This window comes from Psittacula echo (assembly GCF_963264785.1).
Source record: "Psittacula echo genome assembly, chromosome: 6".
NCBI lineage: Eukaryota > Metazoa > Chordata > Aves > Psittaciformes > Psittacidae > Psittacula > Psittacula echo.
In genome coordinates this window covers 31,845,067-31,917,155 of record NC_137743.1, presented here as the reverse complement: position 1 = coordinate 31,917,155, position 72,089 = coordinate 31,845,067, and the positions used below count along the sequence as shown (strand labels likewise).

The 72,089-nt window shown below is 42.1% G+C and overlaps 1 protein-coding gene across 2 annotated transcripts; it reads left to right on the top strand.

Moving 5' to 3' along the window:
• The first annotated feature begins 21,292 nt into the window (after positions 1-21,292).
• INSIG2 (insulin induced gene 2) lies at positions 21,293-34,013 on the top strand. Of its 2 annotated transcripts, none has more exons than XM_080620718.1 (6): positions 21,293-21,323; positions 25,446-25,786; positions 28,053-28,177; positions 30,474-30,640; positions 31,061-31,160; positions 32,371-34,013. In XM_080620718.1, the coding sequence occupies exons 2-6, from the start codon at positions 25,543-25,545 to the stop codon at positions 32,410-32,412; spliced, it is 678 nt and encodes a 225-aa protein (XP_080476844.1). In that variant the 5' UTR covers positions 21,293-21,323; positions 25,446-25,542; the 3' UTR covers positions 32,413-34,013. The 2 variants fall into 2 exon arrangements, with proteins under 2 accessions (XP_080476844.1, XP_080476845.1); XM_080620719.1 differs by having other exon boundaries at positions 21,296-21,389.
• The last annotated feature ends 38,076 nt before the right edge of the window (positions 34,014-72,089 follow it).

The window sequence follows — 72,089 nt, the reverse complement described above, 5'->3', positions numbered from 1 at the left end:
TCAAAGCTTGGCTTGGATGAAAATTTGAGCAACCGCTACTGACTATAGAGCCAGCTGAATGCCAGCCCCCCACAGAGATGGACTGGACACAACAGATGGCGTGCTGCAAGTTTGTCAGTGCTTTGTAGGGACACTGCAGACTGGCATCGAGCAAACAGACCAGACTACACTCTAGAAATGCTCAGCATTGCACACAGCTTAAGCTTCAGGTACTGAGAGAAAAAGAACTGAAATACCAGAGCCCAGCCACCCCAGCACTGGCAGTCTCAACACGTGAATGACAGATCAGGGGCTGTTTTCTATCTGCCTGTATAGATGCAGACTCTCAAAGCATATTTGAACCACCAGCTTGGGAAGTAAATATTCTAACTTCATGATAATGGCCTTTTTCAGCCTCCAGTCCCATGAGGGACTTTTTTTTTTTTTTTTATTTAACATTTGTCTTCAGTTCTTCAAAAGAAATTAAAGTCCCACTTAAATGAAAAAGAAACTATGAACCTTATGTGAAATAAAAATTCAAACATTTCTTTCTCTACATTTCCAGTTATTTCAGGGCTAATTGCCTTTGAATTTGTAAATGCAGATGAGAAGAATCACATGTATATGGAATTGAGAATATATGCAGAATGAGTCAAATACTTAACATCCAATTAAACTTGGAGTTGGATATCAACTTTAAATAAGCAAAAGAGTCCTAAGCTTTTTTTCCATCATTATCCTTAGGGATTACGTATCTGCTATCAACCTAATCAACTACAATACATCACTGATCCTCTCTGCCAATGCTGACAAATGAACATTTATGTGGCAGAACAGAGATGGATCATCAGCACTGCAGGTCTTATGTGGCAACCAGATACTGCCTTACACATTTCTACCAATATTCAGTGGATACAAAAGTTTACATGTAAAATGCATTTCAGGTCTTTGGGATCATGAGACAGAAGCAATCATCAGTATAAATACATTATAATGGAAGTATAAAAGAAGTTTCTCATGTAAAATTACTTTTCTGAGTGATTTTATATGTAGTGTATGCAAATCTTCACCTACCAATGCTAACAATATCTAACAAGTAGGTAAGCTAGACTGTGCCTGCACCGAAGTGGTGCACCAGTGGGCTGCACCAAAGCAAGCATGTAACAGCCACAGCAGATTAGGCTGTACTGCAGTTTTCAGAAACACCTTTTCCAGCACAGCAAGTAGCAGTTCCCACCAGTACAATGGTCCCATTCAACAATGTGGCCCTGCTGCAAGTAGGATTATGTAGCTGCTCTGCTCTAGTGGTTGGAGTACATTGCAGCTCAACAGAAGCTACTACTGATCTTTTTTTTTTTTTTTTCCCCTCTTTTTTTTTTTCTTTCCTTCTTTCTTCAAATAAAGAAATCCAGGCATGAAAATAGCTACCTGTCTTTCTAGAGCATATAGGAGTTAATGGACCAATTTCAAGGGAAATGCCAATGCGTAAGGCAGTGGCACTCTTTGCTTAGGAAACGAAGTGAACTGAAAAGAATGTACCTCTAGTTAGAGAGAAGGCATGCAGTCATTTAGCACATCTTCTTTAGCAGAAACTTAGCATGGATATTTGGCAGTGGTAGTGTCTAAATCCAGCCTTCTGGGAATGGCTAAAGTGGTCTATATTGATAGCGCTACCTTGGCTAGCTGCTTGAGGTAGGAATTAGGAACACACGGTAGCCCTCATTGCTATCACTTAGAGCTATAGGTGATGGACCAAATTTTGTTCATACTGACACAAGAAAGAAAATACACCACCCTTAATAGAGTTCCTCCAGTTTAACAGGCACAAGGAGAGTCAGATGCCAAAAATAGGTAGCGTTCTTGCCCTAGATCTCTTTTGCACAATGAATTAATCTTACCTCAAGCATCTTTTGCCACCTCCACTCGAGTAAGAAGTGGGGTTATGCACTGCCATCTGAATTCCCCAGCAATAACAGCCTATTCCATTGATCAGGTTCTGCAAACAATGCAATTATTCCAGAGGAAAGTGCAGTGAGCCCTACTTTTGCTACTTCCACTTATTACTGAGGAACATCAAATACCCAGCCATTTTCCTGCGGCCATCTTTAAAAAAGGCAACGATCTCAATGTGCTGCTAACTTAATGAGGGCTGTGTGTGACAGAGTCGCAGATACATTTTCTCACTAGCCTAATGAGGAAAGTGACAGGCAGTGAAACAGTTCACACTTGAGTAGTTTTCTAGTCATCAGCAACTGCAGCATTCATGGTAGCAGAAGCCAGAGAAGGGACAGAGAGATGCACAATAAATGCAATCTGGCTCCATTGGCCAGAATAAGTTATCACCAGGATAGAGATCTTGGGGTAAAGTCCCTTAGGAAATTCAAACAAAAAGAGTCAATTTAAAGCATCTCTAGCAGTGCATTCAATTAAAATTAATTTTAAAAAATAGGATCAGCTGTTGGGCTGTTAGGCCACCTGCCCAAAGGAAGAAAAAAAATTAGCGATGTAACGAACCTTTACTCCCGATGTGTGCAAGCTGCTGGCAAATGACTGAATAGCACTGGCTTGCCACAACCATCCGTTCACTACAAAGTCCAGTTATTATTCTTTGCCTCCCACTCAAGGAAGAAGGAAACTAGCACCATACAGCTCATTATCTATATTGACCTCAAGTGTTTGCATGAAAAATGCTGTCCTTTTTACTTTTAACATACTGGCAACTTTTTTCAGTGAAATCATTATTTCTCAAGGGAATGTTACTATGAGCCAAGCTATGGAACATCAACTGACACAGCCTCCAGAATTCATACCCCGAGGAAACAGCAAAAGCTGTACAGTGCTATGCAGTTCTCCAGGCAGTACGTCTGTTGCACCCAGCACCTACCACTGCCCTGACGGTCAGGTTTAGGAACGGAGAAGAGACACAGCCCAGGTGCAAAGATGGGAAAATCAACTGGTCCAAGAAGTGTTTCACCTGTCAGTGGTGTGGTCCAGGTCTTGAAAGGAAGAAATGCACATCAGGCCTTCTTATCTCTTCTTATTACCTCTCACTGGATATCGCAGTTTTTACCAGTGACAAAATATGGTGCCTGCCTCCCTTCCTTCTCTCAGATAGAGAAGATACTTGATGCTGCTGCACACAGCCCATCCACCTCACCCCAGAGCTTTTATCCCTGTGAACTGGCCTGACTCTCTAAGCAGAAGGGATATTAGGAAATTAATAGTCTTCTTGTTCCTCAACTGGATCCTTCTGCTGTGGTCCTTCCTGCTGTGTGTGGGAACCAACAAGTGGGCAGAAAGACAAGCCCTTTTAGTTTTCTATCCGTGCTAGAATCACTTCATGGAGAGCTGTGGACATGCTTTAGAGGTGCAGCAATTAGGTATGGCAGAGCTCATGCTGCCCTTCCAGATCTGGTGCTGCTCTACAGGCAGCAATTGTCTCCCTTGCTGCTTCAGCACAGCTCCACATAGCTCCTTTTTGAGCTGCTCTGTGAGAGCCAGATGATGCCCAAAATGCCTGAACTCACCTCCTGCTGCATATGGGGCTGCCAGGGCAAGTACACACACTAGAGAATGGATCAAAATACCTTCCAGTGATCACAGCAGCAACAGATGAGCCTTTGTGCCATTAAATCTTACCCTGCATGAGCAGTCTATAACCTCTGGACAAATCACACATCACAGTCTCTTCCAGCTCTCTTGGCAGAGGTTTTGCATAATGTTAATTAGCTAATTCTCACAGTCACTCCTTAAGTCATTTCTGCCCTGGCTTTGGAGGCTGGTGGGGAAATGAAGGACTTGCCAGAAGTCACCAGAGGCACAAATGTAGTTAGCCAGGAACCAAACTCAAACTTCTGGGGTCTGGTCCTCAGGTCTGGCTGCTCAACCAAAACCTGTTTATCAAACCTCACTATCAGCTTAGATGAACTGTTGTTTTCTCTGACGTTTCTCCTAGCATGTGTGAAAGGATTCCCTTTGGCCTGTAACAGTAGGCTTGTGGTTCAGGAGGTGACTGGGCTCTGAGTCAGGCACCTCTCTTTCTACCACGTCTAGTTCTGTGACCTAAGGCAAGGCATTAAAACTCATTGCACCACACGTGTCATCTTGAAAGAACCCAAAATTGCTTCTAAAATGTTGTGCCAGTGCAGCGCATCATAGTGCAGGGCAGTACAGTTCAGGGCTGTGCTCATTTGTTCCTGGCTTTCTCCAGATCTGGATCACCTGGTCTGGGCTTTGTGCTCCACTGAGCTTTGTTCTACCTCTGGCCAGAGGTGGGCATCCCTTGACCACATCCCACACATGAAGCAGCCATGCACAACCTCCACATACTCTATTTTCTTCTTTTCAAACCCAGGAAAGTGTTCAGCCAGTATAAATCTGAACAACCCAGCGTGCATCTTCCTTTGAGACACTTACTAGCGAGGACTGCAGACTGCTGCTGTGGCACAACTGGTGCAGCATTTGGGCTTGAATTACAGCTGGGGGGAAGACAGTAAACACTGGGATTTTCTAAAAGGCATAAAGGAAGTAGGTGCTTATTGCTTCACTGGGACTCGATATTCAGTTTCTTTAGGCTATTTTAAAGATCTCTGTCTAGAAAAAGAAACTAGCTTTTATGGCCACAGCACAAACATTAAACTACTTTGAATAACTCTCCATGTGGAACTGTTCATGTGCAATAAAAATGGCAGTGTTTTCCCATATATATAATCAATCATTTCTTGAAATCATAAATCACACACTTCTTGAACTATTTGTGTGTCGGGGGACAAACCATTAAATCTATATTTAGTATCTAACTCAAAGTCCTGCCTGAGTTTCAGAAATACTGTATGCTCATCAGCTGGGAGATGTTGTGAATCAGATCCCTCAGATAAAAGTGCTTAAATTTGAATCTACATGCTTACGTTTAAAAACTCCACCCCACAACTAAGGGTAATCTGCAAAGGGTACTGGAAATCAGTTAAAACTGTTCTGAGCGTTTTCAAAAATTACACAGGGAAAGCCATTCCAGTTGGAAATACGTTTTAACTAATTCTTCATAAATGTCTTTCTTGTAAAATTCTGTCTTGCTCATCACAGATATCCTGGAACACGATCTGGCCACAAGAGCCATGTGCTGGATCACCCAACAGAGGAAGGAGTGAAGAACCACTCATGTGGCGGAAACCAGTTGGTTGTGTCAGGCAAATGGGGCATCAGGATAGAAGAGAGTGCATGGTGCCGTGGTGTGAGGGAGAGATGTACTATGGTGGGAGATGACAGCACACTGTGTGATCCTTGTCAGCAACATACGGGACTTGACAAGTCTGTTTACCAGTAACTGCAGCCCAGGTGACTTTAATGCCCTCAACCATTCTGAGTGTTTGTATAAAACTTTGTCCCAGTCTACGTATGGTGCCTCATTTTTAGATGACCTTAGTGAAACAGTTCCACTCCCTGCGTACAGATGGACACACAGAATCTGCCAAAAAAATGTTCAGCCAACCAGGAAGTGTCAAGAGGACTTTATACAGGAAAAAAGACTTGAAGAAACTCAGTAGTTAAGTCAATGTTCACTTTACTTTATAATTCACCTTAACTGATCATGCATATGAGCCAAAACCGCTGAGACAATGTGCGCAAAAGATATAAAGCTGTGAAAAGATGGGACAAATAGTTTCTTCTCCTCTAGTTAAATGAAACAGCAGCTACTTTTGAAAAAAATCCACGCGCCAAATCTGTAAATAGGCTCCACATCTTTTTGTGCTGCTGCTACAATTAACATAAGAACCTTTAAAATTCCTATCTGATACTTACACTTGTTATAGCAACATATTTAATTCCAGAGCTACATACTTTAGCAGATTCGTTTACTTCATTCAAATTACTAATCGTTTAGGTTCTCTCAGAAAGTCTTTCCTCCCTCGCTCCCCATGCATGCTTAACCTAATTAACTATAAATGAGAAAAAATGCTATTCACATAAAAAGAAAATGTTAACCTATAAATTATCCAGTGCTCCCTCCTGAGGCTGGCAACACCTCTCACAGAAAAGCTCAAATATTGGTGCAGTATTTTTGGCTTCCTATCCAGTTTCTGCCACCCAAAATCATTTTATACAACACATTACTCTGCCATTTTGTACATCTGGCAACGTTTACTGATACTAAGTCCTCTCCCGTGTTTTCAAGATTACACGAAGGAGGATTTCTAGGATGATTAATTGGAGAGAGAAAATCATTCCTTTACATTTCAAGGAACATTTACAGAAGACTAATGGTCATTTGTGAAAATATGGCCTCTTTACACCCATTACTGTCTTTCAGCACTCCCTGTGGGTCACACAATTAACCACATTTGTGTTTCTTTGCTGCTGTCATCCCAAGTCTTCTCAGGTGTTATCATCAGTTGAAAATCTTCTGCTTTGCCATAGCCAGATCAAAAGCCCACTCAGATCTGTGGGACTGAGCTGTCTAAGGGGTAGGGTCCTTGCTCTATATGTTTCTCCTCAAAATCCACATTTTTTTCCCAGAGGATCTCAACTGCATTTTGCCCTGCCCTGACAACCTTTTCCAAATGTATTTGTAAATACAAATAAAAAGCAGAGATAGTATCCTTCATTTTCCCATTCTATTTCCACATTTTTGTGACCTTATTCATCTCACTCTCCAGAGGTGATGGAAAGAGTTTTAGTGTGCCTAGCACAATATTGTTGTGATCCATAGCTACAGCTCCAGAGTACTCCAGTGTTTTACATTTGTGTACACTCTTTCTTGGAACTGGCATCTAACCAGCTCTTAGTTTAACTTACCACCAATCCCATCACACTGCTCATCCCATGCACTGTCTGTGAGCTCCGAAACAACTGTATGTTAAATTGGGAAGGCCTAGGTGCTTACAAATGAGCTAGGAAGTATGGGTTATCACATGTGAATAGAATTCTTTTCTTACCCTATCATTATCCTTTCTCATTTTGATTTAAGATAAAAAAATGTATGTTAAATGAAAGGCATCGTGTTATCAAACTATGCACACATAAGTTGTATTACGTTTGATCATACCATCTATGTAACAAGCCTGGGGTCAGGAAATGAGTTCTCAGATGTTCCACGTCCATATGACATGAAAATTTCTCTGTGGTGTCCTGAAAATGAGGAGGATGGTTCTATGAACTGAAGCAGACACCAACACTGTCATCTCTGCTCCCCACGAAAGCGCTGCAGCCACATCCCTTGATACTCCCCATATCCAGAGTTCAGACACCATAAGGAAGCTGTTGGTTTAGATGATGTCCAAGTCATTCACAGGACACCAGTCTTGAGTACTTGTGATGGTGTCACCTTCTACTGGAGATGGCTGATGCCTAGAACAACCTCTCTTTCTAGGGAGGTAGAAGAGTTATGGCGGTCAGCCAACACCAGGGATGGGGATCTCTTGATCTCTGTGGTTTGTTGGGTTTGTTGCAGTTTCCTTTGCTACCCATGTAACTTGGAACAAGTATTTTATGCAGTGCAAAATGCCAACAATAGGGGATTTTGCCCTTGATATCAAATTAAACATACCCAAGCATAAAAAAAAAATTGAAAAGAGAAAAAGGAGAAATGAGGGCAACACTGATAAAACCAGAGAAGAATGCTATATCAAACCACAGTAAGTTAAAGAAGAGACAAACTGCTTATCTGTCCACTCCCGAATCCCTGAAATTTTCTTCATTTTGATGGTGCTTGATCACAAGCTGAGGAGAGATGGGCCCTCCAGCTGTGTGAAGACAGCCTCATGCTGAAACAGGAAACAGAACTATAACCTACTTGCCATTCCAAAAGACAGAAAAAGAAATGGAGAGAGAAAAACTCAGGCAATTGCTGGCATTGCGCCTCAGCTTTCTACACAGCAAAATCATCAAGACATGGATATAACAAGTGTGTGTGCATTATATGGCTCAGGAAACACTGTAGCTATTACACAAGTTAGTTGTAATTTTTATAAGAACACAAGTCTGCTAAAATACCCTTATTAAAGGTATCTATAAAGTTGAGAAGATAACATCATCCAGTCTTTTCTTATTTTAACATTGCTTCAGAATGATTTACAGCATAGTAGAAAATGCAAAAGCCATGCCATGTACATTTAGTCAGATTTGTACATTAATTTTCCTGTAGGAAGCCCCATGCTCATTTCTGTGGTCACTCAAAAGACCGAATGAGAACCACAGCACCTTGCAGACAGACCCCCCATCAAACCTATCCGCCCCATTCTCTACGCACAAACTCCCTCACAGTCAATGCATACATTTAATGCTCCCCAATTTCATTCACTGCCATACCCATTTTCTCTCTCCCACTTCTCTGTAGAGACTGAGCCCATTCCTGCAAACCTTCAACAAGGAAGCACCACCCAGACCTGCAATTTTCCATGAACCCCCCACTTCAATGCCCACATAAATCCTAACTACTTACTTTCCTGTTTGCTGCTGAGAGCCCCTTTCATCAATGGGTTTTCAGGAATACAACTGCTAAAAATGTTAGTTAATTGCTACTAATTACAGTTAACTGTAATTAGGGGCACATTCACGGGGGGAGGTAGGGCTGAAAGAGGAGAAATATAATTCAGTATGCTTTCAACTCTGTACACACACTTAGCTGAGCAGGGTTAATAAGAGCATCAGCGTGGTTCCCAAGCACACAAGAAGTAAATAGAAGCCATTTTTCATGTTTTATTCTGCAGAGTATAGTTTTACCATGGCCCATTTTACAAGTGAGTTAAAGGAATTGTAGGAAAAGCAAGTAGCTTCACCAAGGCTTTGCAGTAAGACATTGGCAACATGGAGCACTGGATTAGCTACTTTCCAGCCCACTTGAGCCTCATGAGAACAAAATCTTGCATTATTTTTATTATTATTACTGTGAGATAGCTACCCTCATCTCCAGCACCAAAAATTTTAGGCACAGTTTCATAACTGAATTTGAATTAATCAGTCCCCAATCCCTGATTAGGGGAACACAGCAAGAAGAAAAAATCTCAGAGAAAATAAACTTCCATCAGAAACAAAAATGTTATTTGTGAGGCTAACATCCTGCATCAATTTACAATTGATAAGATTCAGCAAGCAGCAGTGGAAAATATTAGAAAGTCTATTAAGAGACACTTAAGTGAACATTGTGCTCCAACCTTTGAAATTCAAGCTGTGGCTTAAGATTGCAACTATCTTTTTGCTCCAGAACAAAAAAATTGAAAGGCACGACTATTAAGCAAGGATAAAGGTTGAGTCATAAGCAAATGTCATGTTATAGATTTACCTACCAACAAGAAGGCAGTGGGGTTCAGGTCAGAGGTTAATGAAAGACATCCAAAGGTCATTCAGTGATTATGTGAGAGCATGAGTTTAATAGGGCACGGGGACGACAGACACTGACAGAAGATTTATACCAGAGGTGATGACACCGCTACGAATAGTGCTGATAAAAAGAGCCCCAATATCAGACTGAACAGAATGATGAATGGCGCACATGTCTACTCACACTTCTCATTATAAGCTCCTTCACTCATGGTGGCACTTAGCGGCATTTATTTACCGTGGTTTGATGGTACTGAGCAGAAGCACAGTATATCTAATACTTTAAATGTAGACTTGCCATATAAAAATGAAACAAGAGATAAGATTAGACCATTGAATAATTGCCCAGCTTTCCTGCAGAGATTATATTCACTAGTGCTAACATTATTTTTTTCCTAATGTTCTAGTGTATGAACAGCTCAAGTGAATTAATTTTCTAAGGCAGAAGGTCAAAGGAGAATAACTGATAAGCATTGTGCCTGCTATAGAATATCACTTTACAATATTCTCACCTCCTATTTGTCAGATAGAGAATAAGAGATAATATAATAAAGGTATATAAACATATTATTCATCATGCCATATTTAGTTTTAGTTGTCCCAAGTGCTATTTTTCCTTGTGGCTATTGGGATGAAGAGGATCAGAGAAGTTAGGCAAAAACGTCAAATAAAAAAAAACCCAAACAAAACCCATGACCAAAAAACCAATAAACCTTAGGACCAAAACCAAGGAAAACCGAGACCTGATGAGCAACATACGTTCCACCAAGAAACTCCTTTTAAGACTGTTATATATTTATCAAACCACTGGAGTGTGAATTTATGAATAAGTCTTATCATGTTGCAGGCAGCAGGCACAATAAAAATTAGAACTACAGAAAATTGTGGGTATTACAAAAGGTTATTTCTATCAATGCATATGTATCTGTAGATGAGAATGTCACAGCAGAAAGTTCTGTATGTCTTTCCACTTGTACCTTCACTCAGAGATGGAGCAGTGCTGCATGATGTCATATTTAACATTTAGTTGGAGATGAAGCAATGTAAATAAATCCCTACTCAGTCAAGAGGTGTTGTAAATAGTGTAAAATTTAAAGAGGTGGAGAGATGTAACACCCTGGGCATACAGCATCATTACTCTCCAAGATCATTTAGTTACCTCATGTATGCTGCCATTATTGCTATTTCCAAATACAATACATCTATATTTTATACCGTATCCATCTCATAGTAACTGAATCTCTCCCATCAAACAGAAAAGGAAGGCAGTCACAGAAATGCACTGTTATTATTATTTCTGTCATTGTTTATTGTGGTCCATATTGCAAGCATCAGTTTCATAGAGGTCATTTGGGTAAGGAAAGGTTTATTACCACACAGATTCACAGGCTGGTCCTAGAAATGTAGCAGTGGCTTCTAGATGTCACAATTATGCTACATCTTGCACTCAAATGAATGAAAAGATGCTGCCTTTCCCAAAGCAGTTGCTGTCCCATAGATCTTACTACCACGGGGTAAAGTCTGAGGTCTGCAAGGCTGCACACAAGGTAGAACATCACTTAGTGTGTGCTTGCTGAAGAACTGTTTCTGTAATAATGCTGTGTTAGGTCTTCCATCTTAAAAAAAAACCCTCGTAGCTGATCGCTTGTGACCAAGTTCTCAAATACCAGCTCTTGAAAGAAGGTCATTGCATCCAAGCTACGCCCCTAGACACTGTCTAATTAACGAACAAAATATAAGCATTCAAAAATGGGGGGAATGTTTCTTCCCCATAGAAGAAAAATACAACAAATGGGAAAAAAAATCCCAGACACCTACTTGCATTTCAGAAAGAAATAAATATTTCCTGGGTTACCTTGAAAATCATATATTGATATCGAATAGCTGAAGGTCCAGTTGATACCTCAGGATAAGGGACCTCTGATGGGCTCCAGAAAACCAGAAGTATGTCAGGCAGAAGTTGCTGAAATGTCACATCTAGTTATTAGAAAGAATCACAGTCATTGACACTTCTGCCTGACTACGAGGACTTTAAAAAAAAGGTAACTGTAAATGTAAATGCAAACACCTCATCGCTGTGTAGCACATGAGACCTACAAACATAAGTAGTGCTGACTTTGTACTAGGCTTCTGCAACAGGGTAAACTCCAACCTGAGTGGAAGAAATGTCTTTTGTTACCATACCAGATAATCTACCAATGCGTATCCCTAATATAAGTCACTAGCCATTTTTAGTATTGATTTAGTATTGACTCTCAGTCTATGCCCAGAGCAAATGGGTATATGCATACTTTTGTTTAAAGGTCCTCACCCAGTTTTCCAAAGTTTTTCAAGCACTGCAGAATAATTTACCAAAAATAAAATTAACCAGCATTTCCCAACAGCAGGGTGCTTACTAGTCTTTGACATCTTGGTACCCACTTTCCCCTTTGGAAAAAATTATGTAATCAGTTTTATCCACCAAGGCTTTACACTGGGCTAATCACTAAAAATTAACAGAAATATATCAACAAGGTCATGCCTCCATTAAAATACAGTGAGGGGGGTACACACAGATATAGGAAAACTGATGAAAAGGCAGGAGTCCGAACGGGTTTTCTTTAAAGCTCTATAGTCATCAGTGACACGCTGTCATTCAGCATGTTTTATTGACCACTTGATTCAAATTAATAGAACGGTCTAATGGAAGCCACAGTGTTTCTGGATAGACAGCATATTTGTTACTGAGGCAGACAAAGTGTTAGTAAAGCATCTGAAGAGTCTCTACACCAAATGAGAATGAGATTTCTTATTTATGAATAGGAAAAATAAAACTACTTATTTATTATGCAGCAAAAGAGAAAGCCATGGCAACTGAAATTCTGCTTATAGAGCAAATAGAAAATGTGTTGCTTTTCTAGCATGGCTACAAGAGATCAAGTTTCCTCTGAAGATGTAAGATATGAGATCATTGCTGGTTATGAAGGTAAGATCACTTTTTCTGAAGCAGCAGAAATTCACTGATGACAAAACATTACTCATTGTGGCCCATGTTCTGGTTACAAACACGTCAAACTACTTCTAAAGTGCCTAATAATAGATAGCTAAACTTTTGTAACTAGACTAAAACATGATCTTTATTCTGCTGCATCACGAGTGTTGGAAAATATTGAGCTTATAGGAGTCAAGAAACTGTATAAGCAGATTACTCTGAAAGACTGGTGCATGAAAAACCCTTATTTTAATAATATATTTGGTACCTGACACATGGCTTTGAATTTATTTGGAATGCAAGATCTTCATTCGACTCTCAGGAAGCACATTTGAGAAAATGACAGTGAACTGCTGAGAAGCTGGTGTCCTTTCAGAAACTAATTACGTTATTTGGAGTCCAGCATCTACCCTGAAGATCCAGACTCAAAACAAACTAATTATCAGATGATCTAATCTGCTGGACTGCTCATTATAGGTATATATATATATATGCAGGTATATATGTGTATATCTGTATGGACAGTATTTTTACTTCAACACTCTCTCTGAATTTAATTAATTTAGTTATGAAAAAGCTTTCTTCTGAGAAAAGCCAGAGAAGTATTGTGACAACAGCCATAAATCCACAGCAGAAGGTCTGCTGGGTAAGTAGCACAGGGCACAAGTTATGTTTTTCTGTATTTAAAGCATTTGTGTTCACTATGGGTATGTGCGTTTATCTTTGTGCAAGTCCTAGCCTGCTCAGAGTACTTCAGTTCCTGGGTAATGGAAATACCATCAGAAGCCTGAATCTCATCATCTTTTTTCATAAATGAATCACTGGAGCAAAAAGAAAAGAGAGAAACCCCCTCCCCCCAAAAAAAAAACCCTATGAAACTCCACTAGCAACAACCCAAACACAAACCAATACTGAGATTTTATTTCTCTGCAGTGTAAAGGCCAAATTCTTCACCAAGGTAAATTTACAATGCCAGCGGAAATTAGGGTCCAAAATGTGTAGCCTGGGAGTAAAGGGAGAAGAAAAAATCCAGGAGATAGTTTATGCTGGTCATAGTTCAGTGATCCACAACAGCAATGCAGCTGGGTACATATTTTTCAGTACATGTAAAGTCCTCTGTCCTTTGGTTCAACTTGTGTGTAATAATACTCTAAAAGAGACAAGAATTAAAAAGACGTTCCTCATTGAACTTCTTAAACCTTCCTCATTAAACCTTAAAAAAGCATGCAGGAGATAACTAATTCTGTCAGCAGATCCATTTGTTGTCACATTAAAATGTAAGTTCAGAAGGCCCATACCCCATGTTCTGGTTGTAACACTGAATTTTACACAACACAGATAAACCCCTGCTTTCATCAGAAAAGGACAAGTTGAGGCAATAGCCCAGAAATCCAGGACTCTGCTGACACTATCTGGTAGGTCACTATAGGAGAGAATATTATTTATATATTTTTATATATAATCACAAAGATTACAGCTGAAACTGTAAAATAATTATGATGGAGGAAAAGGGTTTCAATTTCTGGCTCCCGAGAACTGAACAATAAAAATTCCATTCACAGTATTTTATATTACAATCTTCTGTCTTCTCTCCATCTCCAGCATACTCCACTGTTGCCTGTCATACTGAGACTCAAAAAAAACATCAAACCCAAACCCAAACAAGCTGACTCAAGACAATTATTAATCCTTCTTGCCTTTTCATAGCTTCAGGGAGACTTAGGTGGAGTTGGTTGCTAGCTATCACCCATTTATCCCTGCGTTCCTTGCACATTCAGGTTGCCAAACACAAGGCTTCTTTCTCACCAAGCTTGCTGGGGCTGCATGCCATGTGCTAGGAGAGTTCCCAAGAACTTGGGAACTTCCCAGGTTCTTGTTGCGGGTGCCTGGATTTGCAACCTGCCTCTTGCTCTAGGCCTCTTGGCATTGCAGGTGGTGGGTGAGCCACCTACCTGGTGCTCAGCACTTGCTGGAGGTTACAGCATGAAGCTGCTATCACAGGAGTTTTTGGCTACTCTGATGTAAAACAGCCAGGAGGGGCCAAAAGAGTGGCATGAATATAAGGTGAGACTCAAGAGTGCTATGCTGCTGACCTTCCTCCTTTATCGGGCAGTGACAGCCCATTAATAACATCAGATGCGATGTTTTCTTGTCTGAAATTGTAGAGATTCAGAGACTAATTGCCTAACCTAGAGTGTGTAATGCTATTCTAGATGCCCCAGGGCATCCCTCCCCAGCTCCAGCTGCAGCCTCTGGAAGGTAAGGGTCTCACAGGTGGCTGTCACATCCCCAGCTTCATGCAGGTGTCCTGGATGCCTGAAAGTGTTTCTAAGATAGACTATGAATCCTCTGGGCACCTGAATCACTTACTGACTGTCAAAAGCAACTAAGGCTGATGGAATATATGTCATTAAAACTGCTTTTAATGGAAAATTGTGTTTCTAAGCAAGTTCTTGGTTCCTTTATTTTTGCATTTTACACTGTGCGCTTTCTGAAGGAAAGGTCAAATTTGAGGAAGTTGAATGCCACAAAATGTAAATATTTGTTGGAAACAAGAACTTCTGGTATTTGAGTTGTCACTGTAAATTTTCAGATTTCCGTTGGCTAAGAGAAATAGACATTTTCCAAACTGCTCTATAATATGTCCTTCCCAGCAATGTCAATGCCAGCAGTGACTGCTGGCTGACATAGGCATGCCTGAGTCTCACTGCAACACGTTCCTCAATGCTGACCCAGATAACCTGTGCTGTTGAACAAATTACACAGGATAACATCATTATCTTCTTATTTGAGGTCTAAAACTCAGATGTATATGAAGGTTGGCATCTTTTCCATCTGCAACAGGTGAAGGAAAGAAACAGCCTTCTTCAGAAGACAATTTTTTAAACTTAAAATAGATACATCAAATGAGCAGAAGGATCACTCTGTGGTATTTCTCTCTACCACCTGCAGAGGAATCTGCTGCTCTCTCTAGACTGTAAACTCGGCAGGAACATACTGGTTTACACCCTGTATTTGTACAGTGAACAGCAAAACAGGGGTGGGCTACTGCCCTATCTCAAAATATGCTAAAATGAGCTGCTGACATTTTTTTAGGCATAAATATAAGGTCCGTATCTCTATAAAAATAATGCCAATTGAAATAAGTTCAGTCAACAGTATTGCCAAGTGCAGCTGGCAGCGCAACTCCTTGCTAATGAATACACAGCTGGCCTTGTGATACTGGGTAGAAATCTATCAAATGTAGTTGCTAGAATCTGTTGCTTCCTTTTGGACCTGAGATGCCACAAATAGAATGAAAGAGAAAGAGGGGGAAAGGGAGATAGAGAGGTAAAGAGGAGAAAGAGAGAAAGGGAGAAAGGAGAAGAGGGAGAAAAGAGGGGAAATGGAGGAAGGGAGGGAGAGAGGAAGACAGAAAGGGAGAGAGGGAGGGAAGGAAGGAGGGAAGGAAGGAAGGAAAAAAAGAAGGAAGGAAGGAAGGAAGGAAGGAAGGAAGGAAGGAAGGAAGGAAGGAAGGAAGGAAGGAAGGAAGGGAGGGAGGAAATCTGAATTTCATAACACACATATTTAAAATATTTTCAATCAAGTTCAGAAAATATTTTAACTTCTTGTGCAAGGCTCCTTTCCTTCTCAGACACTGCAGGTCTTCTTCTCATTCACTCAGCCACCTATTTTTAGCTTGATTTGACATGAATTTCCTTCCTGGCCTTTTCACATATACTTATTCATCTGCACTGACCTTATTTTGACACTTAGCAAGTGACACACTTATGACACATGCACACATGTAGGACTGAAATGCATTCATAGACACCCTCTGTGTATCTTCAGGCTCCATACTGTTCTTGCTTCCTACCAGAATTTATCACTGCAAAAAATATGCCCCAATGAAGCTCTTTGGCCTGTCAATTGAAACTAGATGTTTTAGTAACATAAATATGTTAAATATTAAACTATAAAAATATGGAAGGAAGTCTTTCATTTCTAAATCCCATATTTGGCTGTATTCTAACATGATGATGATTACTTTGCATTTTCAGTATTTTATCTTTTATATTTCAGTATCTTATTTAAATATCATAGTTCTTCAGTACTACAGCTGTTTGTGGCTCTTTGGCAGGTGATGCAATGAGGTTATCTTGGCAAACTCTGACTGGGCTGGACTCTATATCTCAGAAACCACAGATGTGGCTGGCACTGTTTACTCCCTAGATAACTATTTGAGCAAGTACTGAATGAGTATGGAACCTAGATCAGGGCTGAGCCATACTGGCAGAGTGATAGACGGAAACTTGTGCTGCATTTGTCCATGCAGCACCTTTCAGTAAATAAATCAAGGACTTTAGACTCCGGAGCTGACAATCCAGCGTCTTTTGCAAGTGGCTAAATAAATAAATAAAAATGTCTTTGATATCAGCCCTAGAACTGTGTATCCTGTTGCTAACCTGAGATAAGCACAAGCCCTTTTCATATCTAAGAATGCATGCGATCCGATGGTTTCACACTTCTACTGTCTCTTTTTCCTTTTCTCTGTAAAATGCCAACCTACTGCAAAATCAGTATTACAGAACTTACACACTGCATGCCATGCTCTTGCCAAGACCCCAGACTCGCTCACAGTACACTGCTTCTTTGTGCCTAACAAGCTCCTCTGCCCCATATGTTGCAGGACTTGTCAGCCATGCTGATCTTTGCCTGTGACCCAGCTGTGTGCTAACTAGGATGGCTACTATGCCTTCTGCAGATAATAAAAGAGTCAGGACTGTAGCCTCAGCTGATAAAATAAAAGGCATTTGTGGAAAACGTGCCCAGTTCTATAATTCTTCATTCCTGACAGCCTCCCAGAAGCCTTCTGTATGAATGGAGAACTTCTAAGGCGGCTTTGAAAGAGATTTGTATTCCTGAAGAATATTTTAATGAAGAAAATTCTATAATTTACAATTTTTTTTACAATACTAGCTATAGGCCCCAAATAACAGCAGTACTTGACATAGCTGTTTGGAACATGGAATGAGGAAGGGACAGGCATTCCTTGTGGTGAAACTCCTATTGTTCATTGGCTGTCCTTCAGCAAAGTACACAAACAGGTTTCTTCACAACTCCTGCTAAAGAGATGCCATAGATATTCAGGATCTGTAGACTGTGCTTGGAGAGCTCTACTGACATTTAATCATACAAATAACAGAAAGCAAACTTTGCAAAATTCCTGAGAACAAGACTCCTACCCAGATGGTCATTTTATACTGAATGCACTCTGTGGTTGCCCTGCTACTCCACAAGCTAAAAGCATGCTTAGGAAAAGAACAGTAACTTTGGGCCTGATATTGTCCTTATCTATATAAACTCTGGAAGCCCTACCAGGAATCAGCTCCAGACTTCTACAGACAGCTTTTTCTTGTCATACATATAGGCTTTTCCCAAGTTATACATGCACAGTTACAGAAGCACTTAGTCATTTTATCATGGAACACCACAGAAAGACACGTTAGGTTTTCCCACCTGCCATCTTACTGTGTTTCTCTCCCATCCATCCATCCATCCATCCATCCATCCATCCATCCATCCCTCCCTCCCTCCCTCCCTCTTTCTTTCTTTCCCTCTTTCTCTTCTTCCCTTTCTCCAGCCATCCATCATCTTCTCACCCTTCTTTTACTGTCCTGCTATGGAAAAATCTTCAGCTAAGCTGACTGGCCTTGGCTCGTTGAATCAATGTATCAGGCAGCTTTTAAAGACCTTAACAAAAATACTTTAAAAAAGGAACTGTTATGGACACGTGAAGAATTTCACTTTTTCTGTATGTATGTGGCTGCTCTAGACTCCTCTGCTTTGTATGAACTTTGCTGAGTTTTTCATTGCCAGATTTACCACATCCAACAAATATTTATGTCGCAAAACTAAACCCAGAACATTCTGTATTGTCCTGTTCTGCAGTCAGTGCAATGGAACGACTCCACGTTGCTTTCCAAAAAAGATGCTTCTCCCATGATGTTTCATAGCAATTCCAGTCAAAGTCGGAGCAAGTGACATTTCTCTGCAGGTCATATGGCTGTCTCCTTTGTCTGCAAAACTATTTGCTGATGTATTTATTTTGCAATTTCCAATTCAGATATGTTTTCAAATGCATTTCCCTCATGCTCCTCCCATTTTTGTACAACAGGTCATTGTACCCTGTAGGATAACCAGATGGGTGCAACGACTGAGACTTCAGCCTGTGCAAATTGGCAGTGCCAATAAAGTCCTGGATTTGCACTTATACCAACACCTGTTATTTATTTTCTCACATATTAGCCTTAATACCCCTCTACTAATACAGCTAATATTTCTCATGTGGTCATTTTACTTTTTGTAGGAATTAAGCTCTTGTAATTTTGTAGTACCAAACACAGCAGCAGACCCGACTGTAACTAATCCAAATGTATTTGTAGGCAAATACTTACTTGACCATATATACTCATGTCTAAAGAAAGATAGATCCAGCAATCATATTCAGTCTCCATCTACTTATGTCATATTTTCTCTCTCATGCACACACTTTATGTTCACAAAATTTCTGCTTTCAGGCTGCCTGTCCTGGTCTTTAAGGCATAAAGAGATAGGGCACTTTGCTCTGCCTTGGGCATGTGGCTGACCAAAGGCATTTATCCGACATTAGGGAAAGCTATTTTAATTTATTTGAAAAAACTCTTTTGTCCTTCTTGACCCAAAATTTGAGTTCAAGTATGGCAAAGTAACTATCTAAACCACAGACAAGGCAAGCAGCTCAGTAAGAATAAAAAGATACTTCTGTGTGACACAAACCAGTTGAATGATTTTAAAATTAATTTATTGCTCATCTAAACCACAATGGGTCTCTGCTGCTGTAAATCTCTTCCTTTTACAGTTTTAATATGTCTATTGTAGACCCATATACTCTCCTCTGAGTTTATACATGTTTGGTGACACTGTTGTTCACAACATACCAGCACAAAGAAATCACAGTTATCACTAAAGACGCCACTGTAGTAAATACAGTTACACATTCCATACTATCCAATCATTACTCTGGGAACTGTAGTAGGATCTGCACTGAATCACTTCAGACTTTGTAATATGGAAAGCTCTATCAAAGTCTTTGCAATAAAATACTAAGCTTGGAGAAGTGCAGTGTGCAAATTTTTTTAATAAATTGTCTTCATTATTTCATTCAAAGAATTCATTATTCATTTTTATTATTCATTATTCATGCAAAGGAAAAAGTTCAGTAATAGAATAATAATTAATATGTTATAATTAATATATATGGTTTATAAAGGCAATTAACAGCACTATTCTCCTATACCCCACCATATATACAATAAATGGCATATTTTTATTGTGTTGCTTTACTACTCATTAAGACAAGCTAAAGCAAATTGTTTTCTGCTTCATACTGTATACTGAGAGGCCACAGGCTGGTGAAGAAAATGTAGTTTCTGGAGTTTCCTTTCTGCCTCAATTGATAAAGCTAAGGACATGCAAAAGTCCTCACAGCAGCATGTGCTCAGGAGCCAGGTTAGCAGCTTAACTGGGAGACAAGTATTTTATAGATCATAGAATCACAGAATGGTTTGGTTTGGAATGGACCTTGAAGATCATTCAGTTCCAACCCCCTGCCATGGGCAGGGACACCTTCCACTAGACCAGGTTGCTCAAAGCCCCATCCAAACTGGCCTTGAACACTGCCAGGGATGGGCATCCACAACTTCTCTGGGCAACCTGTTCCAGTGCCTCACCACCCTCACAGTGAAGAACTTGCTTCCTTATATCTACTCTAAATCTACCCTCTTTCACTTTAAAGCCATTCCCCCTTGTCCTACCCCTACATGCCTTTGTAAACAGTCACTCTCCAGATTTCTTGCAGGCCCTTTTAGGTACTGGAAGCTGCTCTAAGGTCTCCCTGGAGCCTTCTCTTCTCCAAGCTGAACAAGCCCAGCTCTCTCAGCCTGTTTCCATAGGAGAGGTACTCCTGCCCTCTGCTCATCTTTGTGGCCCCCCTCCGGACTTGCTCCAACAGGTTCATGTCCTTCTTACGGTGGGGGCCTCAGAGCTTGACACAGTACTGCATGTGAGGTTTGGCATGGAGGTGGACAATCACCTTCCTAGACCTGCTGGTCACAGTATCACAGTATGTTAGAGATTGGAAGGGACCTCAAAAGATCATCTAGTCCAATCCCCCTGCCAGAGCAGGAACACCTAGATAAGATTACACAGGAATGTGTCCAGGCGGGTTTTGAATGTCTCCAGAGAAGGAGACTCCACAACCCCCCTGGGCAGCCTCTTCCAGTGTTCTGTCACCCTCACTGAGAAGAAGTTTCTTCTCAAGTTTAAGTGGAACCTCTTGTGTTCCTGTTTGTACCCATTACCCCTTGTCCTATCATTGTTTGCCACTGAGAAGAGCCTGGCTCCATCCTCGTGACACTCCCCCTTTATATATTTATATACACTAATAAGGTCACCCCTCAGTCTCCTCTTCTCCAAACTATAGAGACCCAGCTCCCTCAGCCTTTCCTCATAAGGGAGATGCTCCACTCCCTTAATCATCTTAGTTGCCCTGCGAACAATGTGGTCATGCTCTTTTCATCCGTTTCTGTGATCAAAACGCCTAGCAGAGATATTGCAAAACGCTACACAGCTAAACCATGGCTCATTGGAAGCCCAAGCCATGTACAAAACCTATCGCCATATGCCTTTTTTTCATGCCGGTAACAGCCCCTCTCCAAAGGATGCGCAGCGCTGCGCAGACTGAACAGGCGCACAACCAAGCTGCTGCGAGACTCTCCACCTCACCCCCCGCCACGGTGCTCCTGGCCAGCGCCTTCCGGCGCTACTCGCCCCGCCACGCGCTCCGTGGCAGCCCACGGAGCCACACCCGATCGAGGGGGCGCAGCCGTTAGTTCAAGCGCCCGCCGGGCCAAGCCAAGCCAAGCCAAGCCAAGCCTGGCTCCGCACCCCGCCCGCCCCGTCAGCTGCTCGGCGGGGCCCTGCGGAGGCTGCGCGGGGCGGGGATTGGCGCGGGGAGGGAGAAGATGGCGGAGGTCGAGTGAGTTTCGGGGTTGCGCGAGAAGGGCAAGGGTGGTCTGGCACGAGGGCCCCAGGGCTGTATGAGGTAAAGGAGATGAGCCGGGCCGGGTCATCAAGCGGCATCCCCCGGCCCTGGCCGTCAGCGGCTTCCCTCGGCCCTGTCCTCCCTGCGAGCGGCCGAGTTCCCGGCAGTGCCGCCGCCGGAGCCCTGCCTCGGGGTGGGGATAGCGCCGGGCCCCGCCGCGGCTGGGCTGCAGCGGGCGGTCCGGCTGCCGGTGCTGCAGGGGTCGCGGCCTCTGCCGCCCGTGGTGCCCGCGCGCAGCAGGAGGGAACGGTGGGAGCCGTTTCCCCCCGGCAGTGGTTAAACCCTGGGCAGGTGGGGCCGGAGCGGGTGCCTGCGGGCTGGGCTTTGAGCGGACAGGCCCGCTGCCCCTCGCTGGGGTTGCTTAATGGGCCTGGCTTGGAGGTGCTAACCCTGACTTGAAGCGATCGGCTTGATGGCCGGGCGCGTCGGACTTCTCAGACCGGGGAATCTGGAACAGGCCGGCCGGGAGAACCACAGTTTCTGATACCCGGCGAAGGGGGGTATTTTGCTTTAGGCCTTTCCTCGCTCAAGACAGATGGTTTCTTGTAATTTTACCGGTTTTGCCATTTCCTGCGTGGTGTTGCTTGAATAAATCTCTTTCTCGGCCCCCACTACACTTTGTTTTTCCTTATGTGTCTGTATTGTGTCAGAAGTTGTGAATCGCACACAGCAGAAGGCTGTTCATGAGCATGGGCAGTGCTTGCAGGATGGATCTTTTAATTAGAAGACAGTTAAGTGACTAAGTGTTTTGAAAGTGTCTAGGGTCATAATTTAGTTGTTAACTTTTTGCACAATGCCAAACATCGTGTGGTTGCCTTGTGAATGGTATGTAATGTCCCTGCGTGGTATGTTAAAAAGCTTGGGTTGAAGCTGTAGGCCACCTTGGAGGGGAAGTGCAGCTGAGGCTTTGTGACAGTGCCAACCATGTAGCTTTCAATGTGGTGTTACAGTTTTGAATATGCATTCCCATGAGATGAAGGCTCAGAAATAGTGTTGGTTCGATATGTGAACTATTCACATTTGAGTGGAAACCCTCAGTAAAATACAAGCTTAAAGAGAGGGAGAGATGGTCTCCGTTGTCTGCAGGCATGCTAACCTTCCAGTCCAGAAGAAGGAGGTGATGTGATGCCTTTAAACTGAAAGAGTCTTTACTGTAAGGATGGTGAGGCACTGGAGCAGGTTGCCCAGAGAAGCTGTGGCTGACCCATTCCTGGTGGTGTTCAAGGCCAGGTTGGAAAGAGCCTTGAGCAACCTGGTCTAGTGGAAGGTATTCCTGTCCATTGCAGGGAGGGTGGAACTACATGATCTCTAAGGTCCATTCCAACCCAAACCATTTTATCTCTTCTTTAGAGATGTTAATTTCTGTTTTTAGGAAAGGTGACAGTAGTAAATACCTTTGTTGTGCTTGGGCATTGTGAACCCTGGCTGTCTGAGGCACTGAAGAATCTACATGAGTGTCAGTCACCTTGCTCTGTGCCCCCATTGCTTTGTTTGTGGTATGTGAGAAGGTCTCGGAGCGAATGAATGAAGTAAATTTGGAAATTGTGATAAAACAGATAGGAACAATATGTCTAGGGTGAAAAAACAGGACAGAAACTGCTGTGTCATGCTAATTTGGGACCTTGCATTACTTGTTGGTGATTATTGTATTTGAAGAATTACAAAAAGCAGAGTCTTGTTAGAGAGATCAAGAGATGTTGTAAAATGAGGAAGTAATGGCTGTGTGGAAATTATTAATAGATTTCATTAGAGACAGGGATTTGGGCTGGTATCCCTCAGTATTGTAATTGATGACCTTCATGCACAAAACAGGATGCAGTAGTGATGTTTGCTGATGATCCCAAGCTGGGAACTGTTTGCAGGGACAAAGAGGACTGAGATATCCTACAGGAAAAATGGAGTGACGTTGAGTGTCAGAATAAATAATACCTATGGGCTGAAATTCGGCCTGTGAGATATGGGGCTGCTACCAAGGAACAAGGAGTTTGGTAATAGGGAAGAAGAGAGATTTGAATGTAAGTAATGGATCACAGGATGTGAGCCACCACTTTATGACAGTGGAAACATAAATTGTCCTTGGTGTGCAACAGAAAAGCTCATTTGAAGAGAGACACAAAAATGTGAACTTTATTGTACGAGTCAGAGAAAGCCAAACCTGGGATTGTATGCAACAGCTCTGGTCATGTGTTTAAAAAAAAAAGGGGGGGGGATGTACAGACTTCAGGTGCCAAGAGCTGTTGGGATAGTTGAGTAAGTGGAGAGTCAAGAGTTTAGTGTGTTTCCATAGGTGAGATAAAGCTAAGAAGGGGTGTAACAGTAGCATTTAAACACCCCCATTAAGTATGTTGTCCTGTAGATTTTGTAATTGGGACCCACAGTCTGCAATGCACCCTGTTGGAAAAAACTCCTGTAAATTCTGGGAATTCCTGTGATCATCTGGTGGGAAAAGCTCCCAGGGACAGGGGAGTCTCTCAGCTGCAGTAGTGATGTATTTGTGACTCTGTGCTTTCTTTCCTGGAGGCTAAATGTATTATCCAAGCTCTGCTGCCGTGCCATCTGGAGGAGGAAAAAAAAAAAAAGACAAATCTGGAGCACCACCTTTTTGCTTGAGGGAAGTGTAGTGCAGTGCCAGTGCCAGCCTTGATGCAGACGTCTGTTTGAGATGAGTCAAGAAGCTGACTAAGAACCCAGATACTGTGGTTGTTCTTGTTCCCCTCAAGACATGTTCATGATTACAAATAACACTGAGAATTCGCTGTGTAGAAGAGATCCTGTATTCTTAGGAGGACTCTGCTGCCTCGAAACTGCTAGTGGAAAGTTATGTGTAATCAGAACTTGTTTGTTTGTTTGTTTGTTTTGCCTCTTGAAACTTTTTCTGAATGATGAATGGCATCTTCTGTGCAGTTACCTGCAGTATCTTAACTAGTTTGCATGTATCTAACTTCCATTTTGGTTTTCAATCAGCAGAAGTGAATGTTGCGTCCTCTGCACTGCTGTTGCCCCTTCAGAGAGTTTCCTCGGGATCTGCTGAAGCCAGGGAGGAAGGGGGATGGATGCTCTGTTTTGGATCCCCTTGTGCCTGTATAGCCATAAACAAGAGTTAACAAAAGCCTCCACCAAGTTGACAGTTTCAAATTTAAAAACAATGTCAGGGCTTTTGTTTCTTAAGTTCCAGGTGGCTAAGCTGTCAATCAGAACGATTATTATATACATGAGTATGGCACTGAATCCATGTATAACAACTCAATGGACAGGTTTTCTTAGAAAGGAGTGACTGGGATGTGAACTCTGCCATTGCTGTGGTGCCGACGGAGTTAATCATATAGGATGCTACCTAGTGCATGGGCAGAGGGAGCTCCATTTCCCTTCACTCTCAGGTTTTTTTGTGCCTGATTACAGTTAGGGTTTGTGATAACGTGTCAGTTTTCACCAAAGTGTTTTACTCTGGTAAACATTTTTCTGTATTGGGATAACTTCCCTGGCTTGCTGAGTTGTTTACTCTTATCTGGGGTTATGAAAATGGGTGTGCTGCGGGATTGCTGAAATTCTGACTTCATCCTGAAAAATATTTCTCGGATTTTACTTTCTAGTTGAGAAATACTTTGTGGCGTCTCTTCAGGGAGAGATCTGTGAACCTCTGTGGCTGACTTGAAACTAAAGGCTGTGTTTACTTGCTTCTGAATTATATAATTTCCAGTTGTTCCTTAAAGAAGGGGAGAAAAACTATTGTTACTGCAAGGCTAGCGTTTCCTCCATCTGATACTGGTTTCATTTCTTCACCTCTTCTCTGCGGTTTCACGTTCCTAACTGTCCCATCCCACATGTTTCCTCCTCATCTGCCTCTCTCGTACACAAAGCTATTTGTAAAACCTGTTTTCTTTGTAAGGCAGTTTAGCAGCTATGGTTGGTTCTGCTCTCAAAATGACTAATTGCCTCCTGAGAAAATTCAGGAAAGTATAATAGCAATTTTTTTTAACCAAATCTCCAATTTATTCAAGAGAAATACATCTAATGTTTCTTATATCTGCATTTTCACCTCTTTTTATTATTTTTCAGGGTTTGGGTGTCTCCTAACTGACGGGAGTCAAAATACTGATTGCAAGTGAACCCTCCTCAGTCAGCCTGTTGGATGTCTCTGAGAACATAAGAAGTCATGGCAGAAAATGGTGCAATGCCAACCTTACCAAAAAAGTGTGGCCCGTACATTTCATCTGTAACCAGTCGTGGCATGAATTTGGTAATTCGTGGTATAGTGCTGTTTTTTATTGGCGTATTTCTTGCATTAGTATTAAACTTGCTTCAGATCCAGAGAAACGTTACTCTCTTCCCTCCTGATGTGATCACAAGCATCTTCTCCTCAGCTTGGTGGGTACCACCTTGCTGTGGCACAGCATCAGGTAAGTTCAGTTGTCTATGTATGCCTGGCGTGGAGATGAAAGGGTGGAGAGCTAGTTGTATAGTTAGAAAAAGTTGTATGAAAGGTGTGGAAGATAAAAATTTCTCTTCCAGCATTCCCTTTTCAAGCTATTACTGTCACAGAATCATAGAATAGTTAGGGTTGGAAAGGACCTTAAGACACCTAGTTCCAACCTGCCTGCTATGGACAGGGATACCTTGCACTAAACTGTGTCACCCAAGGCTTTGTCCAGCCTGGCCTTGAACACCGCCAGGGATGGAGCACTCACAACTTCCCTGGACAACCCATTCCAGTGCCTCACTACCCTTACAGTAAAGAACTTCTTCCTTATATCCAGTCTAAACTTTCCCTGTTTAAGTTTTAACCTGTTACCTGTTGTCCTATCACTACAGTCCCTAATGAAGAGTTCCGCTTCAGCATCCTTATAGGCCCCCTTCAGATACTGGAAGGCTGCTATGAGGTCTCCATGCAGTCTTCTCTTCTCCAGGCTGAACATCCCTAACTTTCTCAGCCTGTCTTCATACGGGAGGTGCTCCAGCCCCCTGATCATCCTTGTGGCCCTCCTCTGGACTTATTCCAACAGTTCCATGTCCTTTTTATGTTGAGGACACCAGAACTGTACACAGTATACCAAGTGAGGTCTCAAAAGAGTAGAGTAGATGGGCAGGATCACCTCCTTTGACGCTGTCCTTCTGGGTCTCCCCATGTATGCACAAGTATGAATGCATGTGTCCAGAAATTGTTGTTCTGCCAACTTGTTTTACTATAGTATTATTAACAGAGCATAACCTTTGTTTTTTCTGCTGGGCTAGAGTACAAGTTCAGCAGACTTTAGAAGGTGGTGCCATTTGTAACCTTGAGACTGGATTACAGGAGTGTGCTCTACATGCAGCCCTTGAAAATACCCTGGATGTCTCAGTTTGTGTGGCATACTATCCTGTTTTGAGTACAGCAAACCACCATGAGCAGTGTTTCCTTTTGTGGTTCAGCTTTCCATTTGTTGCTCATTCCAGCTGGAGGTGTAGCTTTAGCTCAGTAAAGCTGGAATACCTGATGGTGTCCCAGGGAATTGAGGCCAGGTGTGCAGTTTTTGGTTGTAGAGGCATGTTGCAGAGTACAGCACCTCAGTTACATTCATGTACCAAGTCAGATCATGTGAACATGCTCCATTTTTCCTATGACCATGTGGGGAATTAAGGCTTTTGTGTGTTTAGATAGCTTAAGTGAGATGTCTGCAGTAGGTAGTAAGAAATACCTCTTCTTTCATCTTCAGGTTTCAAGTATTCCATGTTATAAGCCTGAGGGAATTTGAATTTCTACTTAGTCCTGAAGATCACCGATCCCATGGGAACAGTTTGTCACTTTACTAAGGGAATATTCTCAGCAGGCGGTACTGGAGGACTCTGCTTTAGCAAACCAGAGCAAGTCCAGAGGAGGGACATGAAGATGAGCAGAGGGCAGGAGTACCTCTCCTATGGAAACAGGCTGAGAGAGCTGGGCTTGTTCAGCTTGGAGAAGAGAAGGCTCCAGGGAGACCTTAGAGCAGCTTCCAGTACCTAAAAGGGCCTGCAAGAAATCTGGAGAGTGACTGTTTACAAAGGCATGTAGGGGTAGGACAAGGAGGAATGGCTTTAAAGTGAAAGAGGGTAGATTTAGAGTAGATACAAGGAAGCAAGTTCTTCACTGTGAGGGTGGTGAGGCACTGGAAGAGGTTGCCCAGAGAAGTTGTGGATGCCCCATCCCTGGCAGTGTTCAAGGCCAGTTTGGATGGGGCTTTGAGCAACCTAGTCTAGTGGAAGGTGTCCTTGGCCATGGCAGGGGGGTTGGCTGTATGAGCTTTAAGGTTGCTTCCAACCATAACCACTATATGTTTGTTATATGTTATTTTCGAAAGTGCTGGCCTGCAAGCTATTACTGCTGTTTTTGAACTACAGTGTGAGACAGCAGATTTTGGTAGGTTGCAGAGTTCTTTCATCCTCCACCTCTAGTTCAAATTCTCTCTGTTTTGCTCGTTTTGCCAGGTCACTGCTGCAGTGGTTAATGATGCTGCTGAAGTTTTACAGATCTTTTTCAAATAGTTAAATTGTTGGAATTTCCTTCTTTTACAATGTATGTTTTGTACTGTGTATCCGTAAAAGATCTGTTTTGGTAGTGACAATATTTGTCAAAGTCTAAATAAAGGTTATTTTAGTTAAATATTGCCAGTGCTTTAACTTCTGTGCCTTTTTTCTTTCCTGTCTCCACAGCTGTGATTGGGTTATTGTACCCATGCATGGACAGACATCTGGGAGAGCCACATAAATTTAAGAGAGAATGGTCCAGTGTAATGCGATGTGTAGCAGTCTTTGTGGGAATAAATCATGCCAGTGCTGTATCCTATATTCTAGTGAAATTTGTGTTAACAAATGGATTTCCACTAAAACAAAGCTCACGTAGTCAGTCATGGTGAATTTTGTTAAAGGTATAATGTGCAGCGTTTTTGCAAGGGAAATGCAGAATACATGTTAGTGTTAAACTGTCATAGCAGTGTTGTAGGTGATAAGTTTCATGTTTTTTCATTCTGAAAAATCTTTTCATTAGAAATGTCTCAATATTTGGCTTTGTCTGACAGTCTTTAGTTATTATGGCACAGGGGTTGGAACTAGGTGATCTTTAAGGTCGTTTCCAACCCAAGCCATTCTATGATTCTATGAAATATTTATGTGGTAGGTATTACAGAAAAGTACTTTAAGAGATTCCAACAGTTGATGTCCTTTTAACACCAAAGTAAGAGGTCGAAGCCCAGTATCGAGGTCATCAGTGAAGCGTATGCACTTTGAAAGCATGAAGAAAACTCAGGATCAGGTAATACTCAGGACTACACAAAGCAGCTAGGCTTTGTTACCCCATTCTGTAAATGTTGCTTTGATGCTGGGGAGAGTAGTTCCCATTCCTGTGGTCATTCAGGGAGAGCAATTAGAAGTCAGTCAGTGTGTTGCAGCACATTATGCTCCTCCTACTTGTGTAGATATTCAGATACTTCTTGCAAAAATGTGCTCAAAACTGGCATCCCTTCCCTCTGAAGCAGCTATGGGCATGTTGCGTGATGGGGTGCTCTTCATGTGGGCTGGCACACCTGATATGTGTGAGTCTTAGTGGTTTTGTGTAGTCATTCGTACTGCCTCCTCTGTCAGGTAATACCAGGATCTATCTGAGAAAACTGGGTTCTTGTAAACTAATGAGAAGGAAAGTTGATCATCTCTGGAACAATAATCTCCTTCAGTGTCAGCTCCAGTAGAGTTTGCAAAAATCATGCTAAGAAGTTCTTACTGCGTGCTACTGAATTTCCTCATTTTCAGGAAAAGAGGGCAAGTGAAAGATGTGAGAGCTGGCTGAATTCTTACAGAGCCAACTTGACCCTTGATGGGTTTTGTTGTTTGATTTTGTTCCCACCAGCCATCCTGTCCGGTTTGGTTGGGTGAGCTGAAGCTGCCAAGGTTCAGAGTCATACCCACTGTCCTTCACTAAGCTTGCTCTCCTTTCCAAAGATACATTAATCTGGTCCTGTGGTCTCGCTGACCTGGACTGTACATGTTGTGTAAGCACATGCAGTTTTACCACTTTTAAGAAATAAACGAGAATTGACACCATTTTGCTGCATGGATCAGATTATTCACAGCAAACCTTTTTGGAGTCTTCTAACAGCTGTTACGCATATTCCAGGATGTCATTTAAATACAGTCTGTATTTCCTACTTGACAGCTGTCCAGACTGCTTTCTTTTTATATTACCAGTTCTGCACATTGCTGTATTTGGTGTGGTTTTGGTTTTGTTTGACATTTTTTCTGATGCTATTGATTTTTATCCTGCAATTATTATTTCAGTTAGTTGAACTTCTCCCATTTCCTATGGGTCTCTCTCCGGGTCTTTGTGAGAAAACAGGCCAATGTTTTTATGTTGTCATCCCATAACTTTGCTTTCAGGCTTATGAAACTTGACAGCATACTTTTTAATAATCTCTTATTGACAGGAGAAGTGAGGATGAGTTAGTATTTCAAAAATACTTTGAAGAATGTGAAACACCACAGAGATACCTGGTGTGGCTTTTATCACAGGGTTGACAAAACTGATTTTCAATGTTGTTTTATGTGAATTTTGTTTTACATTTTGTATTATAGAAAACATCAGTGTGTTTAATGTTTAGCTGAATGTAAACTACCATGTAAAGTAAATAAAACTGCAATTAAGTAGGAGTAACAAATACCTTTTTTCGGTAAATCCCTGTCGTTTGGAGAAGTCTAACACTAGATTTAAGATTTCATGCTTAGAGTAATAAAGGACCAGGTAAGGATGAGATGTCCTTACTCCAAAAAGTAACATGTGCATTGTATGTCTGTATAAAACATATGCTTTGTCTGGTATGTGAGTAGTCTCTCCTCTCTTGTACAGGGCTAAGACCCTAAAATATGAAGAATTGTCACGAGTTTTTGGTTTCCTGATATATTGGGAACACTTACAAGGCTTATTTCCGTATACTTTATAGCTGTGTGGTAGCCAATACGGCTAATGCTGTATTTTTTAAATAGTATGGTTTTTTCTGTTGAGCCAAAATATGATAAGCAGAATAGACAAAACTTCTTTACAGTCGTATATGATATTTCTAAGCTTATCCTTAACGATCAACACAGAAAGTGGATTTTGCCAACAATATTCAGTTGTCTCTCACACTAGCAGCCCTGTCAATTGGACTGTGGTGGACGTTTGATAGATCACGAAGTGGCTTTGGTCTTGGAATAGGAATTGCTTTCCTGGCCACATTGGTGTCCCAGTTTCTGGTCTACAATGGAGTTTATCAGTAAGTATTTACTCCTTTAAGGTTAAATGATTATTTCCTTAAGTTATAATGTAAAATCAAAATAACTGAAGGGGTACACTTTGACATGATTTCCAAAGCTGCCAGCACTTAATTTTGAGCATAGCGTAAATTGGACTGTTCATGAAAGCTTTGATGTGCTTGTAAGTAAGACACTTGGTTGGAAGTTGCTTATTTCAATAAAATTGCTACCTTACCGACAACGTAACATGCTTTTCTTAGAACAAATGGTATTATAATCAATAAGAAGCCGCCTTTGTTATTTGTTGTAAGTAATTTAATGTCTGTAATATGTTTCTTTTAAAGCTGAAATGTCCTAATACTTAAAATTGTGAATTTGTATCATGTGATTTGAGGATTCTATGTATTACACAATGTTGAGCTGAGACTGTTCTTTTCCAGATACACATCTCCAGATTTCCTCTACGTTCGTTCCTGGTTGCCATGTATATTTTTTGCTGGTGGAATAACTATGGGCAATATTGGCAGGCAGCTGGCAATGGTAAGTTTGTAGGGGGGGATTGACTGTCTTCTAGTAAGTTTTAGTCTCTGTGTCATTCTGTGCTGGGTTGACTCTGGCTGGATGCCAGGTGCCCACAAAAACCGCTGTATTGCTCCCCGTTCATGACAGGGGAGAGAAGATGTAACAAAAGGCTCATAGGTTGAAATTAAGGGCAGGGAGAGATCACTCACCAGTTGCTGTCACGGGCAAAACAGACTTGGCTTGGGGAAATTAGTTTAATTTGTTACCAGAGTAGGATAATGAGAAGTAAAACCAAAGCTTAAAAGCACCTTCCTCCCAGGAGCCTGCTCCAGCACAGGCACACATGAAATCGCACCTTTGGGCATTCCCCTGTTCTGGCAAGGTGTCCTCCACGGGCTGCATTTGGATATCTGCTTTACTGTGGACCTCCATGGGCTGCAGGGGGACAGCCTGCCTCACCTTGGTCTGCACCAGTGGGATGCAGGGGAATCTCTGCTCCAGCACCTGGTGCACCTCCTCCCCTCCTTCTGCAGTGACTCTGATGTCTGCAGAGTTGTTGCTCTCACATAGCACCATTCCTCTCTCTGTCTGCAATTGCTGTTGCTCAGTTTTTTCTCCTTAACTATGTTATCCCAGAGGTGCTACTACGGTTCCTGATGAGCTCAGCCTTGGCCAGTGGCAGGTCCATCTTGGAGCTGGTGGTGTTGCTCCCTCAGACATGTGAGAAGCTTCTAGCAGCTTCTCGCAGAACCCACCTCTGTAGCCACCCACTACCAAAACCTTGCCATGAAACCCAATGCACATTCCTTCCTTCATATATACCAGCCAGCTGTTTGACTTACAGATGTGAAGTAAGGTAGAAACAGTAATCATTGCTTTTGGTCTGGTTAATGAATCATTCATATTGTCATTCGGAGCACAACCCATGACTTTGCTCTGTACACTCTCAGTTTCATGCTACTAGTCCGTTCAGAACCAGGAGCTAAATAAGAGCTCCTGTGTTTAGGGAGAAGTGAGGCCATCCTATATTCTGAACTGCTATTTCCGCTGCTCAGAGACAGAAATTGCAGCCAACAGTGTGTGCACAGGACTTAGGGAGACCCAACTTACCTAGGTGAAATATAAGCTAAGCTATTTTATCATACATTTTGTAGAAAAATCACCCTCATAGCAGTCTTTCATTAGTTATGTAAATTAATTGACTAATTTTGTCAATTTCTTTTTGCAGTATGAATGTAAAGTCATTGCAGAGAAGTCTCATGAAGACTGAGGAGGAACAGTGTGCACCTTTTAAGCAGGAAAAATGACAAATGACTGTTGGAGGAGCATAACGAACAGTTGACTATGGAATTGCCAAAATGCAATTTTTTTCCCTTGAGTGGTATACTTTACTGCAATCTGTGATTGCTGCTTCTATAGAAATCTTGATGTCTGATTTTGATTACTGTGAAGTTACAATAGTATGCAATACATTTGACAACATTGGTTCAATTACAGGGTTCTTTTTTCTAAATCCACACAGTTTACCATAAATTCTTGTCTGTCCGAAATGTTGCAGTGCCAAACTGAACCTTTGCACTACATTTCTGTAGCTGAAACTTCTTGCTTCTCTTTATCTTGAAAGTTTTGAGGAATTTGTTCTTAATAGCTCAGTAAAATACGAAGTATTCAAATTAGGAATGAAGATCATTTCCTTACATGATGATAGCCCAAAATATCTTTATGAAATTCATGGTTACAGGTGAGCTTTGATGCAGTAACTGATTTTTGCCTCTTAACACCCTGTATCGTTCTTGCTCACAGGTGAGGAGTCTTGGATTGTATGGGTTACTGCTGTGGCATTTAATTTCTCTCTGCTTTGTGTCCAGGACCACAGAATACAGAAATGGAAACTGAGACTGGAAATCATTTGCTGTTTTTTCCCCTGGTAGAACTAGTGTGCATGTTTGTATATGAACTTATGTGGGCCATCATCAGGTGTGGACAGGTCCCGAAACTATTGAGTAACAGAGTACAATTCAGATCATTCTTTTATAGTCCCTTAAGCTGACTTGTGTTGAGCCCTAAAAAAAAAAAAAAAAAATAAATATATATATATATAAAAAAAAAATCAACTTAGGGAGTTTTTATTGCAAAACTTAATTCTGCTGAAGTAAAGCAGCCACTACTATATGGTGTCATAAAACCTTCCATTAGCAATGTTACTGTGCATAGTTCTTGTCTATGACCTGCTCTGTTTGCAGGGATCAGCAGAAGGAGACAAAGCTGTATTTTAGGTACTTGTGTAGTCCTTTTTGCTGTGACTGTGGTCCAGGCAGCCATGAATGCATTTATTCTTACAGCAGTAAAGGTATTTCTGAGGTAGAGAAATACTGTTACCCCATTTTTACAGGCGCCTGTGTACAGAAAGCCTGATAGGACACAGAGCTGAAATAGGCTGCGTGCTAATCTGTTCCCTTATTAAGAAAAAGGAATTTAGTGTGTGACTCAGATTTGGGGGCATACATGAAATTTCCTCTTGGCTTTGCAGCATCCTTTTAAGACCATGAGATAAAGGAACTTGTGCAAGAAGGCAGAAAATAGACTTGAAGAGGACACTACTAACCTGTGCCAGCAGTGAATTTGGAATGGGCTGTCCCTGCTTTGTTTTCCCTCTTCTGTATCTGTGTTGATGATGTTTAATATATTCATTTTCATTTTTTTGTCATGAAGTACTATTTTTTAAATCTTTTATGAAAGTTTTGTAAGATGTATTACAGTCACCTATGGAGGCTGGAGTTGGTCCAAAGAACAAATAGATGTTGTTTTAATAGACAAGTTTTTATTAATAAATGTGTGTATGCATTGTACATAAAAGCTTGAAATAGGAAACTCTTTTTCAGTCTTATATGCTCATCTCTAAATCTGAAAAGTATGCAGTAGAGTGCTTCCAAAAGCATTGTTATGAAAGAGGTGGTCACAGAAGGAGGATTTCTCAAATGGGGAAGCGTAAAATTAATAAATAAGCAAATGATGCATAAAGAACTTGGTTCTGCAGCTCCCTAAAGTTTCATCAGCTTGTCACAGTTCCATGACAGTTCAACTCCTGAAGCACACTTTTGTGGGATAATTTTTCAGGAAAGCACTTACAGATGCACTTTGCTTTAAGCAGAGGTACAACATGTTTTAAGTAGATCCCTGACAGGAGATTTTGTTTTAATCAAACCATACTCCAAAAAGAAGCATTTTATTAATAAAACCAACAAACTGTTAGGGCATGAACTAAGGGTAAGTTTCTTTAGGCAGGCTCTGGCATTGCACTGAAGAAGCTGTTGGGTCCCTTTCCATACAGTATTTTGCCTCATCTGTCTTTACTTAAAAAAATGGCTTCAGCTTGGTGGGCCGAATGATGCCTCTTGAATTAACACAGCATGAATGGCATAAAAATTTGGATGTTTCTATCCTAACTATAGGGAATAATATGTTACCTCAGTAGCCAGTGTGCTGACTTGGTAAACAATTTAGTTTCATCCCAGCCAATAAGTGTATGCAAGTGGAATTGAGTAGGTTTTATTCACTTGATGGTAGAACTGCTTTTATGTGCCTGTCTAAATATTTACACAGAAGAAGCCTTGTGTACGTTAAAATGTGCAGTATGTGAGAAGTGGTTATTGTGCATCTGTGGCACCCACTTTACAACACTTTGTACTCGGATTCATTGAAACTTGATTAGACTGTGCTGTCTTCTGACTTCTTTTAAATTTCATTTTAGAAATTTTGAGCATGTTGTGCAAAGGCAACGGTCGTCCGAAATAAATTTGGGTTGAGTCGTTTATTAGATGCATTTTACTATTTTTACTCTTACTTGACTGAAGTCAATACAGGATTCACTTCTTGGATGTCGTTTTTTCAAACTGTGTTGTAATTTTATGGCTGATGTGTTCAAACCCTGAAAAATGTTCATGATGAGAATGCTGGCACCACCTTAACTGCAGTGGGCTGAACATGCTGCTATTGTATAGCATGTAATTATAACATTAGACTGTTTAAAAATGTTCAATAGAGAATGAATAAGGTATATTTTAGATACAACTTTATAAGCACTATAACCTCTTCACTAATTAAGCACTGGTAAGGTGTATGCTGTTTAAACTGGCAAATTGCTAAGTTTTTAATTTGCTAAATTAAAAGCAAAATATGCATTAAATACAGTTACAACCTTGTTTGCTAGGCTGCTTCTTTCTTCAGGAAGTAATACTGCCTTTTAAAATACACTGAGTTGCCTTCTATCAGCAATCTCATAATAATTTTGGCCATTGAGCTAGCATATTGGTTGCACCAGGCACCTGTGTAGGAATACTGAAAAAGAAGCAGGCAAGATCAAATCGGAGGTGATTCTGTCAGAATGCTGAGCAGTCTTAAAAAATTTGCCCTTTTGAATCTGCAATGAGCATATTTGAACTGGAGAAGAATATGCCAGATAACTTCCATCACAGTACAGAAAATAGAGATTTAGATATAAATAGGTGCTATGAATATGAAAAAAGAACCCTATAAATGGCAGGGAATCCCTTAATATATTTGTATTTATTAATGTTCTGGTTTGGATATGAACTGAATATTACTCTGATATTCGCAGACTGTCCATTTATAGTGCCTATGACTCTGTTTCAAAAACAATGTAACAAATAAGAGGTTTAGAAATGTGTAATGAAAAAGCCTCCAGTATTTGAGATGCGGTGCCTGCGGCAGGACAGTACTATGAGTGAAAGTTGGAAAGAGGACAGGGTGAATGGAAAAGACCTGTGTTTATGTTGGCAACCCATGACCCAAAAATCCTAGCTCTGCTGTCAAAATGCGGTGTCCTGGGCATGCCAAGTGTCTGGCCAGGCAAATCACAGCCAAGGATAGAAATAACCATAATTTTAACTAGTCATGGCACTAAGATCAGTCAAAAGCATGCTGGCAAAGGTGCTTTGCTAGAATCTTAATCTCTTCCTTTCATCTATAGCCTCTCCATGAGAGCATCGCCCCAGGGAATGGAAACTCCAGGTCCTTCCTGCCCAAGTTCAGCCTGAAGGTGTTGAATGGAAACATGCCCATTTCAGAGAGAATATTCCAACTGCTGGTCTGCCAAGCTCTTGTGAAACACATTTTGTGCCTCCCTTCGTAACATGGCTGCTGTAAGCAGCTAGAAAGAGAGCAAACAAAGAAACTTTTCTGTCGTAGCTTCTGTACTTGCCATCTGGTTGGGAGCTGCCATGGGGACCTGTGGGCATACACCAGCCTTCTCTTTTTATCTCTCCCAGCATGGAAGGAAGGCACGTAATTTTACCAGCTGTGTCACCCCGACATTTTACATATGCTTTTTACATTTTGGAGCCATGTTACCAATAATTCCTAATAGTAACGGATGAATATAATCTGTGGAGGTGATGTTAAATATCAAATACTAGGCCTATAAAAGTACGTGCACAGCTGGGCAGAGGGAATGTGTGTCTCAGTGTGGGAATAGCTATCCAATGTGGTTAGTTTTGATGCCAGTACTAAATGCAAAGCATGAGTAATTTTGCAGCTTAATGTTCAGTGCTAAATGGTAAATGAAAGGTCAGTCCAACATGTTAACTGTCATGGAATAGTAAACAGGACTTTAATTGCTTCGTGCAGCCAGCTTGGATTTTTGGTGTGACTTGTCATGTTTTGAGTAGCATGGTCTAGAGCTTTGTCCTGATTACTTCCCCCCCAGTCAAATGACAAAGCCTCAAATTAAAGGATAAACTTCATGCCTGGGCTTTTCAGGAAACATACTGTGAGTTTGTGCTTTGAATGCTTGAAAGCTGTCCTGGGGTAAGAGGTAGGGGTCATTTTTTGATCTGATTGAAACCAAAATCCAGGTTGAAATGTAATTTTGCATTTTCTTGATCTTTTCCTTTCTTACTCTTCGTTTCTGAGTGCAGAAGTTTAGCAGCTCCTGTTACACTTTTTACACTTGGTTGGTTTTTAGCCTCCTTAGCACTGTATCAGATACAAAACAACTTGTGCAAATAAGAAAGAATATAAAGGGGAAGAGTTGCTGCAAAGTTTCCCCAGACCAAGCCAGTTGAGAGATCGGTGGTGTCCAGTGCCCCATGTGCGTCGGCATCAGACCCACAATCTGCAACTTGCCCAGATTGAAGCTCATAGGGTTTGCTTCCTGCAGTGGCAACAGTTCTGCCTTGACTTTTGCCCTTAAAAACCTGAGTGCAGGGAGTGTACTGTAGTTATGCAGGGATATGTGCACATGTTGCAGAGTATTCGCAAAAGCAAAGTCCAAAGGTACAGCCATAAGGCTTGCTTTATATTGGTAGATAATCCTGAAATTTTACCTTTCAACCAAATATGGCAAGATACCTGTTGAAAGGAAATCTGTATTTATAAATATGTTGCTGTCTGAATTCACAGTGTAATTCTGCTATTTCTGTCCCCAGATTAGTTCACTGTATGCCTTGTGGTATATGAGATAAACCAATACTTCAGATATTTAATACTTCTTGATAATCAAACCTCAAAGCAAAATTTGTTTTGTGCTATTACTCAGGGAAAATGTGTAAACTAAAGCAAGCTGTGAGGAATAGGGTTGCAACTTGACTCACAGGATAGAAATTATGCAAGGAGAAGCTCCAACATTTTGCATAATGTTGCAAGACAGAAAAGGACAATATGTGATCATTCTGATTTCATCCTGGGTTTCAAAACAAGAGGGGAAAGGGAGCCCTACAGATGCAGTGCATTTGTATTGACTCATTCTGATCTTCTTCCCTGTTCTACAAAGGCATCACTTTCTTGGCCAGGATCACCAGAATGTATTTTGACTCATCTGTTTTCCTCTAACCCAGCTGTGTCAGATGTTTTCTCAGTGACTAGGGATGCCCAGGGTAAGCCTGGCTATGCCACCACGGGAAAATGGCTTTAACAAGTTCTTGCTGAGATTGACACAGTTCTTTTGAACTTTGTGAGAAACTGATGATCTGGCCCTGGGCCCTGTGGTTGGTAATGGTGAGGAAAAGGAGGGGGAAGTGACTTCGTGGTGTTCAGGCACGGGTGCAAGTCCCTGTAGGGACGCTTAAATGCGTATGTCAATTTCAGAGGCTAACAAAAAGCAGAGTTGCCCCCCTCTACACGGACCATCATTTCTTGTCTCAAGCGGTGAGACCTGCCAACAGCGTGCCAAAGAGGGAAGAATATGGTTTTTTTCCCTCCTCCTTACTCTTTGCACAAATACATAGGAGCCTGAGCTAAGGACAGTTAATCCTGTTCTTGGAACTGGGACTATGTATAGGCTGGGTTTGCACTCAAAGACTCCACTGTTTTCTTTTTAAAAACAAATGCTTGTTCTGTGCTGCATGTCAAGTGCAATCATTGCTGAATGAACTGACATGCAAAGCCAAGTTCTCAGTTGAACTGGCATAGCTCCATCTATTTCAGTGGATATGCAGCATTTCATGCTGGTTGCAAATTTGGCCCATAGTGTTTGAAAGGAATGAAATTGTATAGACCTCGTTGCTTTTCTAACGTGATACAGGTCACAAAAATCCAAATTGTGCAAAAAGTAAAAGCGGCACACTGCAGAATCTGCCTTTCCCTCTTCTCTTTCACCAGTGATGAAAACTGTCATCATTCTCTGTGATTTACTATGTGTGCTTTTTTTATGGTGTATCAGCTCTTGAGGAGGACTGACAAGAATCAGATCTGGCATATCAGATTAATAATGCTGCAAATGCAAAACAGTGGCTGTTGATGAGCTTGTTGTCATAAATGTGTGCCACGATCCTGCTTTTTTTTTTTTTTTTTTCCAGTATTTCACTTGTAGGAAATTGAGCTGAGGGTTTGTGTTGGACTTTTGCCTGTTCTGATTAAACCGGGGAAAGAGAAATAATACCGCTTTGTGTCGTTTCAGACTCCTCTTACCAACCATCTTCCTCAAATCAGTTTAAGAAGGAAAAATACAGCTGGATAAGTGCCTTGAAGAAGTTGAATTGAAAGATCCTGAAGACTGATGTTTCAAGGACATGAACTGATGTATTGATTATAGTGATAAGTGGTATAAGAAATGATAGACATGTAGTATTATGTAAGTAATAAATGTAGGAATGCAGTGTTAAGAAATAATTAAGCTGATAGTGAGACACGTACAATTACTGTAAACATTTTTTTCAGTTTTGTTTTGCAGACCTTGGATGGTGCATTGGTCCAGGGAATGAACCCTGGGACAGCGAAGAGCAGCAAGGTACAGGGTCACTTGATAAGTTGTCTAGATACAAAAGGGAGTTCAGTATCGATGTCAGGTCAAAATGCCCAGCACAAAGACAAATACCAATGATATTTGTGTAGTCCACACACACTGCCTTTTTGACTTTTTTTAGATGTAGATTTATGAAGGAGAATCACCTTTAAGTACCAAGGGACAGACTGGGATATCACAAGTTGTATTTGCATTCAAACCTTAACCTCCATGGGAGTGTACTTGAAGGTGAAAGGAAGAGTTGTTTTTTCAGATGCACATGTAGCACTTTAAGGTGCTTGTGAACTCCAAGACTTGGCGTGATTCTTGGAACTTGAAAACCACAATGTTTCACCATTCTGGATCAGCTCACTGATAGGCAAGGATGGCTGCGGTTCTTCTGCAACCTGTGGTTTGACAAATGTGGTCCCTTAATCTGCTCCCAGGAAATAAGTTTAGTTGAAGCTGGAGCAGTTCCCCAGTCCCCTCCTTTCCATCACAGCACCAACATACAGATCAGTGCAAAGGGAAGGCCTCTTCTTGACAGCAGTTTTGGCTCTTCCTGCCTTCCGCTGGTCATAAAAGCAAGGCACCAGAGATACTGTGCAACAAGAAAAGGACCCAGTGGCTACCAGAAAACCCCCCAAACCAGTCCACCAGGGAAGTTTCAAAGCTGTGAGGGACAGTATGTGCTTTCTGGCACAATCTGAATCAGCTTTTCATGGAATGTTTTGGGCTTTGATGAACTATAAGGCTTTGATAGTTTGTGATTTCTAAGGTCACAGTGACTGGGATCTCATTAACTCACCAGAGAGATGTGGTTAGATTGGTGGTGTAGCTGCTACTTGTCAGATTACTAAGGGATCCAACCTGAGAAAAGGAACCATGCAGAACATCTCGTGATATCTCTTGCACAGCTGCCATGAGGCGCATGCAATATTTTGCTGAGGAAGGACATAAACAGACAACTGACACTTGTGTAGGCAAATCTTAATGGTATTTGATACCCCACTTAATGCTGACTGATGTTAAAGGGACTTAACGGGTAGGAAAAGCTGCTAGAAAATTGTTCTACTTGAGCTCAGATGAATGCTGCAGTGTCCGGTGTGTGCAATGAAGATGAATATGCTCATCAGTTTGGCATCTCTTAAATTATTAAGGCCTATGCATTCTGCTATCTAAAATTCTTGAAAGCAATATCTTACCACCTGTTGTGCTGTTTCCCTGAGATGATTTTAGATACTATTTTTCCTGCACTTCTTCAATATTAGGCTTCTCTTCATCACAGTACTGGTTTTAATTGCCTCTGCTGACACTTTGTTATAAATTCTAATGTAAAAAAGGCTGATTAATGCCTAGACACAATACCTACATTTTAAAAATGCCTATATTTTAAAAATGCCTGCATTTTATTCTGACGGCCAGTTAACATCTAGAACATATACCTCTAAACATTTACAGATGTCCTTAGCTTTCGGGATATCTTCATCAAGCTGATATGCCTGAGGCCTGACATGAGTTGTTGGATGATGCTGTCTCCATTCCTGGGAGCAGAGCATGAGTTTGAAGCAGAGCATCTGTCCCATGGTCAGACCTTGAAGGCAACTGTGAGCAGAAGATGGTGACCCACCTGCGCTCCTGCATCCCCAGCAGTTCAAAGGGTCCCTCCAAAGCCATACTCAGGGTAATTGTACAGTTTTGCTGTACAGTTAACTGAGTGTTGGGTGGAAAAAAAGTGGTTTCTTTTCCACGACATCTTGTCAAAATGCCAGACACCACTTGTTTTTGACATTTTCAGCTACTGTTAAATAATAGTCTTGCTTCTGTCACAGCTAATGTTGACTTGAAGGCACTTGTGCATTTCTCAACTCAAATGCTAAGCAGACAGGCTTGGGTCTTGACAAATATTTTCCGGGCTTGCCCAAGGCAAGTAAAAATGAGTTTCTAGTTAATCGTTTGTTTTAAAATTCAAATTGGTGAAATAGACAATTAAAAAAATGACAATTTTCATCAAAATTTGCAAATTAAATGTCTCTGCAGTCAGAGCGGGTTCAAGAAACTGCAATAGATAATTGCTATTTGAAATCAGTGAAGTATCCAGCATTTTAGGGCCGTAGGATTGTGGCTGTTCTGCCTTAGTAAACCTTGATTGATTTGGTAAATAAGCATTTCAACTTCTCTCTTTAAAATAAATAAGCAATTTTACTGCCTTATTGCTTACCCCTGTATGGGAGATAAACAAGCTCTTGAGCAGTAACCCCATAATATCATGAGCCCAAGTGCCATCTGTCACCGAGAATTTTGTCCCTTTATGCACAATAGCTTCTTATGGCATTAGGTCCATTGTAGGTTAATTGATTAGCAGAGATCCTCCTTTCAGTTGTTCCTGCTTTTCTTCACTAAAGGGCTGTATCTCTCATCTCCATTTCCTTTTCTCTCTCCCGTATTAGCATACTAATCACACTGAACTCCCACAGCTAAAAAACTCTATCCATTTTATAGCGGGGGAGGGGAGGAGGAATAAAATGGCATTTCCTGAGAGATTTGCAGATGCTGTTCTGTGACGGTTGGAAGGGAGGAAGAGAAAAGAAGTGGTGGCAGAGGTGAATAGCGCATTGCGCTGGCTCTAGTATGCCGGTGAAAGCTGAGACTGTAGCTGCATAAATATTAAACACATTTGAGAAGCACTATTAAAATGAGTATCAAAGACAAAGTATCTCACACATCTGTTTCTCCTCAAATTTTGCCACAGCACTCTACGTTTGTTTTCTCTCCAGCTGTTAACACCTGTCTTGCTGTCAGTGGTAATAATGCTATGGTGGGCTATGGAGCTGACAGTAACATGAAAGAATTCTCTATTTTTGATGTAAGAAGCTCGTTTTTCAAAACTAAAAAGGGCTCTATGAATAAAGCTATATCCTGTGCTAATCCTTCAGAGCAGTGTATGGGGGCTTTGCTGTTTTAGGGTGTTCCTTTAAATCAAACTGCAGAGTGTTCAGCTTGTGTTGCACAGCTGAACTTGATGAGACATTCTACAGTGGGCAGCTACTGCTTGCCTTTGTAGTTCTCATTTTATTGCTGAGACACATTCAGAAGGTTTTGTGTGCATGGTACTCCTCTCTCCATGTGATGCTTGTAGTCTAACCTCATCAAAAGTATATGCTGTGCGTTGATAGCTACCAGAGGACACACATCCAGCAGTGATGTCTCCTTTACTTACCTCTTAAATGAGCAGGGTATTCACAGGACTGCCTGAAGAAAGCATTTTATACCTTTGCTGTAGCCATTTCAACAGAAGGATTATAGGAAATGCTCAACTATCTCGGCATTGAAGATAATGGGACAGATTCTCAACTAATGTAAACTGGGAGAGTCCATTTACTATGCTTGTTTACCTAATGCAAAAGAGAAAGCTATTTATTCCTTTTGGCCTATGGAAACACATCCTGAGACTCAGGGCAAAGCATTGATGAACCACACCAGGAACATCCAAGACAAAGAAGAAGCAATGATGTAAAAGTGTGTGTTAGCAGCAAATTAACACTCCACTCAATATGAGCTTAGTTTTCTGGCTGGGGTGCTATAGGCATAGGCTCAAGGCTCTTAAACCCATATTTAGTTCTCCATGCCTCCTTCTGAGAAGAAGCAGCCCATGCAGTGAAGAAGCTGCAGGAACGTATGTTTCCACCTGCAATTCCTGCCTGCGAGTCCCACAGAGAAAAATGTAGCTGAGCCTTGCAGGTCTTTTAGTGTAGGTTATCTTTGATGCCTGAGTGAAGCTGAGCTGGCACTCTGACGTGATTTGCCAAGAACTTGCTGAGCGTGGCTGTGTGGCAGGTAGGTGTACCTTTCACCCCAGTCTTCTCTCCAAGATTAGTTTGTCTTTGAGTAACAGGTTTGGTTTTGTCAGCTATTTCAGACCAACAGTAAATTATTCTGCTTCTGAAGGTCTTATGTAATGATTCGTGGCCTTGATATTCTTTCATTAATAAATTAAATGGGTTGATTTTAAAAAATCATAGAATCATAGAATAGTTACGGCTGGAAAGGACCTTAAGATCATCTAGTTCCAGCACCCTGCCATGGGCAGGGACACCTCACACTAAACCATGTCACCCAAGGCTCTGCCCAACCTGGCCTTGAACACTGCCAGGGATGGAGCATTCAGAACTTCCTTGGCAAGCCATTCCAGTGTCTCACCAACCTTACAGTAGAGAGCTTCTTCCTTATATCCAGTCTAAACTTCCCCTGTTTAACTTTTAACCCGTTACCCCTTGCATTATCATTACAGTCCCTAATGAGGAGGACTTCTCCAGCATCCTTATAGGCTCCCTTCAGATACTGGAAGGCTGCTATGAGGTCTCCATGCAGCCTTCTCTTCTCCAGGCTGAACAGCCCCAACTTTCTCAGCCTCTCTTCATACGGGAGGTGCTCCAGTCCCTGATCATCCTTGTGGACCTCCTCTGGACTTGGTCCAACAGTTCCATGTCCTTTTTATGTTGAGGACACCAGAACTGCACACAATACTCCAAGTGAGGTCTCACGAGAGCAGAGTAGAGGGGCAGGATCACCTCCTTCGACCTGCTGGTCACGCTCCTCTTGATGCAGCCCAGGATACGGTTGGCTTTCTGGGCTGCGAGCGCACACTGCTGGCTTATGTTCATTTTTTCATCGACCAACACCCCCAACTCCTTATCCGCAGGGCTGCTCTGAATCTCTTCTCTGCCCAACCTGTAGCTGTGCCTGGGATTGTTCTACCCAGGTGTAGGACCTTGCAGTTGTCATGGTTAAACTTCATAAGGTTGGCATCAGCCCACCTCACAAGCGTGTCAAGGTCCCTCTGGATGGCATTCCTTCCCTCCAGCATATCAACCAAACCACACAGCTTGGTGTCATTGGCAAACTTGCTGAGGGTGCACTCAATCCCACTGCCCATGTCACCGACAAAGATGTTGAACAAGACCGATCCCAACACCGACCCCTGAGGGACACCACTCGTTACCGGTCTCCAGCCGGACATTGAGCCATTGACCACAACTCTTTGTGTGCAGCCATCCAGCCAGTTCTTTATCCACCGAGTGGTCCACCCATCAAATTGATGTCTCTCCAATTTAGAGACAAGGATGTCATGTGGGACAGTGTCGAATGCTTTGAACAAGTCCAGGTAGATGACGTCAACTGCTCTACCCCTGTCCATCAGTTCTGTAGCCCCATCATAGAAGGCCACCAGATTGGTCAGGCAGGATTTCCCCTTAGTGAAGCCATGCTGGCTGTCACCAACCACCTCCTTGTTTTTCATGTGCCTTAGCATGCCTTCCAGGAGAATCTGCTCCAAGATTTTGGCAGGCACAGAGGTGAGACTGACTGGTCTGTAATTCCCCGGGTCATCCATTTTCCCCTTCTTGAAAGTGGGGGTTTTATTTCCCTTTTTCAAGTCATCAGGAACTTCACCTGACTGCCATGACTTTTCAAATATGATGGCCAGTGGCTTAGCAACTTCATTCGCCAGCTCCTTCAGGACCCGCAGATGGATTTTATCAGGTCTCATGGACTTGTGCACGTTCAGGTTCTTAACATGGTCTCGAACCAGATCCTCTCCTACAGTGGGCCTAGGGTCTTCATTCTCACAGTCCCTGCGTCTGCCTTCCAAGACTTGGGTGGTGCAGTCAGAGCCTTTGCCAGTGAAGACAGAGGCAAAGAAGTCATTAAGAACCTCAGCTTTCTCCAAATCCCGGGTAGCCAGTTCTCCTGATAGCTTCCGGATAGGGCCCACATTTTCCCTGATCTGTCTTTTATTTGCAATGTACCTATAGAATCCCTTCCTGTTATCCTTAACATCCCTAGCCAAGTTCAATTCTAACTAGGCCTTAGCTTTCCTAACCTGGTCCCTAGCTTCCCGGACAGCATCCCTGTATTCTTCCCAGGCCACCTGTCCCTGCTTTCACCTTTTATAAGCCTCTTTTTTCCTTTGAATTTTCCTGAGCAGCTCCTTATCCATCCAAGGAGGTCTCCTGGCCCTCCTCCTGCACTTCCTTCTAGTTGGGATGCAACATTCCTGAGCTTGTAGCAGGTGATCCTTGAATATCAACCAACAGTCTTGGGCCCCCCTGCCCTCTAGGGCTGTATCCTATGGAACCTTACTAAGCAGGCTCCTGAAGAGGCCAAAGTCTGCTCTCTTGAAGTCCAGGGCAGTGAGCTTGCTGCACGCTCTTCTCACTGTCCTGAGGATCTCAAACTCGAGTATCTCATGATTGCATTACTAACTTACATTAACTTGCATCAAAATTTGCAGCCAGGGAACCAAAAGTGACCTTAAAATAAATAGCCGTCTCCCAGAAGAGTGCAGAGAATGCCAACTCTGTTATTTGTAGGAGGATGTGGAGGTATGAAACACATCATGACCAGCCTGGGCCCGTCAGACACCACTCGCAGGGTTTCATGAATGTCAGTCAAACCAGCAGCAAGGCGGATGCAGGCTCCCTCAGGAGCATTCCTGGGAACAGGCACAGTCCGTGAGCTGTAACAGTTAATGCAGAGTGGCTGCAGCAGCGTTAATGCCTTCTTTTGTCACAGTGGCTTCGCATCCCCACCGTGATTCCTTGTGCAATGCCTGTTTATTCAGGCTTCACACAGGGATGGAACATTTGACCCATTGTGCAGGACTGGGCGCATGAGGAAGGATTTCCTGAAGCGCTCTGTGCTGGCTGTGCTCTTCTGCCATTAAAGCAGTGAGGGGTTTGGAGGGCCCATTGTTTCCAGCAGAAGAGGATTTAGGCCAAGGTCTAATGCTTAAAAAAAGAAATAAAAATCCCACCCCAAAGATCTGCAGTAATAGAAAATTGGACCCGACTGTAACTCAGGAAAGGAGAGATAATGTTATTGCATGAGACACTCCCTTGTGCTTTGTGTTTGCCATAGGGGCAGCATGTGCTTCAGGGAAATCTTTTTCATGTTTAATTCATGCTGTAACATTTTCCAATGCCTAGAGAAAAGTCCTGAGGTGCAAAAATCCACTGTCACCCCCAAGTCAGCTCTCCCATGTTTTATGTGCTGTTAGTGCTGATGGTTATCCACACCATATCAAAGCTCCCCATATCTCTCAGAAGCTCAAATATTGTGTAAATTACAGCCAGGATGTTCAGGGAGCAGAATGTCCCTCTCAGCAGATGGCTGCAGCCCACAATATCCTATAATCACAACATAAAATATTACCACTTTTGCATGCTGTGTTTGAGAAAACATGCCAAACTGTAGTTAGGTTTCATAGGACCAGAAAAGTTTCTTCAGTAGGAAATAATTTGTTTGGAGAGTTTGGCTTTGGGTTTATTTTTTTCTTTTTTCTTCTTTCTTTTTTTTTTTTTTTCTTTTTTCTTTCTCTTTTTTTTTCTTTTCCTTCTTTTTCTTTTCTCTTTTCTCTTTTTCTTTTTTGTTGTTACTAAACATATCTGTCTTCAATCTGCAAGTACAATAGGTCTCTGAATACAGCACTGTCACAAAGGTAGCCTGGAAAAGACCATACTTTGCCACAGCAGTGCCTGAGAGTTTTAAAAGTCTTATAAACCTATTTGGGCTGACTGATTTAGCATTGCTTAGAGGCCTTTGCCCTGCAAAAGTCATAGGGTTTGGCTACTATCAGGAGAGGAGCCTCTAAGAAGACAGTTGGCCTGCTGTAACTTTAGCATTGTCCTGCTGCTGCTGGATGATTCTCCCAGATGATAAATGATGCTGAACACAGTGTGCAGATAAAAGCATCCTTTCTCCTGCAGACAAATTACTTTCTAGTTTTTGCAGGCTGCATGGTGATGATTTTCCCCCTCAATGTAATCTGTATTGGTTGTAATGTTACATAATACGCGATTAAAGACCAGTGATGACTAAGAAGGTAAGCAATCAAATATTTTACTAATGTACATGTACACATCATTTATCTCACTTTTGTCACAGAAGAAATTAAACCAGTTTCCTTAGCTGTTAGTCCAAGGCAAATGAAATCCTGAATTTGATTAAGTGTTGATCCTTCTACCTTCTGTTCTCCAGGAGATGTTACTCACATTTTGGGATAACATCAGCCCCTTGAATGACTCTCATCAAGTCCCAGTCCATATGGTTTCTCTTGTGGAGTGAAGAAATCAAATCAGTTGGGTTATTCTAGAGATTGCAATGTCATGGCAAGAAGCTTCTCGTACTTGATACAGAGTTATACTAGCCTATACATATATTCTCCTGTCCTAGATGTGAATGAGAAAATTCCTGGTTTATGCCATGGCAGCACCTGTAATTTTGTGCAAATCATGGTTCTGTTACACTTCCATTCTTATAAGTCCAAACAGTCTGCTGATATAAATGATAAGCCATAAGAACTGGATGAAGCAAGGAAAATGTCTGGAGAGATGCCTTGGATGAGAGAAAGCAAAACCTTTAGTATAAAAAAAGTCATTAGTATAAGCTGGCCGCACAATTCACATCTGTCTGTGGGCAGAGATGAGGATACTTCAGTTTAACTCCTATTCCCTGCCCTGTCCTCAGTTGGTACTACTAGTAGTACTAGTAGTTGGTACTACTCAACTGTTCCTCGAGTTGTTTGAGAAAGTGTAAATCTGCACAAAATCAACTTAACATCAACACCTCAGTCTGAAGAGTTTCTCCTTAGTGGAACATTCCCAAGTTTGGCCAGACATGCTGAAGTTTCCTTCTTTCCATACTTTGCTAAATTTTTTGTAAGTTTAGCCTCAAATCCAGCAATTTTCCAAAATGATGACTGCAGTACAGCTGCAGTCCCAGCTCCTCCATGGTCCCGGGGTCATGCAGCAACTTCTTCACGCAGATGTAGGAGAAATCTGTGCCAAGTAGTGGGGCATTTAAAATGAGTGTTCACATCTGATATTGTTCAGGTTTTTTTATGTGCCATGAGTTATAAGTTTCCAGCCAAATTCAGAGCATTCAGTTTGCTCATCACAAAAGCCACCAGTACAGTTGGCAACTGTCACCCTGTCCTGTATGATGGGGAAGACTAAATAATCCTGCAGTGTGAACAGTGTGTTGGATTGGTCTGCAATCCAACTGCAAAACACCACTATGCTAGGGAGAGAGCTCAGCGTGGAAGACAGAACAGGACATTTAATGTCTGTGCAGTAACAAACGTATTAGAACTGGAGTCAAGCCACAGATATCGAATAGAAATTGAAAAGTTTCCAAAATTTTGGGATATTTCTCTTAGATTGAGCTTTCAAAACTTTCCGAAACCTTAATGTCCAAATACTTTTGGACTTCTTTTGCATGTATTAGAGGAGGGGGTGCAATGAAATATTTATTCCAGGCTTTGCAACATAACCCCTCACAAAACTGTCCTATGTCTTTTCCCTTCACAACATTGACACTCGGATAGTGGGATGCTGGTGGTGCTCAGTGGGCAGGCAGTACCTCAGGCTACAGAGGTGCTCAACCACCATGTTTTTGCTCTGCTAAAATTTCATTCCACTTGGGCTGAAATATGAAGTGTTAAAAACTGCCATTTCCATCTTCCCTGTTGCATTCCTGAGGGAAATTCTGGAAGGTGGCCAAAACCAACTGAACACAAAAATCCCATAGCAGAGCAGTGGAGCGGAGCCAGTGGGAACGGGCTGTGCTGGGAATGCCTGGGACTGAGGGGGCACTCAAGGCGCTGGCTGGCATGGGGCAAGGAGCAGCAGCACCATTTCCTCTGCCCTCACCCGCTCCTATGGTTCATTTTTTTTCTGTCACCCACAGTCAAATCATGGGGTCACAGCTCTCAGGCTCTTGGGGAGGAGGGGTCTACACTGGCCCACTGCTGGGGAATGGCAGGGAAGTGCAGCAAGAGGGAACAGGAGACAGGAAAAACTTGTCCTCCCCACCTTGACCACAGGCATCTGGAGCATCTGTACCCCCTCTACACAGCATCCCCTCCTTTCCGCTAGAAAACATGACCATTAGTGCAGTTGTAGCACATTCTGTTTCAGGGCTTAAATGTTCATGGAAGGGAGAAGTGCTGTTGCCTTTATGTATACTAAAATTGTGGTTGGGGGGAGGAAATGCATAATTAAAACAAAACAAAACTACATATAAAAAGATGCGGAAGCAGCAAGGAGCAGCAGCAGAAGACTGAAATGCGCTGGCTTGGGTGTTCAGAGACAAAGGTACACACAAAAGTACACTTCAGTGGCTACATCTTTGACAAGCTTGAACTACATGTTAAACAACAACCAGAAAAGGTCAGAGAGACATTCATGGAAAAGGTAAAGGTACTAGTCAAACAAACATCCTTATGAGGAGGTGGCAGAGACTGCAAGGTGTCTGGATCAGATAAGCAATGTCCATCCCTCCTGCAAAGGATGCTGAGTCTCATTCCTTGTTTAGAGACTGTCAGCACCAAAGGTACTTTGGGGCAGATGAAGACCATGAGAGGGGTCCATGTCCAGCTTATGCTCTGGAAGGCTGCTGCAGAGCAGCCCCATGCTGTATAAATAGTTCCTATACTGGAGGAGAGCTCAGGCAAAATTTTAACCACTTTAAAGAGGATTCAGTTGCCGTAGCACACAAGCCTCGTGCTCCTTTGAACTCACTCAGCTGCCAGCCGTGGCCTCCACTACAGAAGGCAAGGTCTCATGTAGGCCATCTCTCCTACCTGTCAACCCCATAATAATGTCTCAGGTCCTCCAGAACATCCCACCTGCCACTTGAGATTTATGTTTCAGCTGCTGAGCTTCATCTTCTGGGCTTCAGTTCCTCCATATATGCATTGGCAAACTGTGCCTTGTTTGCAGAGCTCTGTCAAGCAGTTATTCAGTAACAGCAAGGAAAGCCTTTATGCTCTTCAGTGCAAATTACCACCCTTAGAAGACAACATGCTCAGATACTTAAATAAGTGACTGTACTGTTAATCAGAAAATAGCAGTATGAAGTCCAGATGTAATTATGTTCCATTAGTACTACCTGGAATAATGTGTAATGTGACTACCTGGAAGGACATTGCTAGGTATGTGCCAGAAAAAGGCTTAGCACAGTTTTGGATGAAATTTAGTCAAGTATTTTAGGCTCAGGAGTCATGTTGCTGTTTTCTTTCTCATCCATGTTTTAATAGAGCTGTTTCTCCCTAGGACTTGGCCACCAGTTCGGTCTCCTGAAACCATGCTGAGAGCCATGTTCTGCTTGACACACACTCAAAATGCCATGAAATACCGGGCTCCAGCCACTGTACTATGTGACGTGGAGACACAGCGCAGCACTGAGGAAAACTTCTTAGAAAGGTTCCTCTTTTTTTTCCACTTAGGAGTGTTTTTACTGTATAATCTCCGAGAAAGCTCTGCTCTGCCTCCGTTTGGCTCTACCTTTCCGCACGTGTGATACATCACCCTCTTTAGGGTGTCTTGTTCACAAAATATGCAATTTTCTTTGTTTTTCCTGGCAGAAATGTCTGCTGGGATCTGATGAATATGGACAAGGTCTTTAGAGCTGAGCACTTTAATGCTGCATAGCCAAATGTGTGCATGCTTTTGGAGGCAGAAAAGTCATGAACCATCCATGGGCAAAATCGATTGAACTCAGGATGCTCATTATGCAAAAAGAGAGGGCATGTGTTTCTTGAGGGAAACAAAAGACATCTGGTTGGCACTCTTTAACGGGGTCTCAGTGTTGAGGTGTGGTGTCCTAAGGGTTCTGAAATGTCTGGGAGCAAATAATGAACTTCTGAGGACTTAAACATCCCAAACATGCTACAGGTAATGCATTGCATGGTTTTGTGATAAGTCTCTACAGCCTGAGATCTTTTCAGAAGTTCAAGTTGTTTCCTTGGACTACATGTTAAAACCCAAGGATTATGGAATTTAAACCATTTTTATCTCATAGATGCAGTGTGTTAGTTTATGTATCTGAATTATTCCAAGATAACAGGAAGCCAAGGTTTAACTGCAGCTTGTTGTAGTAACAAATGCAATTTTAAACAAACTAATTTCTTTTAAAAAGTGTTTTAATTTGAATGAAAATTATCTTTACAATCCAATTGGAACAACCCATTCTTTTCTACTCTGTTTTAATCTGCTGTTGAGGTCTGTGGAATCCAACAGTTTTCTAAAGCAAGGAAGTCTGGGGATTAGTAGTTCTCATGACTAATAAATTTCAGCTTATTTCTAGTCCAAATGTGTTTAGCTCCAGTTTGCAGCTACCAGATACTTCTGTACTTCAGCATATTGGCTTAAAGAGCCCTCTGCTGTCAGGAATTTCCTCCCTGTATATTGTATGTAGACAATATATAAAATATTGCTGAATTTTCATTTTACTAACTGACATGGGCTGAAGTTGGCACTACAAAACAGTATTTTTTCTGAACACTGAATCATTTCCATGGCTCTTTTTCTTTGAATTGATTTCAGGTTGCACATGTGGATTTGCTGTGTTTGGTGGGCAGGGAGCCCCAGCCCCTCTGGGAAGGCACAGGAGGAGAAGGAGGAGAGCAATGGTGGGATGGCAGCATCAAGCGATCAAACCCCACCACTCTCAGCTCTGGGTTTAAGGTCAGCTTGAACAACACCTACCACCATCCTCGCATCCATTTTATGGAGCCTATGTGTGATCACCCATGTATTGTGCAGCTGGAGCACCCCCAGACATTTGGCTGTATTAAAGAAACCTTCTTTGAAAACACATTATTTCTGAGCAAAATGGGCTGATTCAGCAGCATGATGTCCTGTATCCAATGGGAATAAAAGAGCGATCTCAAGTGGCTGGCACAGCTCAACATGGCCCATGGTGCTGCTGGTGAGGTATTCCCAGCCCACCTGCCAAAGGCATCATTGTGTTCTGGGAAGATAAAAATGGAGAGGTTGATAATATCTGAGACCTGCAATTTCTTCATGTTATTTGTGCTTATATATTTACCATTCATGCATTTTGCCTAAAGAAACAGTTAAAAAACTTTCAGCTGTGCCAATTACCTTGCAGCCTAAAATTTCCCCATCACTCCCTCTTTGTGTACCACAGCTGCTACATAAGCTGTCCAAAGCGCTGTCCAGCAGGACTGCATTTAATGAAACCTTTTAATGTGAAAATGAGTGATGGAGGGAAAAAGGCATTCTGAAGCACCAGGTACTTTCTCAGATTAAAACTTCTATTCTGCTTTTTAACAAAGTAAGGAAATTCACGGCATATGAATTCATGACATGTTTCCTATCATATCATCACTTGGAGAAGTATAAACTAAATGAAGGAGAAGTCATTGTGGGGCCTTAAAAAACTGGTCTGGAGCTCTTTTCATACCTCTTTCAGTAATTACACATGAAAACATTATGCACAGAGTACATAATCTGTCAAGCAATAAGACGCTTGGCTTTAACCCCCACCTGGCTTTGTGGGGCTGCTGGAAGGCTGAAACTGTGAGGGTTTCAGGTATAAAGTCTGCAGGAATTGAGGGGCCCATGTATATCAAGAGGGATCTCAACTTTAGTGGTCTGAAACCGGCTCCTGTAAGTACATGTTCCCCAGGAAGCTGCTCTGAGAGCCATACATACCATGTAGGTAACTTGTGGTGTGCAGATTATTTAGAATGAACTGTAATGGAGGTGAGAGTAGTTTCATCGTGTGTGTGACATCTAGCAATTAGGGTACCCTCTATGCTTGTATGAATCATTAACTTCCCAACCTGCTAGTTCAGCCTCTGACACAAAGCCATGTATCACCACTCGCCTCAACACAGGCACCCGAGCTGTTTGGGTAAAAGTTATAATTCATCTCACTCGGGCAGCCCATGCTTAAATCCAACCAGCGTGACACTAACAAACTCCAAAGATTAGAAAATGCTGGGAGAGGGCTGAAAGCTCAATAACTTTTGGAAAGATTTCTTTCTATAGGATTTTTTTAACACTAGTGAAACTTTTGCATTCATGTTAGGGTTAGTCTAGGCATACCTGAACTGTAAAACTTTAATATTTTCATGTCAAAAATGATTTTGCGAAAGTTAACTTTCCTCATACTTTGACTTATTAGTTTCAGTTGTGGTGGTGTGCATTCCAGTTGAAGTTTTATTACATTATGTTGGCAGCACATTATGTTTTTTACACATGGATTTGATTGAGAAATGAAACTCGAATAAGAATGAGGTAGCAGCAGCATCTGCTGGGAGAAGCAGCTAGTGCTGGTGTCAATCAATCTGATTGATTAAATATGGTGGCACATATTTTATTAAAACAAAATGCTCTCCCTGAAGAAGACTATTATGCCAATATTATACACAGCTTTCCTAAAGAACATTACAAAAGAGGTGGTCTGTTTGTGAAATACCATACTTGTAAATAACTGGAAAGAACTGAAGAGTTCAAATTACATTCGGCAGCTCATGGAAACAGCAATTTTATTGCTTTTGCGTGCAGTAGCTGGTATTGTTACATTGGCAATATCAGCAGCACTGATGGATGTTTAATTGTTCTGCAGCACCACAAGAAAGAATTTACGCACTCGCTGACATTATTAAACAGGTCCAAAACTTTAAAGTAGTCATTGGCTTGTGGGCAGGGTATACGAGAGACTGGCGCAAGGCTTGCGACAGAGGCAGTGTCTGCCAGCCCTGTGCCTCTGGCACACTGGAATTAATTTCCAGGCAGCTTCCTGTCTCCCTCTTTACAAGGCTGGAGGATGGGTGTTCGCAGGGCCAGCCTGAGCCCAGGAAGCAAATTCCTGTGGGAATGGATAGTCATCAAAGGCGCAATTACCTGCCCTTCCCAGTACAAGGCGCAGACATCTTTGACTTGCTTTCTCTCTCACAGAAACAAATAGGATGAGCAGCAACTCCACCTCAAAATACAGCTGGTGGCAAAAGAAACCATTTCATGGTGCATTCTCTGCTCTCCCCAGGAGAAGGTCAACAGAAACAATGAGTCATTATTTGAGAAGTGCTTAGAGGCTACAGCGATGGAGAATTTAGGACACAATAAATTTTTGCAGTGTTTCCTATCCACCTAAAATTATGGCTTCTGCTGGGCATCTTAAGGAGTCAGTAACAGTTCTGTATTGGCTTCACTAGGGCTGAGGTTTTACTCACTTCCATTTATTTTCTACACAAGATGAATTATGAAAATTCTTAACCACTGTCCATATTTTACTCACTTTCGTCCAAATGTAGACATTCGTAATTTAACACAGGTTTCTCCTTGCTTCCTTCATCCTCACTAAATGTATCCAGATAACATTTGCTTAAGTAAATAATACAATAAACAGCTGCATAAATAAATAAATAAATATACAGCTGCACCACAGAGACTGCTTCATCCTACATCCAACTGAGTGTGAAGACTGGATCAACCAAGTGTTGGTTGGACAGCGCACTGCAGGAACAGAGTTAAGAGGGTGTTTCTGCCACTGAGGCTCTTTACCTTGTCCAGGCACACAAATCACAGTAGAAATGTGCCTAATATGCAAACTTATAATGTAGCAATAGCCTACCAAACGTGCTAGCTTGTGCCATTCCTGTTTTCCAGAGGAGAGTGCTCTTTATTGAGCTCTTTGGGTTCTCAAGATACTGTGAGGTGAGAAGCAGCCCTCCAGGGAAGGGGAAGGGAGTAGCGAAGGCTTTTGATGGGATAGGCAGTGAAAAGGAAAAACAGCAAATAGAGGAAGACTAGATAGGGAGAGAACAAATTTGTAGGGGAAGTACCCAGTTTTTAAGGCGGGGGGGGGGGGGGTTGTGGTAAGATGAAAGAAAATGTCGTACATGGCAAAACTATTAGTCTGATTTCAGAGAAGGGCAAAATGCAACAGTGCCAGTCACAGTATAACGTATGCGTCATAGCATAGCAGAGAAGCATAAAAACCCATCAGGTACCAGCACACTTTTCACTTTTATTGCTGGAGTTTCTTATGGTAACTCCTGTGGGTTGCTTATTCTGGTTTCAGAGCAATTCCTTGTCCTGTTTTAATTCATCAGGAGGACACAGCCCTGTCACTGCACCATGCTGCCACAGCACCTCCAAACCCATGCAGCTGCTCCCTGAGCATCATGCTGCTCTTTGGCTACCTAATTCAGTGAAATACTTAAGCAGGTGCTTAGAATTAAACAGAAGCTCAGCAGAAAATCTCATCATGTTTAACATGATGGCATCAGAACAACATGAGTACAGATGGCTTAGACAATATCTGTGTTGAATTTTTAATGGCAGATTTAGAACTATTTTTAAGATCCTACTGCTGTTTCTCCTGAGAGATCTTTTCTTAGCAATCTGAGTAGAAAATAATAATGCGGAAAACAACCCTTGCTGGGCAACCTCTTCAGCATGCAGATGGTTTCTGCAGTGACACTTCTGCTGAGGCTAATCTTTCACGATTGCGATATATTCAGAAACTTCCATTTGTGATTTGTTTTTGTCTTTATTCACAAAGACACAGCTTTGTATACAAATCTTCATTTCCACCCACTTATTTGGTGGTTTGAGGCTGGCTAAGAATTTTTTTGTATGAGCAGACATCTCTGTAGTTCTTTGCAGACTTCAGAAATGTAGCTAATGATGGTACATGAAGGCCTCCAGCCTTCACTCCTTCATGAAGCCCACTGGCTTTCTCAAAGGTTCACCACCACCTGCTTTATCTGAACTTGCAAACTTACCCCAGCAGAAAATTGATCTGAAGAATGTCTAGCTTCTCAAAAAAAGAGTCCGTCGGTCTTTGGCAGGTGACTCTCCCATTTTTTCTTTAAAGTTTGTCTCCTTCCATCCCCATTAATCTTCTGTACTTTCTACCTTTGCAGGAACATTTAGTTTCCTTGCTGATTGGAGAGAGCAGGAAGACTTTCTAGTTTGTTGTGCTTGTATTGTCAAGCTTTCCTGATGGAGAAACCCAAAGGGAACATAATCTCAGGATTTATGGTTAATGCGCAAAGACAGAAAAGTGGTGTGGGCTTGGGGAAAAAGCCTCATATTTGTTGCACAACCAGAGCAAAAATAGTCACTTCAGTAAGCGTCTGAATTAAAGCAAATGTGCTAACTCCCATTTTCAAGAAGGGGAAAATGGATGACCCGGGGAATTCCAGACCAGTCAGTCTCACCTCTGTGCCTGCCAAAATCTTGGAGCAGATTCTCCTGGAAGGCATGCTAAGGCACATGAAAAACAAGGAGGTGGTTGGTGACAGCCAGCATGGCTTCACTAAGGGGAAATCCTGCCTGACCAATCTGGTGGCCTTCTATGATGGGGCTACAGAACTGATGGACAGGGGTAGAGCAGTTGACGTCATCTACCTGGACTTGTGCAAAGCCTTTGACACTGTCCCACATGACATCCTTGTCTCTAAATTGGAGAGACATCAATTTGATGGGTGGACCACTTGGTGGATAAAGAACTGGCTGGATGGCCGCACGCAAAGAGTTGTGGTCAATGGCTCGATGTCTGGCTGGAGACCAGTAACGAGTGGTGTCCCTCAGGGATCGGTGTTGGGACCGGTCTTGTTCAACATCTTTGTTGGTGACATGGACAGTGGGATTGAGTGCGCCCTCAGCAAGTTTGCCAATGACACCAAGCTGTGTGGTTCGGTTGATACGCTGGAGGGAAGGAATGCCATCCAGAGGGACCTCGACACGCTTGTGAGGTGGGCAGATGCCAACCTTATGAAGTTTAACCATGCCAAGTGCAAGATCCTTTACCTGGGTCGGAGTAATCCCAGGCACAGCTACAGGTTGGGCAGAGAAGAGATTCAGAGCAGCCCTGCGGATAAGGAGTTGGGGGTGTTGGTCAATGAGAAAATGAACATAAGCCAGCAGTGTGCGCTCGCAGCCCAGAAAGCCAACCGTATCCTGGGCTGCATCAAAAGGAGCGTGACCAGCAGGTCGAAGGAGGTGATCCTGCCCCTCTACTCTGCTCTCGTGAGACCTCACTTGGAGTATTGTGTGCAGTTCTGGTGTCCTCAACATAAAAAGGACATGGAACTGTTGGACCAAGTCCAGAGGAGGGCCACGAGGATGATCAGGGGACTGAAGCACCTCCCGTATGAAGAGAGGCTAAGAAAGTTGGGGTTGTTCAGCCTGGAGAAGAGAAGGCTGCATGGAGACCTCATAGCAGCCTTCCAGTATTTGAAGGGGGCCTACAAGGATGCTGGGGAGGGATAATTCATCAGGGACTGTAGTGACAGGACAAGGGGTAATGGGTTAAAACTTAAACAGGGGAAGTTTAGATTGGATATAAGGAAGAAATTCTTTACTGAGAGGGTGGTGAGGCACTGGAATGGGTTGCCCAGGGAGCTTGTGAATGCTCCATCCTTGGCGGTGTTCAAGGCCAGTTTGGATGAGGCCTTGGGTGACATGGTTTAGCGTGAGATGTCCCTGCCCATGGCAGGGGCGTTGGAACTAGATGATCTTAAGGTCCTTTCCAACCCTAACTATTCTATGATTCTATGATTCTAACACAACCTCTTTTGATATTCCCTGACAATGCAAAAACTAAGATAGACATCAGAATGTGATTTCATGCTAAAATGCCGGACTGCACAGCAGTTCAGGAGTGCTGTGTGGCCTGTGCAGGTTTACGTGTAGTAAGTTCCAGGAGTGGCCTGGGCAGGACAAATCGCTTCAGCAGTAATGGTTTAGTAGCTGGCAATCATGCATCAGTATTTAAGAAGCATAGAGTGAAATATAACGTCTGCTAAACCATTCAAGAACAGATCAAACATTGCTGAAAGACTGAAAATAGCCTGACCGCATCAGACATTTTCAAGCCTTTTCTTTAAATATTCATGAATCTACCAATTCACCTGCCAGAGATTCATGGTGACAAACGTTAACTCAAAATTCACAGTAATAACAACTGAAGTGCACAATAGTACTTTGGTGCATATTTCGCCACATCTGCAATGCTGGCATGGAAAGGCCTTTAACTTGCTGCTAGCTATGATTAGTTCAGTGAGAAATGTTTGGTATGATGTCTCTACAGGATTTTAAAATATTGATAGCTAATGAAGGTTAATAACAGATATTAAAACATAACTAAAATTCAGTGCTTAGGCTTTCACACAGGACAAAGTGCTGACCTATGTTTACTGAAATAGATAACATCTGCTATGGGGATCCTGACCTTTAACACAGCATGAAACTGGGACATACTGACTTCTGCACGGTCAGGATTTTGCATACTATGAACTGAATAAAACCCATTGTTAGATGTAAACATTTGTAAGACTATTGAGCAGGTGAATGCTTGATCACCACCACATCAGAAGTGCATTTGCTGGGCACAAGCTACATCAATTTATCTTTTTGCTTCTCAGGTCTCAGAAGCTATTTCTTGATAAGGAAAATGCCCTTTGAATAATGCACTAGGAGGTAAGACCAGCTGGAGCTTTGCTTTGTTGTTAGCTATATTTTGGATTCCTAAGTAGCTATTTGCTTATGTCTATATCCATTAGGCAGGGATTTAAAGTGAAAAGTACACCATTCATTACTGTTACCACAGCACAGACCTCTACAGCCAGCCCTATCAAATAATGCAAACCAAGTGAACAACCAACCAACATAATTTACTGTCAACTTCTGTAAAAACATGAAAAAAAATCCCCACAGTCCAAAATACTGTGGCTGGTTTTAACAATGTTGTCCACAGTGCATGAAATGCAATATTTTGGGTGTAGTAATTGTCGTTATTTAAACCTCAGAAAGCTGCAGATTTATATTTGTTCAGTTTCCCTTTAAGCTGGGTAATAAATCTGTAGAGCGTCTTCTGGGCTTTTTTTTTGTGTGTGTGTCTTTTTTTTAAGAAAGACTTCTGAGAAGATAATATCTGCCTAAACTGGTCTGGCTTTTAGCTTTTTAGAAGTCTTTTTAAAAAGCTTTTTAATTGCTGAGTTGTTCTATATGGAGCAAATTGTATCTTTAGACATACTGTAGTGTAAGTACTCAAAATAGCATCGCAGATACATATGCAGAAACCAGCAGTCAATTTTGGCTCAGAAGATAATACACCAACTGTGTATTAAGTTTAATGTAGATTAATGCGAGTTGCTTTCCTTTGCATGTATGTACAGAGGTACAAATAATTAAGATTAATTCCACTCAATATAATGGCCTTCACTGTGCATGATGCCATAAAATTCTTCTTTAATAGATGTTAATTGGATGTATTTGCTTTGATGGTGAAGTCCTGATTAGTCTTGCTACCCTACCACCCCTTCCCCCTCCCTTTGCTCACTTTTTTGCTTAGGGAAAGATTTATAATAAGGGAATCACGGCTATGCAGTTTATTAGCAAAAAAGAAAAGAATCAATACAGATATCTGTTTACATGTATTACAGGTTCAGCTAAACAGGAGGTGTTCTGCATAATATTTGAAGAGTAAAGATGATGCATGTTTTCATTTTTAATTCTTTTTTCCGTGCAGTGTTTTTCCAGTTAATAACTCAGATTTCTTGCTGGGTTTCTGTTTTAAAAATCTGGTTTTTCTCTTGCCTTCTGCATTGAACCTGCTGAGTTGCTTGGAGGTAAAAGGAGAACCACGGAACCTTCAGCTAGCTCCAGCCTCAGGACACATCAGGCATATGGCTGAATTTAGGAACTCCTTCCATACAGTGATTCAGTGTATTTTTCCTGGAAAATAATAGGTAATTATTTTGTCATCTCTGTTCCCTGAAATACAGTAAGCCTAAGCATAAGGGACAGGGGCTTCCATGTGTGCAAATCAGCGCATCTTCACTGAAACCTAAGTGAGTATCTGATTTTTGCTGAAGTTCTGGCTGTATTTTTTTAAGCAGCTCATTTTTAGCAATAATACTTTACATTTGTTATTTCCCAGGAGCCCAGCTCTTTCTATGGAATTAATGAATGATGGGTATATAAAGGAAGAAATTAAAGGTACAACTACAGCCTAAGCCAGTGTCTCAGAGCCTGGTTCCTGGGCACAACTCAGCTGCTCTTGCCTGCACACAGAGTATAAAACTACAGGCAGTTTTTCTGGGACATCAACCCAACAGCATGTGGAGCTGGGGCATTTTTTCCTGCTTAGAGCCATCTGAAGAACCTGAGCCCTGCCACCTGGAAGCTGTGACAAAGCCATGCCTAACCCCAGGAATTCTTCACTATGGATTTCTGCTCCGGCAATTCAGACTTACTAAAAGAAATCATCTGTACTGCTTTATCACTAATATTTATAATGATTATAATTGATAATATCACTAATATTGGCCTTGTAACTTTTCTTATATGAGTATTAACTCATCAGCTTTCTGGGTTTCCTGTTCCCCATGATCTCTATGGAGCCCATTGAAGAGGACAGGGCTCTTCCCTTCTCCACCTGCTTCTTCCTATCTGCCTGGAGCTGCTGAACACTGCTGGGACACAGGCACATACAAAGTGGGGAACCTCTGTTTGAGGTTGTTTGTACTCTAGCAAACAGGCTCTCCTTCAAGGAGCTCTTGAATTAAATGTCCGTGGGGTCTGATCTACTGCCATGAAAGCTTTGGTGGGATCTCGTCCAGCTGAAGATCTGCTTCTGCCTTCCTCCTCCTCTACCACTGCAGTTAGTGAGTCAGTGCTCTCCAGCAGCCAAATAGGATTCTTAAAAATGTGTGGGTTATAAATAATCAACTAGATTAAAAATTACTGCATTAAGCACTCCATGGAGGACAGGCTAGCACTGCTAGTTGCATGAATCACTGCTATTTATGTCCTTTAATTAGGAAAATTGCTGTACAATGTGGGTTTCAGAAGATGTTTTCTGACAGATCTTCAGTGTTTCCTCTGACTTTACCTCTGCATCCAAGTTTGCTGTTTATATTATTTGGATGTCTTACTGCAGCCAGGGGAAGTTTAGACAGGGCTAATTCTTAAAATGTTTAAATCTGAGAAGCCCCATCAAGGTGCCAAATTACACCATTATTTGAGGAGCTGATTGAATGGTTTGGGGACTGAAAGTGCAGGTATTTTATAAGATTAATAATCTATGGAACATTAATATGTAATTCTCCACCCTCCTCCAAAAAGAAAGAAATTTGCATGATAATGGCAATTATAAGAAGAGATTTATTTTTTTTTAAAGCCATTTCTTTGTAACAATTTAAACACGTTTAGCAATTATATATTTACTGTCAGCATAAAATGAACAATTCAGAAAAAGCTGAGTGGATATCAACAGAAGTAATTAAGGAAGGTGTTTATTTTACTGGGGATTCTCCATTATTGTTTCAGAAGTAAAGCTCTATCACTGAGTTTGCAGTTGTTTTATTCATGTTTTTAATTATAGTCCATTTCCAAACTGGACTATATCTGCCCTAAGCAGGGCTATATTTCCATGCCCTTCTGCCTTTAAACGCTTCCAGCAAGGGAAAGGTTAAAACCAATGTTTGTAGATAAAGAGGTAAACATATTTACATTCAGTTTTTCACACTTTATGCATATGTCATGCAGTGAATAGTTTTAGAGGTATGTTTGTACTATCTCTCCAGAATTTTTACAGTCTGCAGGACACAAAATCTCTATAAAGTGACTTATTGAAATAGAAGCAGATTGGTAAAACCGTTTCTCTCTTATGAACTGTGAAGAATGATCCTCTAAATGAAATCAGGAAGGAACTGGACAGAATCTTGTTTAATGGTGTGACAAAATGAATCACAACTATTCCAAGCATCCATCACTGCTAAAAGGGGACCACAAATGATCTGTGAACTACTATATATTGATTACTCATGTACTACAAGTGTCGGATTTAATGTTCACACACCATGGAAAGGCGGCAGGGACAGATGGTGCCTTAACTCTTCTTTGATAGATTTTAATGGTGAAATATTGATTTCTATCTGGCCAAGGCCTGTTGTTAGGGGCCAAAGTCATTTGTTGGGCATAGCCGGACACCCAGTCTGCTAGGGGTAATCAATCATTTTTGGCAAGGCAGGTGAAATTCTGAAGAGAAGCACCTTGGGTTCCCAAACTGTATCGAGACGAGACTGAGACCAACATTTGTGCATGCACACCCTCCCCTCCACGAACGCATACAAAAAGACTCCATGAAATTGTGCTTGTAAAGAATTATTAATGATAAGACATGTTTACTGAGGAGAGTCACAGCGAATCACAGCTGACATGAAATAGTCTGGGAGCCTCAGAGAGAAAATGAGCTTCTCGGTAAAAGGGACTATATTTTATTTAAACATCCGTCTAGGGCTGAAAACTCAGGTAATCTGTTGTGTTACAAGCCACTGGCTGTTCTTGCCATCCAGAGAGATAACAGTGAGGAGCTAATAGGAACACATCAATCACAATCAGGCTGCAATTCCACCAGTGTCTCCTCTTCCCAGCTCCCTTTTAAGCTCCTTAATAACGATGATAACATAGTTCTGGGCTTGTGGGAGGGTTTCTTCCCTTTGAGGGTCATATTCATAAAGCGAATGGCTTGCAAAGTCAGCATCTCACTCCTACAGAGAGGGGACTGGGGGGAAGGGTGTGCCAAGGGAAGGGATGTGCAGGTAGGAGGGGTGGGGGGGCAGGAGAGCATGGATTTCCCCTAGCAATAAATCCATGGACACCCCTCTTTCTCCTGACAGCCTTCCCAGAAGAGGATTCCTGTTCGGAAACAGGCAGGAAAGGGTAGCCTCTGCCCAGATGTGCCCCAGATGTGGGAAGCCAGTTGAGGCTGATTTTTCGTTTAGATTATCTTGCTTACCTAATGATTTTTGCTTCACTGCTCAGCTCGATTGTGTTCACTAGGATGGCAGGCTATTAAAATGTCAAGGCACATTGAATTGTTGTTATCAAGGAAAGAGACCTTTCCAATCAACCCGTGTTCCCCGGGTTGCATAAAGACGAAGAAGGGATTGGAGGAGGAAGAAGACCTTTATAGTGGGGAGGGGGAGAGGTGCAACTGGGTATGTGTATGTGTGTGTATGTTTATATGCCTGTGTGTGCACACATGCAGATGTGTGTGTGTGCTGCCATAGTGCAGTGCAGTAATTAAAATGCCATTTTTTATAACAGGTATTAGATATTTCTCTCATTCAAATTTACAGGGGGAGATGAAACTTCTCCCCATTGTGCTTTTCACTGCAATCCTTATAAAGAAAACACTGGGAGGAGGAAACTTGTGTGGTTGAATCACTGGCCCTGCATACTAAGGAGCTGCTGGGCTGGGCTGAAGGAGAAAAACAAAGGCAAATGCCGTCCTCATGTCTGCACCTGCCTTAAGGCTTGATAAGAAAATAAGTTCACTGACCTACTGGGAAAAACACTGGAGATTGTCTGGTATCACAATATTGAACAACTGGTGACAGGATGATACAAACCCAGCACATTTGGAGACACAAAAATCCCCTACCTCTCGTCACCACCACCATCTCGTTCATATAATTGCACAGAAGTTTATTACACAGAGGCACATCAGATATTGCCACAGATTGATTTTTTTTCATTCTTGTGTCGTAAACTATACAGTACATCATATTGGTTGGGAAAAAATATATTCTTTGGATTTACTTCTCTTTGTTTAAATCATTCCACAAATACTTTGCTTTTCCCCTGTCATGTCTCTTTCATTTTCATTTAAAAAAGATGGCTTTGGTTTTGCTTGTATATGGTTTTGTAGAATAATGACATCTATCCTGTCCCCCATGCATCAAGCATCATTGATTGGCCAGAACATCATTGTCACTACTGGGTGTTCATCTTCACACTTGCTGCTGGCAGGTCCCTCTTCTACTTTCTCTCTCTGTCTCACATATGATCCTTTCCAGAGCTGCACACTCACTCACAGCAGGCATGCCCACTTTCTCTTCTTGCCTAATATTAATTTTTCCTAGTGTGCTCTTCCTCTGTGTCTACTCCTCACATGCCCTCTCTTTCTCTCCCTCTGACCTTGTGCTGCTGTGCTAGTCCATGGGCACAAACTGCAGCCAAATGCTCAATTCTGCAGCAATCTCCAGCTTTGTCTGCATTAAGAAGCCAGGAGAAACAAATCTTTCCATGTTGTATTCACTGATTCATGAAAGTTTCTCTTACAAGATTTGATTCCCCAGCATATTCAGGCACAGGAAGGAGAGAGCACTGAAAGGACAAGAGCCCTTGCTAGTCCTGCTCATGATGGTGGAGAAGGGTTACACAGCCCTCCTTCCCCAAAACCTTGTTGCTCCAGCTGGCCTTAATTTTTACTCTGCCTTGCATTTCCACTCTCACATCTGTCTTGGGGCTTGTCTCTGTGGAAAAATTATTGCACACGGGGCTGGGATATGAATTAATAGCACATCCCTGCAGAGAACATCGCAGGTACAGTGAGGACTTGTGCGTACAAGGACATTACTGTGGACTCAGCCAAGATGTAAATCTCCTGCACTGTGGCACCAGCTCCCCCACGCACACTGCTGGTGCACATGGGGTCTGCATGGACTCCCCGGGCCCAGCTGAGCTCCACACACCCAGTGCCCATATGCACTTATGGCACGTGTGCTTCTCAATCAAGAAAAGCCCAGGTGCATTTGGTGGTTTGCATCATGGGATGATGCAATGACAATCAATGACAGACATTGATACATTTATTCATGCAAGTTGCTTGAGTTCCTTTTACAGAAGGGAAGCTGAGATGTGAAGGTTCATGAAATACTTCAGATGCTGGACTTCAAAGTGGGTGTAGACAGTAGGAACTGGTACCCAGTCCCTCAATACTGTACTCTGGTTATTAGTAGTCTAATTATTGCACCAGCTTTCATTTATCCTATTAAAGTTTTTTCTCATCTCACTGCTCCTCTCGATATCTAGCAGTTTCCATGTTTTTCTCACAACAAACCTATAGATTCCTCGAGCAGTTGCGTTCGGCTCCACCTCACAGACATCCAGCCCAGCCAAAGAAGAGTGAGGCTGCTCCATTCGCTTACCAAGTCACAGTGATATTCATTGTGGCCCAGGTGCGGGACCACTCATGGCACCACAAGGATCTTCAGCCTGACTCTGCTCGCGCTCACGGTGAATTGCCAGACAGGATGGGGAAAGAGACTACCAACCTTCAAGGCCAAAGCAAGCATGCAGAAGTAGATGCCTGTGACCTTTTTGCACTGACATCCAACTTGCATACTGCTCCCTGCCTAGATCTGTATCAAAGACCAGGCTCCATGGACCTGGACAATTCCCAAGTTACTTGGCCTCAGTTGTGCTGCTCTCCTTAACTTCCTTTGCCATTCTGGGTCCCTGTATGTCTTCTGAATAGAATACTCCTTCCTATGTTAATTTCTTGAATATGTTGCTTAGATATGTGTTTTTTCTTCCAACAGGCTACGAGCTCCCTTTCAGCACTAGCACTTTTCTTCTGTAGGTTAAGCACCAGGACACATTTTTCCTTACCTAATAAACTTGACCAGCACCATGGCAGAGTCTTTGCCAAGGCACTTCTTGCTGTTTGCTGTACTTCAGAAATTTTTTGGAAACCTGAATTAATTTCCTTGATTCCACAACACATTGTCAAGTTGATCTTGTCACTTACATACTACATGGAGGGTTTCTTCTCCTGGATTTGGGCGTATGAGTACTTCTGCTGAGAGGGACAAGCAGAGCAGATTATATAAACTGCTCTTTCCTTATCAATCTAAGGACTGAGGGAAAAGAAAACCTGTAGCACTGTAATCCACAGGGTCCTGAACAGTTAAGAGGATGATAAATTAATAGCAGAAAGCTAGCCTTTTCTTTCAAGGATGGCCAAAGTCAAAAGGCTCAGCAAAGCTAAAACTCAACAGCAGAATACTTCACCATAAAGAGATCACCAACAGAAAAAGTTGCAGATCAACAGGGAGATTTATAGCACGAGACATCACTGTATTGCTTTGTGCTGAAGGGCATGATGGTCGCATTGCCAGCTGGTACCAGTGCATGCAGAGCATGCCTGGTTTCTGAATACGTGTGCAATTTTAAACTGCGATCAGGCGAAGGGTGGAGTTTTGTGCTTAGGACAGCAGCGTTTTGGTTTAGAGCTCTTCTGTCTAGGCACTAATGTGGCAAAAATAAGAGCTACGTAAAGGGGTGCAGAAAATGCCCTTCTCAGGAAAAATGCAATACATATTCCTCCATGACTCATATTTAAGTTTCTCTTGCTGAATTCTCCATACACTGAGCCTGTTTTGGTTGGTCGTGTCAATACTGTACCTCAGCTGAACTCCAGTAGGAAATCCCTCATGCTTCAGCAGTATCTCAGAACATAAGACTTGCATGACTTTTTTCATAGTTCAGTCTATACCCTAATCCTAATGCCACAGTGCAGCCTCCCAGGGCTGCTTGGGATAAAAGGCTCGTTTTCCTTCCTGAGGCACAACGTCTTCTCTGTATATGGCAGGATGAAACGAATGGCAGCAGAGATGGGATAAATTTACAGTATCTTTTGGAAGAAGTGATGCTTGTGGGTTTACCCACTACCTGCCCCCCTACAGTCCGTCCAATGCAGCAGCCATTTTCTGCTGCTGCTGCTCCCCCATCTCTCATCTTCAGATGAACTTCAGAGGCTTTGCAAAATGATCATCCTTCAAGAGGATCTAAGTTTCAGTGCCAAAATCTAATTTCAGACATCTTAGACCCGTTTCTGCATCTGGCCCTTTGTGCAAGAAAAATCCCCTTAGTACCGGCTATTACATTTAAATGTAAATTGAGTGGGACCAAGAGAATTGGTTCCTGAACTGTGCCAAAACCCCTGCATTAAAAAGTCGAGGATGGTATATATATCAATCACGGCAGCATAAAACACATCAAAGGGATGTAATTGTCCCCGAAGCAAGCCTTATAATTCACAGAAAATTCAGTTGAAGTTAGCTCAGTTAAAATGAGTCTGAAGAGAAGGACACTGGAAAGTTCCTGATGATCTCTTGTGATGTCACGCAGTAACTTTATAATTCTGATTAAAGCTTTATTTTCTTTGGCTTCAGAACTTATGTTCTTCCCTGGCTGCATCTCTTACCTACCTCCCCAGGTGACTTCCATGGGGCAGTAAAGCAGTCACTGATGCCTGGGTTTGGAGAGGGTAAACCCTTTCCAGTATGCTTAGCATTGATGCACTCTTTCCAGCCCTTTCTCAGGGGACATCCAGAACCTTACAACAAATCCCTGGGCTGATACCATTAAAGCCGTGAGGGATATGGGAGAAACACAGGAGACATGTTGAAATAGCTGGTTCAGCCAAACCATTTTTGGGGCAGATGTGACCCAAAGTAAGTCCTGTTCTGTTCGAGGCTAGGCAGCAGCTGCCTAGGCCTGTAGGCAGACTCACTCCTGCAGCAGTGACAGGTTATAGGCACAGAGAGCTGCTGGGTACGCCAGAGCTGTCCTTACTTGGCAGGTCCTGGCTCCTAGGCCATGGAGGAAACTCAATGTCAACCAGGGCTGAGCATGTACGACAGGAAGAGGGTAAAGGTGAGCAGTCTCTGCCTGCAAACAGTTGCCTGCCTGCCCCCTCCTCTGGCCAGCCTTGGCTCCGTGGTTTTTCAAGGGTCCCAGCTAGCATTCCCAATCCATACCCTTTATCACCCTCAATGTGTCAAGGCAAAAATGCCCTGGGGAGCTTCTCAGACATAATCCAAGCTATTATAGCTCTGGGATCCTGAAAGCAAATGCTGGAAGCAAGGCTGAGCCACAACTAAGCCATGTCCCTTTTTTTGCATACCACAGATTTATTTGTAGCAAAATAGCTGTGTGAAGGACAGGAGCAGAGGGCATGGCTGTTGTTTGCAATAGAGCACCTTGAAGAAACTAAACTAGTGCTCAAAGCAGAATAATTGGTGTAGCAGGAGGCTGTGCCCATGCTAATAGTTTTTACTGAGATGAAGCTTATTAATATGTGCACTGGTGCATCTGTATTGCCTCTGGGATGCAAACTCAGCATGGTTCTCTGCCACACTGCATGGAGGTTTTACCTTCCCCTGACCTTGCTCTGGATCCTTTGTCCTGTTATTCTGTGCTCTGAGTTAACCTCTTGTCTGCTTAGGCATATATCCTACATTTTAAATCCAGGCCAAATTTTCAAGTTTCTCCTACACTAAAGGTTTTAGTTGTGCTAAAAGTATTTTGTGTCCCATTGTTCTGATGCTTTCGGTTTGTGGAAAGTTTGTTGTACACTGCACACTTCAAATAATCAGCCCATCTCTAAACTGAAATCTTAAGCTATTACAAGTGATCAAAAAACCTCACTGTTCTTGTCCTGATGTTATGCTCTGAGATAAGAGGTGTGCATTTACTCTACATGAGTTCACAGACTGAATCCCTGTTTGAGACAGACAAAATAAAAATTTAATCTTGCTTGTAGTTTCCAGACTATTCACCTATTGGACGAGTAGAAATGTAACTGTTGGGGACCAATATGAAATAGATCAGGAGAGAAAATGTGGTCTCTGCATCTGATCTCTGCTGTGAATTGCAAAGCAAACCAGACTTCTGCCTTTAGAGTTACTTCTGCTAGCCCAGGTTAAGCAGAGTACATGTTTGCCAGGGTGTTACCTCTCATCACTGATTGTTAAGACCATAACAAAGTCCCAGTAAGGTATGTAACCAGCTAAGTTATTGCTTGCGGAGCTCAACCCTAAACTATCAGATCCCCCAAAGACATTAACCTTTTGGACACATATTACACAGAGAGATTCCGGAGGGAAGGAAAAAATAAAACTGATGTGCCAAGATGCTAGGCTACTACCCAAATTTGGCTACAGTGCCAAATACAGGCTGTTTATAAACACACCGGCACTATGCGCCAAACAGCACTCCACCTTGCTGCATAAACCACTTCACTTACATAGTTAATGTTATTAGCCATCCAGTGCTTCCTCCCTCCTTACAAACAGCTCAACCAGGGCAAGAACAAGCTCTAGCAAACATAGAATCATAGAATAGTTAGGGTTGGAAAGGACGTTAAGATCATCTAGTTCCAACGCCCCTGCCATGGGCAGGGACACCCCACACTAAACCATGTCACCCAAGGCCTCATCCAACCTGGCCTTGAACACCGCCAAGGATGGAGCATTCACAGCCTGCTCCCTGGGCAACGCATTCCAGTGCCTCACCACCCTCTCAGTAAAGAATTTCTTCCTTATATCCAATCTAAACTTCCCCTGTTTAAGTTTGAACCCGTTACCCCTTGTCCTGTCACTACAGTCCCTGATGAAGAGTCCATCCCCAGCATCCTTGTAGGCCCCCTTCAGCTACTGGAAGGCTGCTATGAGGTCTCTATGCAGCCTTCTCTTCTCCAGGCTGAACAACCCCAACTTTCTCAGCCTCTCTTCATACGGGAGGTGCTCCAGTCCCCTGATCATCCTCGTGGCCCTCTTCTGGACTTGTTCCAACAGTTCCATGTCCTTTTTATGTTGAGGACACCAGAACTGTACACAACACTCCAAGTGACGTCTCATGAGAGCAGAGTGGAGGGGCAGGATCACCTCCCTCGACCTGCTGGTCACGCTCCTCTTGATGTGCTTTGCTGACAGTGCTAACCACCCTGATCTGCAAGTTTTGTCTTGAAATGCCCTTTGCTTACGTGTAGTTAGAGGTTGTCTCAGCCCAAGGCTTCTCTTCAAACAATGTTCTGCACTAAAACTGAATACCCGCTAATTAAGTAGGTGCATTTTGGCTCTAGACAGGCTTGTAGTTAGCTAGCTCCCAGTCACTGTAGCACTGTTGAGATTATCTCTGCATAACCTTGTAAACTTTCCATGGACAGAGTCACTGTACTGAGAACTAGTGGATTTTGCTAGTTCATTTCTTTTCTGAAATCCAGTTGTTTTGCACTGAATGCAGCACATCTCTGGCATATGTGGTTCAGATCAGGCAATCATCCTACACAGTTTAAATCAATGAGATGAAATGTAGCCATTGACAACACTTACAATTTTGTCCATTACTATGAAATCCTCTTTCTTTAAATGGAAGCTGCTTTTATGAATCCATTAAGGCATAGCTGACAAAACCTTCAATACTGACTGTTGCCTAAATACTGCAAAATATAACAGTTATGAAAGATGCATGTGGTGCATATTTAAAAGGATTAGAATAAGCACTTTGTTGAATTGCTTTAGCACATTTGTCCCTTTTTCAGGATACTTGGATATTTTCTTCTTCCCATGAGTCAAATAAACACTTGTCTACAGGCTTACCAAATCTCTTTGCCTTTCCATGTGCTGACAGTGCAAAATATCGGCTTCTACAGCTGTGTTAAAAAATCCATGCAGTGTAATTATGCTAATACAATAGAACAGTAAATGTTCCTACACTTCTTGTAGGACTAATTACATTTCAGTAATGTGAATGATCCCTGGAGCTGCTACTGTTAAATATTTTTGGAGTGGCAGTGAGGGAGTTTGTTATTTGTACATACTAGAAAAATGTGGATTTGTGAAACAGAAGAACACAGCTCTAAGGCACTAATGTTCCTTCTGACATAACTGTACTAAGTCAAGGTAGATGCAACATGGGGAACTCATTAGCCAGAGGATTTGTTGCTTCCCCTCTGATACACCAAGTTCTCACATTCAGAATCCAGCTTCTGCAGTGGCTGAAATAAGTTTCACTTCATACATCAATTACAAGCAGCTCATTATGAGCTACTGAATAAAATGTAAATTTTATAGATTATGTACATCTAAAACAACGTAGGGGATTCAAAACCCACATCTTTCTAAATTGGCTAAAAGAATTTTTATGTTTACTGTATTATGCAGATAAGCAAATAGAGCCAAAAAGGAGTTAAAGTGAGCAAACAGATAAAGCAGCCATTCCTTGTATTCTGTAGCAGTCTGGAAAAGGGACCCTTGCCTGGCTACTGACTTCTGAAAAATATTTTGGGTTCAGATGATTTGCTGACGTGGGGATGGTCATGTCACTCATTGGTTGAAGCTGTCACTGAAGATCTAGCCTTGGTGCTGTAGCTACCTGATCATGTATGCTGGTGTGCTGGTGGTTAGATGAGGCTTGTCTTCACCCTCTCATCTGCATGATAGTTATGATTACAGTACTATACCACTCAAGCTGCTTCAAAGACCGCTATGTTTAATATGTTTAAGTGCTGCTCACTAAATGTGTCAGTCAACCTTTCTACTCCAGGGCTGGTTTTGTGTGTTCTCAAATAAGTTTTGTGCCAGTCATAGCTTCAGTTTTCACAGACCATCTGGAGGAGCCGGGAATGAAAGCTTTATAGAGGCTCCATGAAGCTGAATGAAACTCAGCAACTGAAGGCTAACTGCCAGGCGTGTCCTCTTTCTACCCAGTGTTTTAGCTTGAACAGGGCTTGAGATTTCTTGCTGCTTTTCTGACCAGGCTGCTGAAATCTCGGACAGATAGATGACGCATGTGAAGTTACTCTGATGCATATGTGATATACCAGCCTTGCTGTATGGGTACTAAGCAGATAGTCTGGAGGAGTGCATTAAGTCTGACTTGAACAAATCAGCAAATATAGGCTTTTTTGGATCCAAAAGAAAAAATAAAAAAAAATTATTATTTTTTTTTGTGATTTAGGTTGGATTCACAAAATCAGTCTGCATAGTTACAAGGTCAAATGACATGCTGTCATGGAAGTATATCCATGAGTATGTAAAAGCCGTAACCTGGTGAAAAAATGACTGCTGTATCACAACAAAATAATTAAGTTAAAACCATGACCATCCCAGCAAAAAAGCTTTTTTGCTCAGTTTCCTTAAGCTTCTAGCTGTGATCCTGGGGGAAGATTCCTATTCTGTATTTGGGTAGATAAATCTGGTTTCCTTAGCCCCATTTGTGAGCAGCAACTGGTGTAGCCAGCTG

Bases quoted from the DNA above. Each gene is read 5' to 3' on its own strand.
- INSIG2 (XM_080620718.1), top strand. From the start codon at position 25,543: ATGGCAGAAAATGGTGCAATGCCAACCTTACCAAAAAAGTGTGGCCCG. The intron at 28,178-30,473 runs GTATCCTATATT...CGATCAACACAG, and splicing joins GAATAAATCATGCCAGTGCT to AAAGTGGATTTTGCCAACAA. The intron at 30,641-31,060 runs GTAAGTATTTAC...GTTCTTTTCCAG, and splicing joins GTCTACAATGGAGTTTATCA to ATACACATCTCCAGATTTCC.